The sequence below is a fragment of the Meles meles genome, unplaced genomic scaffold (assembly GCF_922984935.1).
Source record: "Meles meles unplaced genomic scaffold, mMelMel3.1 paternal haplotype, whole genome shotgun sequence".
Classification (NCBI taxonomy): Eukaryota; Metazoa; Chordata; class Mammalia; order Carnivora; family Mustelidae; genus Meles; species Meles meles.
The window spans coordinates 2,346,262-2,418,350 of record NW_025721582.1 but is presented as its reverse complement, the minus strand read 5'-3'; the positions used below and the strand labels follow the sequence as shown (position 1 = coordinate 2,418,350).

Here is a 72,089-nt window from a genome sequence, read left to right as displayed (position 1 = left end):
TTGGCTCAGGCTGGAGTCTGTGACCATGATGGCCCCTGAATTGAGGGGTGGCCTCAAGATGCCATGGAGTTTTTCCCACGCTGGGGGTGGTGAGCTGCTCCAAATAGCAAGGTTTCCTTCTGCAGGACAGGCGAGTCCTGTTGTGTGGCTCAAGGCTGCCCCATATGGAAAGATTCCAGAGCACGACTCTAAGGATGGTTGCCTGGAAACCCCTCCTCACATTCCCATGGGCTCCTAGGATAAAGGCATATTCAATCTACTGGCTCTGGGGCGAGCTCCGCAGGGGGTTGAGTTGAAATGGACTCTCATGCTGATGGGTCATAATGCAGGTTTGTGTCCATGGAGACCCTGGAAAGTGGCAGTGACTCAGGGGCCATGCCGGGTTCTCCTACTCTACATGTTTGACACCCATCCCAACATCAAAGTTCCCTGCCTTGGGGAAGGAGGAGTATTCTTTTGTGCATCATGTTCCCCCTTAGGCAGGTCTTGAGATAAGGTCTGGGGACAGATTCCTGAATATCCATGTTGGGTAGAGGTGACGTCCTCGCGCCATGGCAGGTTCCATCTACTGGATATGCGGCCAACTATGTGGGTGACTGACAGAAGTCAGGGCTTAGGCTTTGTCAGACTGAGGATTAGTGCACAGGGTAGCCTATGAAATTGGGGTGCCATCGAGGGCCATACAGGTTGATCCTCATGTGGGGTATCTGGACAACCCCATAGGGCACTTCTTCTTTCTGATGGGCATGTGGTATCCTGTTTTTTGGCTCTCGAATTCCTAATCTGGAGGTCTTCTGGGCCAGGAGTGTGAGGACGGGAGTCTGAAAACAGGCCGGGGGCATGTCATTTCCAATGTGCAGCGGCTGATTTGAGATCTCAAGCGCATGAGTAATTGTGAGTGGCGGTGGTTCATTCATGTTGGAGTTTGTGTCCATGATGGCCCACTAATGGAGGGGTGTCCTCATGAGGCCATGGAAGTTTTCCCATGCTAGGGCTTATGAGCTGCTCCAAACAGCAAGATTTCCTTCTGTGGGACAGGCTGAGTCCTGTTTGATGGCTCCAGTGTCCCCCATATGGAAAGATTGGAGGGCAGAGCTCTAGGCATGGATGCCTGGAAAGCCCTTCTCACATCAGGATTGCAGCCTAGGAACATGAACGGTTCAATCTGGTGGCTCTGGGGCTAAGTACCAAGGGGGCTGAATTGACATTGAGTCTCATTCTTATGGGTCACAATGTTGGTTTGTGTCCAGGGAGACCTTGGTATGTGGATGGTGACTCAGGGGCCATGTAGAATTCTCCTATACTGAGGGTTTGACACAGCTCCCAAGAGCAAGGATTCCTTCTGAGGACAGGAGGTATTCTGTTTTGTGGCTCAGGGAGCACATGTTAGACCATATGTTGGTATTTGAGAACAGGCCTCTGAGGACAAATGTCTGAAAACCTAAGCTATGGGTCTGATTAGGTCCTAGGGGCATGTCAGTGTAAATCTTTTGACTCCAGGCCCAATTACCCAGGTGTCTGCCTGGAGGTGGTTGCTCAAGTTTCACAGTGCGAATTTTTGTCCAGAGAGACCTAGGAAATTGGGGAGGACTCAGGGTCCTTGCAGGTTTCTCCTAATCTGGAGGGTTTGGGCAACTGTGACAGGCAGCGTTTCCTTTGGGAGGGCAGGCACAGTCCTGTGGTGTGGTTGCAGGTGTCCATGGTGGAGGGCATGAGGGGCCAGAGCTTTGGAGACAGAAGTCTGCAAACACAAACTAAGGTTACGGTTAAGAGCGAGGTGATGGCAGGCTCCATCTGCAGACCCTGAGGGGAGCTCCACGGGATCTGAAATAAGGTGAGTGGGAGGCAGTTGCTCAGGCTTTTGTCTCTGGATTGTGTATCAAGGATGGCTGCGGAATGTAGGGGCATCCTCATGGGGCCTTGGAAGAGTCTCCCTTTCTGGGAATTGTGCCCAGCACCCAAGTGTTTGGTGTCATTCTGTGGGTTGGGAAGAGTCCTGTTTTCCATCTCAGGTTCCCCCCAAAACAGGGATTCCAGAGATGGGCTTTGGGTCCAGGTGATTGGTAAGCCCCCTGGATGGATAGGATTTAGGCCTATGTATATGGTAGGCCAATATTGGGCTCCTGGTCCAGCTCCCGAGGGGTTTGTTTGAAAGCGGGCACAGGCTGAGTGTCACTATGCCTGTTGGTGCCAAGGACGGCTCTCTAGTGGGCATGGTCTAAAGGTCCATGAAACTGCCTCCCACTCTGAGGGTTGGACACCAATCCCAACAGCCAGGTTTCCTGCCATGGGGAATGAGGAGTACCTGTTTGTGCTTCAGGTTCACCCATAGGCAGGGATTTGAGCTAAGGTCTGGGGACAGATGCCTGAAAAACAAGGTTGGGTAGAGATGATGACCTTGGGCCACGGCAGGTCCCATCTTCTGGATATGTGGCCAGCTATCTGGGTGTCTAACAGGATGTTGGGGCTCAGGCTGTGTCAGACAGAACATTAGTGCACAGGACTGCCTATGAAATTTTGGTGCCCTTGAGGGCCGTGCAGGTTGATCCTCATTTGAGTTTTCTGTGCAGTCTCATATGCCAATTTTGCCTTCTGAAAGGCAGGCAGAGTGCTGTGTTGGGGCTCCAGAATTCCCAGTCTGGAGGGCATGTGCAGCAGGACTCTAGGGCATGCCAGGCCCATCCTGGGGAGGTTGAGGTGAAATCACTGGCATATAATATAGGGCCAAGTGTCAGAAGTCTGCTCAGGTTGGAGTTTTTGTTCATGCGGGCGGGTGGCCTCATGAGGCCATGAAATCTTCCCAGTCTCGGGGTTGGACAGCTCCAACCAGCAAGGTTTCCTTCCTCGACAGGGGGAGTGCTGTTTGATGGCTCAATGCTCCCCCGTATGGAAAGATTCAAGAGCAGGCTCTACATATGGATGCCTGAAAAACCCACCTAGGGTTCCCATTAGAGATGAGAGACATGGCAGGCCCTATTTGCTGGCTCTGGGGTGAGCTACCCAGGGGGCTGAGTTGAGGGTCACAATGCGGTTTGTGTCCAGGGTGACCTTCGAATGTGGCATTGGCCTCAGGGGCCATTCAGGATTTTAGTACCATGAGGTTTTGACACAGCTCCAAATAGCAAGATTTCCTTCTGGAGAGAGGAGGTATTGTGTTCTGTATCTCTGGTTGCCCCAACTGTTGGTGTTCGATAGAACGTCTCTGGGGACACATGCCTGACAACCTAAGAGGGTACACATTAGAGCCTAGCGTCTGTCAGGCTCAATCTTCTCTCTTTGGGGCCATCTATCTGGGTGTCTGACGAGAGGTAGTTGCTTAGGATGTGTCAGATGTGCATTTTTGTCCAGAGCGTCCTATGAAATTGGGGTGGTCTCAGGGTCCTTGCAGGTTTCTCCTATTCTTGAGGTTTCTTGAAGCTCTAAGGGACTCAGCTTCCTTCTGGAGGGCAGGCACAGTCCTCTGATGTGGCTATGGAATACCCAGGCTGGAGGGTTTGTGGGGCAGGACTCTGGGGACAGAAGTCCGAAAACAGCGACTAGGGTTAGGCAAGCCCTATCTACAGACACTGAGGCAAGCCCCACAGAATCTGAAATTAGGGCAAGTGTGAAGTGTAAGCTCAGGCTTTTGCCTCTGGTTTTTGTGTCTAGCATGGCCGAGCAATGTAGGGGTTTCATCATGTGGCCATGGAGATTCTCCCTCTTTGAGGGTTTTGCACTGCTCCAAATAGCATGGTGTCATTGTGGGGGGAGAAGGAATCCTGTTTCCTGATTCAGCCGTCCATATTAGGAGGGCTTGGAGAGCAGGGCTCTGTGTATCAGTGTCTAGAAACCCAAACTTGGGTTAGGATTTGGGTCTAGGATCACGAAGGCCTCAAATGTTAGCTCTAGTTCAAGCTATGAATGGGGCTTAGTTGAAAATGTAGCTCAATGCAGGTGTGTGCCCAGGGTGCCCCTCAACCACGGGTGGGCCCTGATGGTCCATGCAGGTTTCTCGTACTCTGAAGTTTACACACATCCCAATAGTCAGTTTTCCTGCTGGGGGCAGGAGGATTTCATTTCCTGGATCATGTTCCTCCCTATGCAGGGATTTTAGATTAGGCCTCTGTGGACATGCCTATGAACCCAGGTTCAGTAGAGATGATGGCCTAGAGGCATGGCAGTTCCGATCTGGTGGGTAGATGGCCAGCTACCTGGGTGGCTGACAGGAGGTCGGGGCTCAGGCTGTGGCAGACAGAACATTAGTGCACAGGGCGGCTGATGAAATTTCAGTGCCATTGAGGGCTGTGCAGGTTGATCCTCATTTGGGTGTTTGGTGCCGTCCCATATGCCACTTTTTGCCTTTTGAAAGCAGGCAGCATGCTGTGTTGGGGCTCCAGAATTTCCAGTGTGGAGGGCTTGTGCACCAGGCCACTGGAGATGGAAGACTGAAAACACAAGCTAGGGTTAGGGTTGGGGCCTAGGGTACAGCAGGACCAATTTGCAGAAACTGAGGCCAGATCACAGGCATCTGAAATAAGGGCGAGTGTCAGATGGCCGCTCAGGCTGGAGTTTGTGTCCATGAGGGCCGCCTGATGTAAGGGTGGCCTCATGAAGACATGGAAGTTTTCCGAAGCTGGGGGTTGGGCACAGCTCCAAACAGCAAGGTTGCCTTCTTTGGGACAGGGAGAGTGCTGTTTGATGGCTCAGGGGCCCCTGTACGGAAAGATTTGAGAGCAGAGTCTATGTATGGATGCCTGAAAATGCCACCTAGGGTTCCCATTGGTGCCGAGGTCCATGGCAGGTCCAATCTTCTGGCTCTGGGGCAAGCTAACCAGGGGACTGAGTTGAAAACGAGTCTGATGATGAGGGTCACAATGAGGGTTTGTGTCCAGGGTGACCTTCAAATGTGGCAGTGGCCTCAGGGTCCATGCAGGATTCTACTACCCTGAGGTTTTGATAGAGCTCCAAATAGCAATGTTTCCTTCTGGGAATTGGAGGTGTTGTGCTCTGTGACTCAGGGATCCTGCAAATATTGGTATTTGAGACCAGACCTCTGGGGACAGATATCTGAAAAGCTAAGCAAGGGTTCAGATTAGAGCTTAGGAGTATATCAGCTTCAGTGTTCTGTTTCTGGGGCCATCTGTGTGGGTGTCTGACAGGAGGTTATTGCTCAGGGTGTGTCAAACTGTGCATTTTTGTCCAGGACATCCTACAAATTCGGGGTGGCCTTAGGAGCTTGCAGGTTTCTCCTAAACTTGAGGTTTCTTGAGGCTCTGTAGGGCCCAGCTTCCCTCTGGAGTCCAGACACAGTTCTGTGGTGTGGCTATGTCATACCCAGCCTGGAGGGTTTATGGGGCAGAAGTCTGGGGACAGAAGTATGAAAGCACCAACTGAGGTTAGGATTAGTGCTAAGGGTATGGCAGACCTGATCTGTTGACCCTGTGGTGAGCTCCTGGGGATGTTACATTAGTGTAAGCGTGAAGCGGAAGCTCAGGCTTTTGCCTCTGGTTTCGGTGTCTAGGAAGGCCACGGAACATAGGGATGGCTTCATGGGGCCATGGAAGATCCTCCCTCTTTTGGGGTTTTGCACAACTCCAAATTGCATGGAGTCATTGTGGGGGAAAGAAGGAATCCTGATATCTGTTTCAGCGGTCCCCATAAGGAGGGATTCGAGAGCTGGGCTTTGTGTATGTATGTCTGGAATCCCAAAATTGGGTTATGACTTGGGCCTAGGGTCATGAAGGCCTAGGGGCATGGCAGGTCCAATCTGGTGATTAGGCGGCCAGCTACCTGAGTGGCTGAGAGGAGGTCATAACTCAGGGTATGGCAGACAGAACACTAGTGCACAGGGTGGCCTATCTTCATTTGTGGTTTTTGTGAAACCCCATAGGGCACTTTATCCTTCTGGTGGGCAAGCAGAGTGCTGCATTGTGGCTCCAGAATTCCCAATCTGGAGGGCTTGTGTGCCAGGAGTATGAGGACTGAAGTCTGAAAACACAAGCTAAGGTTACTTTCAGGGTAGATGACTCAGCAGCCCCAATCTGCAGAGGCTGAAGCGAGATCTCCAGCATCTGAAGTAAGGTTGAGAGCCAGACATTTGCTCAGGCTGGAGTTTGTGTCCATCATGGCCACTGATAGTGGCCTCATGATGCCATGGAGTTTTCCCAATTTGGGGGTTGTTTGTTGCTGCAAACAGCAAGGTTTCCTCCTGCAGGACAGATGGAGTCCTGTTTGATGGCTCAAGTGTCCCCTTATGGAAAAATTTGAGAGCAGGACTCTATTTTTGGATGCCTGGAAACCCCACCTCGAATTTCCATTGGCACCTAGGAACAAGACAATTTGGATCTCCTGGCTCTGGGGCTAGACACCATCCAGCTCCCAATAGTTTGGTGTCATTCTGGGGGATGTTAGTCTCCCTTTTTTCTGTCTCAGTGGTCCCCTAAGAAGAGGGATTCCAAAACAGGGCTCTGGGTATGGGCACCTGGAAAACTCTACCTTGGGTAAGGATTTGGGCCTAGGAGAAGGGCAAGCCCGATATGTGGGCACATGTTCTGGCTACTGAGGGCCTTATTTGAAATGGGGGCTCAGGCTGAGGGTCACAATGTGTGTTTGTGCCAAGGCGGCCCTCAAGAGTGGCGTGGCCTCATTGGTCATGCAGATTTCCTCTGCTCTGAGGGTTTTACACCCTTCCAAATAGCAAGGTTTCCTGCCACGGGGAAGAAGGATTTCCGTTTTCTGCATTAAGTTCCTCCATATGCAGGCATCTGAGATAAGGTCTAGGGACAGATGCCTTAAAACCAAGGCTGGGTAGAGATAATGGCCTAAGGCCATGGTAAGTTCATTCTGCTGCATCTGTGGCCAGCTGTCTGGGTTGCTGATGGGAGGCCTTGGATCATTTTGTGTCATACAGAGCAGTAGTACATAGGGAGGCCTATGGTATTGGGGTGTCATTGAGGGCTGTGCAGGTTCATCCTCATTTGGGGTATTTGGGCAACCCTATAGGGCAGTTTTTCATCTGCTGGGCAGGCAGAGTGCTGCGTTGTGGCTCCAAAATTAGTATGCCGATTGTTATTTCTATTGGGAGGACTACTCGATTGTCTACTTCTAATTGTCATAGTTCTCCATGTTTTAGCTCTTGAGTTGGGGTTATATAGGAGTCAAAGTTTAGGTCTTCATAATCTGTGTACTCATAACTTCAGTATCATTGGTGACCCATAGTTTTTGCGGTCAAGGAAGGATTATTGATCTCATCTATTATATAGAGGATTCGTTGTGAAGGTAAAGCAAATAAAATTAAAATGATAGCAGGTAGGATAGTTCATACTGTTTCAACTTCTTGAGCATGTATAGTCCTGGTATGTGTTAGTTTAGTAGTTAGTATTAATGGAATGATGTAGAGAACAAGAGAGCTGATTAAGAATATGATTATTAATGTATGGTCATGGAAGTGTAATAGTTCTTCTATAATAGGGGAGGTTGCATCTTGAAGGCCTATTTGGAAAGGGTACGTCATAGATATATAAAGGACTTCCACCTATAATTTGACTTTGACAAAGTCGTGTAATTTTTACTAATATCTCTTTATCGAAAAAGACATAGTGGTTATGATATTGACTTAAAACCAATTCTAGGGGGTTCGATTCCTTCCTTTCTTATTTTGGTAGTACATAGGTTGGCTCTTTCAATGTGTAATATGGAGGAGGGCATCCATGTAATAATTCAATGTTTGTTGAAGTAAGTTCTTCTATTATCACCTCTTGTTTGGATGCGAAGACTTAGCAGATTATGAAGATTACTAATATTACTGCCCTTAATGAGATAAATGAACCCATGGAAGACATCATGTTTCATGTTGTATAATCGGAGTATCATCGAAGTATTCCTGATAGGCCTAGGAAATGTTGAAGAACGAATGTTATATTTACTTCTACGAATATAATTATAAAGTAGGTTTTTTGCTCAAATATCATTTAGTGTGTAACCTTTGAACAGTGGGAATCAATGGACAAACCTGCCTATGATTGCAAACACTGCCCCCATTGAAAGGACATAATGGAAGTGTGCTACAATGTAGTATGTGTCATGAAGAACAATATCTAATGATGAGTTTGATAACATAATACCTGTTAAACCGCCCACTGTGAAGAGAAAAATAAACCCCGGTGCTCATAATATAGCTGGCGATCATTTAATATCCCCCCCCCCCCGGGTAGAGTAGATAGTCAGTTAAATACTTTTACTCCCACTGGAATTGCAATGATTATAGTAGCTGAGGTGAAGTATGCTCGTGTGCCAACGTCCATTCCTACGATAAACATGCGGTGGGCTCATACAATAAATCCTAAGTAATTGATAGATATCATTGCTCAGGCTATTCCTATGTAGCTGAATGGTTCTTTTCTTTTTTTCCTGAGTAATAGGTTACAACATGTTAGATAATTCCAAATCCTGGTAGAATTAGAATATATATTTCGGGATGTTCGAAAAATCAGAATAGGTGTTGATGCAGAATAGGGTTTCCTCCTCCAGCTGGGTCAAAGAAGGTAGTATTTAGATTTCAGTCTGTGAGTAGTATGGTAATACTGGCTGCTAGACCTGGTAATGTTAAGAGTAGAAGTACAGCTGTGACCAGGACAGATCATACAAATAGAGGAGTTTGATATTGTGATATTGCAGAGGGGTTTATGTTGATAATGATAGTAATAAAGTTAATGGTTCCTAGGATGGATGAGACACCTGCCAGGTGTAGGGAGAAGATAATTATGTCTAAGGATGCTCCTGCATGTGTTAAATTTCCTGCTAGAGGAGGGTACCCAGATCATCCTGTTCCTGCACCTGCTTCTACCATGGAAGAAGCTGGACGGAGAAGAAAGGAGGGGGACAGAAGTCAAAGCTTATATTATTTATTCTTGGAAATGCTGTGTAGGGTGTGCCAATTATTAAGGGTACTTATCAGTTTCTGAATCCTCCAATAATAATTGGCATTACTATAAAGAAAATGATTACAAATGCATAGGCGCTTACAAGTACATTGTAGATTTGGTCATCTCCTAGTAGAGCACTTGGTTGGCCCAATTAAGCATGGATTAATAGGCTAAGAGCAGTGCCTACCATTCTGGATCATGCACCAAATAAAAGGTAAAGGATCTTTATGATTTGTGGAGAATAAATGTGGCTTTATGAACATAAGTAAAATGGCCAATAAAGGCATTAGACTGTAAATTGAAGAGTAGGGGTTTGAGTCCTCTTTTTGCCAATCTCTGTGGTGAAGTATCACTTTGAATTGCAAATTCAAAGAAGCAGCTGAAACCCTGCCAGGGCTTCTCCCACCTTTTTTTTTTCCCTTCGCAGCAGAAGTTGATTGAAGCCAGTTGACTAGGGTATTTAGCTGCTAAGTAAAGTTTCCTGGGATGATAGCCCAGCAGTCTAGAAAGGGCTTAGCTTAATTAAAGTGATTTGCATTCAGTAGATGTGAGATATACTCTTGAAGTCCTTAAGGTGAGATTCAGGAGTTAAGTGAACGGCACTTACTTAGGGCTTTGAAGGCCCTTGGTGTTTTTAACTTAAACTTCGAGAACAGTGTTACTATTATTGGGGTTAATGGAAATAATATGGTCGAAGTTACAATTAGTGGGGATAAAAGAATTGTGTTTTTTGTGTTTTCAAATTGCCATTTTTTATGGTGTTTATTGAGGGGAATATAGTTAGTGCTGTTGCAAGTGTTAACTGCATATAAAAGTATAAGGTTTAGTAGGGCTGTAATTGCTATAAATGTTGATATAACAATTATATTGGTTTTTTGTGTGTGTGAGTTTGTGGATGATTATTCATTTAGGGATGAATCCTGAGAGGGGAGGTAGGCCCTGTAGTGATAGTATCATTGTTAGGATTAGTGAGGTAATTAGTGGGAGTTTGTTTCACATATGAGATAGTGATAGTGTGGTTGTAGATGAACTGACTGTGAACAGTATGAATGTTCCAAGTGTTATTGTAATGTAGATTATGAGGTATAATATTATTAGGGTAGGGTTATTTGTTGTTACTGCAATCTTTCATCCTATGTGGGCGATTGATGAGTATGCTAGGATTTTTCATAGTTGTGTTTGGTTAAGACCTCCTCAGTCTCTTGCTAGAATGGGTGGAACAGCTATGGCTACTAGTTTGGATTTATACATGGAGAGATTTGGTATAGAACAGATAAGGGGGCGATTTTTGTTAGGTTAGTAGAATCATTCCTGATGATAGTGGGATTCCTTGGGTTACTTCAGGTACTCAGAAGTGGAAAGGTGATAGTCCTAATTTTATTGCCAGAGCTACTGTTATTATGTTTGATGCAATTGGGTTAGGGGTATTTAGTATTATTCATTGCCCTGTCAATATTAGGTTAATAATAATTCCTAATATTAAGAGTATAGATGCAGTGGCTTGGGTAAGAAAATATTTTGTTGATGCTTCTATGGCTCATGGATTGATTTTTTATTAAAATGGGGATAATAGCTAGTATAATTATTTCAAATCCAATTTAGATTGTCAGTCTGTGAGCGATTATTAGTACTATTATGTTTCCTGAAGTGACAGTTGATATAATGATAGTAAGGATGGGGGTTTAATTAGTACAGGAAGGGGATAAACCAACATTTTCGGGGTATGGGTCTGATATCTTATTTAGCTGACCTTACTGTAGAATTTGATGTGAGTTTGGTAGCACAAAGGCTTTTGAGTTCTTAGGATTAGGTTCAATTCCTATAATTCTAGAAATAAGAGGGATCAAACCTCTATAACCAAAGTAACTCTTTTGTCAGACATATTTCTTATGTCTAGGGAGGAATAGTTGGTGTTATTATGGGTAAGGCTACATGTCATATGCATAGGGCTAGTGTCAAGGGGAGAAAGTTTTTTCATAATAAATGTATGAGTTGATCATAATGTAATCGTGAATAGGATGCTCGAATTCATAGGAAGTTGTTAGGAGAAGTGTTTTTATGGTAAAGTTGATGTAGTATAGTTCCAGTAAGTATGGGGTGTGGAATGCACCAAAAAACAGGATAGTTGTAAGGATATTCATTATAATAATGTTGGCATATTCAGCTAGGAAAAATAGGGCGAATGGTCTGGCTGTGTATTTGACGTAGAATCTGGAGACTAATTCTGATTCTCCTGTTACGTCAAATGGGACGAGGTTGGTTTCTGCTAGGGTTGAGATAAATCGTTTTATAGCTAGGGGTCATGAGGGGAGGATTAGTCATAGGTGTTCTTATGTAGTATTAAGTGTGGATAGGGTAAAAGAACCATTTATTAATAGTACTTATAGGAGGATGATGGCCAGTGTGACTTCCTAGGAAATTGTTTGGGCTACAGCTCGAAGGGCCCCAATTAGGGCATATTTTGAGTTTGAGTCTCATCCGGACCATAAAATAGGCTAGGCTTGAGATTGCTAGTATGAATAGGATTCCTAGGTTTATACTGATGAGAGGGTAAGGTATTGGTAATGGGACTCACATGGTTAGGGTTAGTGTTAGGGCTAGGATTGGGCTATTACAAATAGAGTGATAGATTATGTTAGGGGTGGCAAAGGTTCTTTAGTGAATAGTTTTTCAGCATCTGCAATTGGTTGCAAGAGGCCATAGGGCCCTATGATGTTTGGGCCTTTGTGGTGTTGTATATACTCTAGGATTTTTCATTCCACTAATGTTAGAAAGGCTACAGAAGGTAGGATAGTCACAATTAGTGAAATGATATTAATTATAAACATAATTTTAGGAAGAAGATTTGAACCTCTGAGAATAAAAGTTTAAGTTTTATGCAATTACTGGGCTCTGCCACCCTAACAAGCCCTATCTCTAGGGCTATGAAATGAAGGTGGACTATTTAGATTAAGATTATATCCTCTATTAGACCTAAGGCAATCTGAAAGAATAGACCTTACTTCTCTTGTCCTTTCATACTGGGAGAAGTTGTTGTAATAGATAGAAACCGAGCTGGATTGCTCCGGTCGGAATTCAGGTCATGTAGGACTTTAATTGTTGAACAAATGAATCTTTAATAGCTGCTGCACCATTGGGATGTCCTGATCCAACATCGAGGTCATAAACCCTATTGTTGATATGGACTCTCAAATAGGATTGTGCTGTTATCCCTAGGGTAACTTGTTCCATTGATCAAATTTCTTGGATCAATAAATGATATTGTATTTTGACTGATTTGTCTATATTTGTATCAGTCGGAGGTTATTTTATTCTCTGAGGTCACCCCAACCTAAATTGTTAATCCATTGATAAGATTGTGTTATGCCTAATTGGTGATTAAATAGACTTATTATGGACTAGTTAATTGAAGCTACACAGGTTCTTCTCCTCTTATTAGTTTATTCCCACCTCTTCATGGGAAGGTCAATTTCACTGATTGGAAGTAAGAGACAGTTAAACCCTTGTGTGGCCATTCATACAAGTCCTTGTTTAGAGAACAAATGATTATGCTACCTTTGCACGGTCAGGATACCATGGCCGTTTAACTAGTTTCACTGGGCAGGCAGTGCCTCCAGTACTGGGCATGCTAGAGGTGATGTTTTTAGTAAACAGGTGGGGGTTGTGTTTGATGAGTTCCTTTTACTTCTTTTAATCTTTCCTTGTTGCATACCTGCATTGGGCTAACAATTGATTTGATTAAGTGTTTTATTAGTAGTTTATTTTTATCATTTTAAATATCAGTGAGTATTCCTTGACTGTTATAAGCTTATGCAAGGAGAAATGTATCTTGTTACTCATACTAGCATTATTGCTTCTATTATTAAATAGATTAGCCCAGTGGTATGTTAGGAGTTGGTTTAAGATTTTTGGAATTAAGAGGGCTGGGTTGTTGACCTTCAACGCTTTCTTAATTGGTGGCTGCTCTTAGGTCTACTATGGTTTTATTTAAATTTACTCTCCAGGGCGCCTGGGTGGCTCAGTGGGTTAGGCCGCTGCCTTCGGCTCAGGTCATGATCTCAGGGTCCTGGGATCGAGTCCCACATCGGGCTCTCTGCTTGGCAGGGAGACTGCTTCCCTCTCTCTCTCTCTGCCTGCCTCTCTGTCTACTTGCGGTCTCTCTCTGTCAAAGAAATAAATAAATAATCTTTAAAAATAAATAAATAAATAAATTTACTCTCCAAGTAAGGTTGTATGCTTATTCTAAAAAGCTGTATCCTTTTAGATTATATTTCAAATTTACATTATAATTTTGGAAATTGTTGGGTAAATTTAAAGTTGAACTGAGATTGTATTCTGGGCAACCAGATATCACCAGCCTTGTTAGGCTTTTCAATCTTCTCACTGTTCTGCAACATAGGTGAGTTTATCCCTGTGGTTTATTCATAGGTAGCTCGTCTGGTTTGGGGGTAGGTAGCTTAATATCTCTCTCCTAAATTATTCTATATAGTTCATGATGCAAAAGGTATAAGGGTTGATCTTTGCTGTTTATTACTTTAAACTTTCTTTCATCATTCCCTTACGGTACTTTCTCTATAGCTCCAAGTAAAATTTCTATCTCCTATACTATAATGATGTAATTGAATGTTTTGATTAGAGGCTTATTGTATTAGTTGAGTTAGTGGTTGGTTGGGCTAGTTTTGGTTCAATGTGGTCATTGGTGTATGAAATCTTCTGGGTGTAAGCCAGATGCTTTAATTAAGTTACACTTTGATTTATCCAAGCACAATTTTCAGTATGCTTACCTTGTTACGACTTACCTCCTCTTGAGTTGGTTTTGTCTGTATTATGTAGTGTTTGGATGTATTGCTTGAGAAGGGTGATGGGCGGTGTGTTCATGCTTCATGGCCCTATTCAGTTAAGCTCTCTATTCTTAATTTACTACTAAATCCACCTTTAGTTTTTGTTTTCATAAAAACTTCCGTGAGCAAATTATTCTTTTTTATTTATTTATTTGATAGACAGAGATTGCAACTAGTCAGAGAGGCAGGCAGGGAGAGAGAAGAGGAAGCAGGCTCCCTGCTGAGCAGAGAGCCCGATGTGGGGCTTGATCCCAGAACCCTGGGATCATGACCTGAGCTGAATGCAGAGGCTTTAACCCACTGAGCTACCCAGGCCCCCCCATGAGCAAATTCTTGATTAGAAAATGTAGCCCATTTCTTCCCACTTCATGGGTTACACCTTGACCCAACTTTTCTATGTATAAATATCATGTTTACTTTTCTTCCTTTTGAGGGATTGCTGAAGATGGTGGTATATAGATTGACTTAGCTAGAAGTGGTGAGGTTTACCAGGGTTTATCGATTATAGAACAGGCTCCTCTAGAGGAATGTAAAGCACCGCCATGTCCTTCGAGGTTTAAGCTCTTGCTAGTAGTTCTCTGGCAGATAATTTTGTTGTACAAATTATTTATGTTTAGGGCTGAGCATAGTGGGGTATCTAATCCCAGTTTGGGTCTCAGCTATCATGTGGTCGGAAATAATAAAGTCGCTTTTGTGGTGACTTTTATGTTAACAGTAGCGTTTTACTGCTTGGTTAAATTTTAACTGTAGTGTGATGTAGTACTTAACATGTTTTACGCTGTGGCTTATTAATTTGGGTTAATTGTGTGACTGCGGTGGCTGGCACGAAATTTACCAACAATTAATGTTAATGTTAACATGACTTAGTCAAATATTCTTTCATGACTAAATTTTTGTCACTGCTGTTACCCGTGGGGGTGTGTTTGAGAAAGGTGTTATGAGCTACTTATTTAGTGTGCTAGATACCCACTCCTTTTAATCAGTTTAGGGATTTAAAGGGCATTTTCACTGGGATGTGGAGACTTGCATGTGTAATTCTTAATAATCAATAGGAAGGCTAGGACACAACCTTTAGGTTTATGGTGTCTTATGACTCTTCTAGGCATTTTCAGTGTCTTGCTTTATTTAATATGCTACATTAGCAGGTTTAGGATTAGATTATTTAGTGTTAAGTTCTTTAGGCATGGTAATTTAATTATTAGTATTAAATGTAAGTTGATGGGGGCATTATAGGTGGGATATTACATCTATAGATAGCTTTCTTGAATAGAGTATTCTGGGTAAATTAGTGACAGAGATTAATGTATGGAGTATCAGTGTAAGTGGATTCTTATATATGTTGCATGTGCTTAGCTCTGTTTTGGGGGGTTTGGCAGGACAATTTTAAGTGTTTGCATACTTTTGAAGTTACAGGGAGTAAAGGGAGTTTGATTTAGCTAGTTTCTATCTGTTGTATACACGTACGCGTGTACGTGTGTATGTGTATACGTGTGTATGTCCTGTAACCATTGACTGAATTGCAACTTATGGCTGTGCAATGCGGATAAATGATGATGATTAAGTCCAGATACAAGTTAATTGAATGCAACGAGGCCTTTACAGCCATAGCTGAGTGATACCAGAACCCCCCCCAAAATTAAAAAATACAAAATGCATGACACTATAGTTATGTGTGATCATGTGCTGATTAGTCATTAGTCTATCGAGATGTCCTATTTGAAGGGTTAGTAGGATTGGATTGAGGACTATCATTGCCCTGAAGTAAGAACCAGATGCCAGTATAATTTCAGTGTAGAAAGCCCCACATTCGGTGGGCCTGGAGCGAGAAGAGGTACACACCGCACAAGGATTGATGGTTTCTCAAAGCCTGGTGATCACGCTCATGGTCTTGGTGAGGTGCACGTATGTAAAAATCAATCATAGTATGTACATGCTTATATGCATGGGGCAAACCGTTAATGCACGATATACATAGGGGTGGGGAAAATACATACTGATGAAGCACAGCAGATATTTTAAAATATATGTATTGAAATAATAGGATGAGGAAATCAGGGAATAGTTAGTTAGAATGTCAGCTTTGGGTGCTGATGGTGGGACTATTATTTCTTCCTTGAGTTTTAGGGAGATCGAGTTCTCTCCATTTTTGGTTTACAAGACCAAATTAATTAATATACTACAAAGACTCTTCATTTTAATAAGTTCTTCTCGATAATGCTGATAGTTATTATTAAATTAGGAGGATTGTCGAGTAAAGGATTGAGGCTAATTGACCAATGGTGATGAAGGGGTGTTCTACTGGTTGACCACCAATTCACGTTAAGGTAAGGAGATTAGCTACTAGTAATCAAAATAGGCATTGGCTTATTAGGCGGAATATAATACCTCATTGTTTTGAAATATATAGTACTGGAATAATGGCTAGGACTAAAATGGAGAAGACTAGGGCTAGTACTCCTCCTACTTTATTTGGAATGGATCGTAGCATTGTGTATGCGAATGGGAAACATCATTCGGTTTTGATATGGGGTGGTGTGTTAAGCGGGTTGGCAGGGATGTAGTTGTCAGGGTCCCCTAGTAGGTAGGGTGAGAATAGTACTAGTATTATGAGTACTAGGATTAGGAATAGGGCACCTAGGATGTCTATAAATGTGTAGTGTGGGTGGAATGGAATTTTGTCCGAATCAGATGTGATTCCAGAAGGATTGTTGGATCCTGTTCCATGAAGAAATAGTAGATGAATTGCTGCTAGTGCTGAGATGATGAATGGTAGGATAAATTGGAAGGCAAAAAAATCGTGTTAAGGTGGCTTTGTCTACTGAGAAACCTCCTCAGATTCAATCTACGAGGCTGGTTCCAATGGATGGGATGGCTGATAGTAAGTTGGTAATTACGGTTGTGCCTCAAAAGGACATTTGTCCTCATGGTTAAAACGTAACCTATGAATGCTCTTGCTATAACTGCAAATAGTAGGATAATGCCGATGTTTCATGTTTCGGGGCATATATAAGAACCGTAGTATAGGCCTCATCTAACATGTAGGAATAGGCAGATGAAGAATATGGAGGCTCCATTGACATGTATATATTGGATGATTCAGCCATAATTGGTGTCTCGAAAGATGTGTGTAACTGATGTGAAGCCCGTAGTTGTGTCTGACGTGTAGTGTATAGCTAAGAATAAACCTGTAAGGATTTGAAGGATTAGGCAAATTCTGAGAAGGGAGCCAAAATGTCATGATGCTGAGATGTTTGATGCTGCAGGTAGGTCGATAAATGAGTTGTTGATAATTTTGGTTAGTGGTTGGGTCTTATGAATGTTGGACATTAGTATTCTTATAGTTGAAATACAACACTGATTTTTTCGTATTACCAGTCATGGTTAGATTCCCCGTAGGAATAATGATCACATGCAGTGTATTCATTTTAAGTATTATTTTTGTAGTTAGTTTGAGTACAGAAGTCTGAAAACAAAAGTTCATGTAATTTTTAGGGCCTAGGGCATGGCGATCCCAAAATGCAGAGGCTGAGGTGAGAATCCCATCATCTGAAGTAAGGGCAAGGGTCAGATGTTCACTCAAGCTCAAGTGTGTGTCCTTTATGGTGCCAAAGCAGTGGTGGTGTCATGATGCCATGGAGGTTTTCCCAACCTGGGGGTTGTGCGCAACTCCTAACATCAAGGTTTCCTTCTGCAGGGCAGGAGGCATCCGCTCGATGGCTCATAGGTTCCCAATATAGAAGATTCAAGAGCAGGGGTCTATGTATCAATGCCTAGAAACCCTACCTAGGGTTACCATTGGATCCTATGGACATGGAAGGTTCGATCTGCTGGCTCTGGTGCAAGTTACACAGGGGTCTGAGTGGAAATGGAGTCTCATACTGATGGGTCACAATCTGGTTTTTGGTCCGGGGAGACCGTGGAATGTGGTGGTGGCTCAGGGGCCATGCAGGATTCTATTGCCTTGAGGATTAGACACAGCTCCAAATAGCAAGGTTTCCTTCTGGGACAGGAGGTTTTATGATTTGGGCCTCAGGGACCCACGCATATTTTGGTATTTGAGACCCGGCTCTGAGGAAAGATGCCTGAAAATCATAGCTAGTGTTCAGTTTAGGGCCTAGGGGCATTTCAGATTCAATCTTCTGTCTCTAGGACCATCTACCTGGGTGTCTGACTGCAGGTCCATGCACAAGGTGTGTCAGACTGCTTATTTTTATCCAGGGAGGCCTACGAAACTGGGTGACTTGGGGGCCTTGCAGGTTTCTCCTAATCTGGAGGGTTTTGGCAACTTTAAAGGGCACAGTTTCCTTAGGGAGTGCAGGCACAGTCCTACAGTGTGGCTCCATATGCTCCAGCCTTGAGGGTGTGCGGGTCAGGGCTCTGGGGACAGAAGTCTGAAAAGACAAAATGGGTTAGGGTTAGGGCTGAGGGTATGGCATTCCTAATCTGCAGACACCGAGGGAGCTCCTCGGGATCTGAAATTAGGGCTATTGGGAAGCGGTAGCTCAGGCTTTTGCCTCTGGATTTTGTGTCTAGAATGGCCATGGAATGTAACGGTGGACTCATCAGACATGGAAGGTTCTCCCTCTCTGGTGATTTTGCATGGCTTCCAATAGTTTGGTGTCATTGTGGGGGAAGGGAGGAGTCCTGTTTCTGTCCCAGGGATCCCCCAAAAAGAGGGATTCCAGATCATATCTCTGTGAACAGGTGCCTGGAAAACCCTTCCTTGGGTTCATATTTGGGCTTATGGGTATGGCAAGCCCAATTTGCGGGCTCTTGGTCTAGGAACTGCGGGGCCTTATTTGAAAATGGGGCTCAGGCTGAGGGTCACAATGCGTGTTTGTGCCCAAGGCAGCCCTCAATTGGGGGTGTGACCCTGTAGGTTTCACCAATTCAGAGGGTTTGACACCCATCCAACAGTAAGGTTTCCAGCCATGGGGAAGGAGGAATTCTGTTTTGTACATCATGTTCCCCCATATACAGGGATTTGATATAAGGCCTGGGGACAGATGCCTGTAAATCTCAGCTAGGTTTCAGATTATGGCATGGGGCATGTCATTTTTCAATCTTCTGTCTCTGGGGCCATCTTCCTGGGTGTCCGATTGCAGGTAATTTCTCAGGGTGTGTCAGACTGTGCATTTTTGTCCAGAGTGGCCTATTAAATTGGGGTAGCCTCGGGGGCCTTGCAGGTTTATCCTAATCTGGAGTGTTTTGGCAACTTTAATGGGCACAGTTTCCATCAGAAGGGCAAGCACGGTCTTGCGGTGTGGCTCTGGAGGCTGGAGCCTGAAGGATATGTGGGACAGGGATCTGGGGACAGAAATCTAAAAACACAAACTCGGGATAGACTTAGGACCGAGTGTTTGGCATACCTGATCTGCAGACCCCCAAGAGGAGCTACTCAGGATCTGAAATTAGGGTGACTGTGAGAAGGTAGCTCAGGCTTTTGTCTATATATTATGAATTTAAGTTGGCCGCAGAATGTATGGGGGCCTCATGGGGCCATGGAAGATTCTCCCTCGCTGGGGATTTTGCCCAGGTCCCAATAGTTTGGTATGATAGTGAGAGAAGGGAAGAATCATGTTTTCTGTCTCAGGGGTCCCCCAAAAAGAGGAATTCCAGAGCAGAGCTCTGGATATGGGCACCTGCAAAACACCACCTTGGGTTAGGATTTGTGCTAAGGGCATGGTAAGCCTGATATGCATGCTCCTGGTCCAGCTACCATGGGACCTTATTTGAAAAGGGCTAGGCTGAGTGTCAAAATTCGTGTTTGTGCCCAGGGTGGCCCTCAAGAGTGGGCTTGGCCTTATAGGCCCTGCAGGTTTCTCCAAATCTGAGGTTTTGACACCCTTCCAAACAAAGTTTTCTTGACATGCAGAAGGAAGAGTTCTGTTTTGTGCATCGGGTTCCCACATATGCAGGGATTTGAGATAACGTCTGGGGACAGATGCCAGAAAACCGAGGTTGGGTAGAGATGCAGGCCCATGACCATGGCTGGATATGTGGCTAGCTCCCTGGGTGGCTGACAGGGTGTCTAGGCTCAGGCTATGTCAGACAGCATTAGTGCACAGGACGGCCTAAGAAACTGGAGTGCTGTGAAGGGCTGTGCAGATTTATCCTCATTTGGGTCTTTTGGGTAGCCACATAGGGCACTTTGTCCTTCTGGTGGGCAGGCAGAATGCTGGGTGGGGGCTCCAGAATTCCAAATCTGGATGGCTTGTGTGCCAGGAGTGTAAGGAAGGAAGTCTGAAAACAGAAGCTCTAGTTAAGTTTAGGGCCTAGAGCAAGACAAGCCCAATCTGCAGAGGCCGAATCGAGATCTCCAGCACCTGAAGTAAGGGCAAGTGTCAGACATTCGCTCAGGATGGACTTTGAAACCATGATGGCTGCCTAATGGAGGTATGGCCTCATGAGGTCATGGAGGTTTTCCCACTCTGGGCATTGTGTGCTGCACCAAACAGCTAGGTTACCTTACATGGGACATAGAGAGTCCTGTTTGATGGCTCAAGGGACCCCCATTATGGAAACATTCGAGAGCAGGGCTTTACATATGGATGCCTGGAAACCCCACCTGACATTCCCATCGTCGCCTAGGAACAAGGCAGTTTCGATCTGCTGACCCTGTGGAGTGCTACTCAGTGTGCTGAGTTGAAATGGAGTCTCATGCTGATGGGTCACAATGTGGGTTTGTGTCCAGGGACACCTTAGATTTTTGTGGTGACTCAAGGGCTATGCAGGATTCTCCTACCGTGAAGGCTTTACACAGCTCCAAATAGCAAGGTACCCTTCGGGGGACAGAAGATGTTCTCTTGTGTCCCTCAGGGACCCCTTGTGTGTTGGATTTGAGACAAGGCTTCTAGGGACAGATGCCTGAAAATCTATGATCAGGTTCAGATTAGGAACTAGGGGCATGTAAGATTACATCATCTGTCTCTGGGGCCATCTAACTGGGTGTCTGAGAGTAAGTAGGGGCACAGGGTGTGTCAGACTGCTCATTTTTGCCCTGGGCAGCCTACAAAATTGGGGTGGCCTCAGGGGCCTTGCAGTTTTCTCCTAATGTGGAGGGTTTGGCAACTGTAAAGAGCAGAGTTTCATATTGGAGGGATGGACAGTCCTGCCGTTTAGCTCCAGAGGCCCCAGTCTGGAGGGTTTGTGGTCCAGGACTCTGGGGACAGAAGCCTGAAAGCACAAACTGAGGTGAGGATTAGGGTCGAGGATATGGGAAACCTGATGTGCAGCCCCTGATGGGAACTCCTCATTAAATCAGGGCAATTGTGAGGCGGTACTGCAGGCTTTTGTCTCTGTATTTTTGGTCTAGAATGGCCACGGATTGTAGGTTTGGACTCATGGGCTGTGGAAGATTCTCCCTCTCTGAGATTTTTCCCAGCTCCCAATAGTTTGGTGTCATTCTGGGGGAAGGGAGGAATCATGTTTCTGTCTCAGGGGTCCCCCAAAAAGAGGGATTTCAGAGCAGGGCTCTGGGTACAGGCATCTGCAAAACCCCACCTTGGGTTAGGATTAGGGCCTAAGGGCATGCATAGGCCGATATTCAGGCCATGGTGCAGCTACTGAGGTCCTTATTTGAAAATTGGGCTCAGGCTGAGGGGACCAATGCGTGTTTGTGATGTCGGCGGCCCTCACACGTGGGAGGACTTCATGGGCAAAGCAAGTTTCTCCTACACTGAGTGTTTGACTCCCAATCCAACAGCAAGGTTTCCTGCCATGGGGAAGGAGTTCTTTTCTGTGCATCAGGTTACCCCATGTGCAGGGATTTCAGATAATTTCTGGGGACAGATGTCTGAGAACCCACATTGGGTAGAGATGATGGCCTATGTCCATGGCACGTCCAATTGCTGGATTTGCAGCTAGCTATCTGGGTGTCTGATGGGAGGTCTGGACTCAGGCTGTGTCAGACAGAGCCTTAGAGCACAGGACAGCCTATGAAATTGGGGTGCCGTCGAGGGCCGTGCAGGTTGACCCTCATTTGGGGTTTTTGGGAAGCCCCATAGAGCATGTTTTCCTTCTGGTGGGGAGGCAGAGTTCTGGATTGTAGCTCCACAGTTCCCAATCTGTAGCGTTTCTGGGCCAGGAATGTGAGGACGGAAGTCTGAAAACACAAGCTAGAGTTAGGTTTAGGTCCTAGGGCATGGGAGGCCAATATACCAAGGCTGAATTGAGATCTCCAGTAACTGACGTATGGGCACGTGTCAGATGTTCCCCCAGGCTGGAGTTTGTGTCCATGTTGGCTGCCAAATTGAGGTTTGGCCTCATGAGGCCATGGAGGTTTTCCCACCCTGGGTGTTGTGAGCTGCTCAAAACAACAATGTTTCCATCTTTGGGACAGGGCTAAGCTTGTTTGATGTCTCATGGCTCCCCCGTAGGGAAAGATTCAAGAGGAGAGCTCTACATATGGATGCTTGGAACCCCTACCTCATGTTCCCTTTGGCCCCTAGGAACAAGGCAGTTTCGATCTAATTGCTCTGGGGCAATCTACTCAAGGGATCATGTTGAAATGGAGTCTCATTTTAATGCATCACAATGTCAGTTTGTGTCCAGGGAGACCTTGGAATGTGGTGGTGGCTCAGGGGCCATGCAGGATTCTACTCCCCTGAAGGTTTTACATAGCTACAAATAGCAAGGTTCCCTTTTGAGCACAGTGTGTGTTCTGTTGTGTGCCTCAGGGATGCACCATAAGCTGGTATTGGAAACCAGGCCTCTGGGGAACAATGCCTGAAAACCTAAGCTAGGGTTCAGATCAGAGCCTAGAAGTATGTCAACTTCAATCTTCTCTCTCTGGCACCATGTGCCTCGGTGTCTGGCGGGAGCATCTGAGACCTACAGTGTCCCCAGGCCAAAATCCTAACCCAAGGTTGGGTTTCCATTCCTTAATTCCTGCTTTTGAAACCCTCCTTATGGGGACCTCTGAATTAGAAAACAGGATACCTACTTTCCCCCACAATGACACCAGGCTATTTGGAGCTGTGCAAAACCCCCAAAGAAGGAGAATCTTCTATTGCTCCATGAGGCCACCCCTACATTCCGCTTACAACCAAGATACAAAAACCAGTGGCAAAAGGCTGAGTCTCACCTCACACTCACCCTATTTTCAGATCCAAGGAGCTTGCCTAAGGTCTGAAGATCAGGCCTGCCATACCCTCTACCTTAATCCTAACCCTACTTTGTGATTTCAGAATTATGTCCCCAGAGTTCTGCCCCAGACATCCTCTAGCATGGGGATTCCATACCCACCCCACAGGACTGTGCCTGCCCTCCAGAAGGAAGCTCAAGAATAGAAGAAACATCAAGAATATGAGAAAACTATAAGCCCCTGGTTCACCCCAAATTGATAGGACGACCAACAATGCACAGTCTGACACACCCTGAGCAACTACCTCATGTCATACACGCAGGTAGATAACCCCAGAGAGAGATGATTGAACCTGAAATGCCCCGGGCTCTAATCTGTACCATAGCTTCGATTCCCAGACATCAGGACCCAGAGGCTTGGTCTCGAATATCAATATTTGGGGAATCTCTAATCCACAGAACACATCACATCCTGTCCCTAGTAGGAAATGTTACTATTTGGAGCTGTGTCAAATCCTCAGGGTAGGAGAATGAGCCACTGCCACATTCCAAGATCTCTCAGGAAACAAACCAGCATTGTGACCCATCAGCATGAGACACCAATTCGAATTGACCCCCTGGATAGTTGGCCCCAGAGCCAATAGATCAAAACAGCCATGTTCCTAGGCTGCAATGGTAAGGCGAGGTGGGGTTTCCAGGCATCCATACATAGAGACCTGCTCTCGAATCTCTCCATATGGGAGAACCCTGCTTCATAAAACAACACAGCACCAGGACCCACGATGCCAACCACGTGTGTATGCCTCCCTGGATACTAATGCACAGTCTGATGTACCTGAGTCATGTTCCCCAATCAGCCACCGAGACAGTTGGCCTCAGAGCCAGAAGATCAGACCTGTCATGCCCCTAGGACTTATGCTAAAATTAGGTTGGTTTAGCAGGCATCCATACCTAGAGCCCTGCTCTCAAATCCCTCCACATGGGGGACCCCACAGCCACAAAACAGAACTCCTCCTGCCCCCTGGAAGGAAACCTTGGTTTTTGGAGCTATATAAAAGACTCAGAGATGGCAGAAACCTGTTGTCTCTGAGGCCACGCCCACTTTTGCAGGCCATCCAGGACACAAACATCCATTGTGACCCTTAGCCTGAGCCGCATTTTCAACAAACCCACATGGGTAGATTCACCAGATTCAGGATCTAAGTTCTCTAGCACCAAATACAAAATCTAGGCTGGGTTTTCAGGCATCCATACCTGGAAACTGCTCTCGAATCCCTCCATATAGGGGAACCCAGTTTCCTAAAACAACACAGCAGCTAACCCCAGAATAGACCAGGCTATTTGGATGTGCACAAAACCCCCTGATCGGGAAAAATCTTGCCACCATGAGGCTAAACCTATATTTGGCACATCTCATCTACACAAACTCCAGACTGAGTGACATTCTGACCCTTGCCTTAACTTCAGATTCCCTGGAGATTGCCTCAGTGTATGTACGTTGGGTCTTCGATGCCCTATGCCCTGACCTAGCCATAGCTTGGTCTTCAGGCCTTGGTCTAGAGAGTCCTGGTCCACTAACCCTCCAGATAGGGTACATCTGAGAAACAGCACAGTACTCTTCCTGCCCTCCAGAAGGAAAATGTGCCCTATGGAGCTGCACGCAACCCACTGTTTCAGAGAAAGCAGATGAGGCCATGGAGGTTTACTCAGGCTGGTGTTTGTGAGCTACTCCAAACAGCAAGGTTTCCTTCTGCAGGATAGGGGGAGTCAGTTTGATGGCTCTTGGTTCCCCCATATGGAAAGATTTGGTAGCAGAGCTCTCCGCATGGATACCTGGGAAGCCCCGTACAGCTTACCATTGTAGCCCAGGAACAAGGCAGTTTCAATCTGGTGGCTCTGGGGTGAACTGCTCAGGGGGCTGAGTTGACAGGGAATCTCATGTTGATGGGTCACAATGCTGGTTTCTGTCCAGGGAGACCTTAGAATGTGGCGGGGGCTCAGGCATCATGCAAGATTCTCCTCCCCTGAGGGTTGGACGCAGCCCCCAAGAGCCAGGCTTCCTTCTGGGGACAGGAGGTATTCTGTTTTGTGGCTCAGGGACCACATGTTGGTCCATATGTAGGTGTTCCAGAACGGGCCTCTGGGGACAGATGCCTGCAAACCTAAGCTAGGGTTCTGATAAGGTCCTAAGGGCTTGTCATGTTCTATCTTCTGACTCAGGACCATTGACCTGGGTGTCTGCCTGGAGGTCGGTGTCTGGCATGTGTCAAGTGGCGCATTTTTGTCCAGAGCACCCTACAAAATCAGGGTGGGCTCAAGGGCATTGCAGGTGTCTCCTAATCTGGAGGGTTTGTGCAACTGTAATGGGCAGAGTTTCCTTCAGGAGGGCAGGCATAGTCTGCGGTGTGGCCTCAGAGACCCCAACCTGGAAGGCCTGTGGGCCAGGGCTTTGGGGACAAAAGTATGCAAACACAAACTCGGGTTAGTTTGAGGGGCATGGTGATGGGAGGCCCGATCTGCGGACTCTGAGGGCAGCTCCTTGTGATTTGAAATTAGGGCGACTGGGAGGTGGGAGTGCAGGTTTTTCTGTCTGGATTTTGTGTCTCAGAAGGCCAAGGATTGTAGGGGTGGCCTCATGGGTCCATGGGAGATTCTTCCACTGTGGGGATTCTGATGGGCTCTCAAGGGTTCTGTGTCTTTATGGGGGAAAGGAAGAATGCTGCTTTCCATCTCAGGGGTCCTGCCAAAGCAGGGATTCCAGAGATGGGTTCTGGGACCAGTCGCCTGGGGAACCCGACCAAGGGTTATGTTTTGGTCCTAGGGGCATGGCAGGCCCAATCTCTGGGCTCCTGGTCCACCTACTGAGGGGTCTTATTTGAAAGCCACATCAGGCTGAGTGTCACAATGCCTGTGTGTTCCCAGGGCAGCCTTCATGGATGGGCGTGGTCTCATGGGGCATGCAGCTCTCTCCCACTCTGAGGGTTTGAACCCCATCCCCACAGCAAAGTTTTCCTGAAGTGGGGAAGGAGGAGTACTCTTTGTGCTTCAGGTTCCCCCATAGGCTGGGATTTGAGCTAAGGTCTGTGGACAGATGCCTGAATACCCAGGTTGGGTAGAGATGATGGCCTCAGAGCATGGCATGTTCCACCTGCAGGATATGGGGCCCACTGTCTGGGTGGCTGATGGCAGGTTGGGGCTCAGGCTATGTCAGACAGAACATTAGAGCACAGGGCAGACTATGATATTGGGATACCGTTGAGGGCCGTGCAGGTTGATCCTCTTGTGGGGTTTTTGGGCAGACCCACAGGGCACTTCTTCTTTCTGGTGGGCAGGCAGAAGGCTGTGTTGTGGCTCCATAATTCCCAATCTGGACAGCTTGCAGGCCAGGAGTGTGAGCACAGAATTCTGAAAATACATCCTACAGTTCTGTTCAGGGCCGAGAGCATGGCCATTCCAATGTGTGGCGTCTGATTCGAGATCTCTAGCACCTTAGTAAGGGCAAGTGTCAAATTGTCGCTCACGCTGGGGTTTGTGTGCATGATGGCCAATGAATGGAGGGGTGACCTCATGAGGCCATGGAGGTTTTCTGAGGCTGGGGCTTGTGAGCGGTTCTAAACAGCAAGGTTTCCTTCTGTGGGACAGGGGGAGTCCGTTTGGATGGATCCAGGGCCCCCCATATGGAAAGATTTAGTAGCAGAGCTCTCCACATGAATGCTTGGAAAGCCCAGCTCAGCTTACCATTGCAGCCCAGGAACAAGGCCTTTCGATCTGGTGGCTCTGCGACGAAGTGCCCGGGGGGCTGTGTTGACAATGAGTCTCATGCTAATGGGTCACAGTGCTGGTTTGTGTCCAGGGAGACATTAGAATGTGGTGGGGGATCACTTGCAATGCAGGACTCTCCTCCCCTGAAGGTTGGACGCAGCTCCCAAGAGCCAGGTTGCCTTTTGGGGAGAGGAGGTGTTCTGTTTTGTGGCTCGGGGACCACCTGTTGGGCCCTATGTCGGTATTGGAGAAGAGGCCTCTAGGAAAAGATGCCTGCAAACCTAAGCTACGGTTCTGATGAGGTCTTAGGGGCCTGTTGGGTTCAATTTCTGACTCAGGGCCATTGACCTGTGTGTCTGCCTGGAGCAAGTGTCTGGCATATGTCAGACAGCGCATTTTTGTGCAGAGCAGCCTATGAAATCGGGATGGGCTCAGTGTACTTTTAGGTCTCCTTATGTGGAGGATTTGTGCATCTGTGACATGCAGAGTTTCCATCGGGATGGAAGGCAGAGTCCATCGGTGTGGCTCCAGAGGCACCATCCTGGAGGGCATGTAGCCAGGGATTTGGGGACAAAATTCTGCAAACACAAACTTGGGTTAGGGTTAGGGGCGAGGTGAAGGCAGGCCTGATCTGCAGACCCGGAGGGCAGCTCCACGGGATTTCAAATAGGGCGATGGGGAGGCAGTAGTGCAGGCTTTTCTTTCTGGATTGTGTGTCTCAGATGGCCACGGAATGGAGTGGTGGCCTCATGAAGCCATGGTAAATTCTTCCTCTGTGGGGATTCTGCCCAGCTCCCAAGAGTTTGGTTTCTTTCTGGGGGGTAGGGAAGAGTGCTGTTTTCTGTCTCAGGGATCCCACCCAAACAGGGATTCCAGAGATGGGTTCTGGTTCCGGGTGCCTGTAGAAACAGAACCAGGTTCAGTTTTGGGGCCTAGGGCCGTGGAAGGGCCTATATGCAGGCTCCTGGTCCAGCTAGCATAGGGGCTTGTTTGAAAGCAGGCTCAGGCCGAGGACCACAATGCCTGTTTGTGCCCAGGGTGGCCCTGATGGGTGGGCGTTTTCTCACGGGCAATGCAGCTGGCTCCCACTCTTAGGGTTTGACCCCCATCCCCACAGTAAGGTTTCCAGCCATGGGGAAGTAGGAGTACTCTTTTGTGCTTCAGGTCCCCCCATAGGCTGGGATTTGAGCTAAGGTCTGGGGACAGATGCACGAATACCCAGGCTTGGTAGAGATGATGGCCTCGGACGTTGGCAGGTCCCACCTGCAGGATATGAGGCCCGGTGTCTGGGTGGCTGACGGGAGGTCGGGGATCAGGCTCTGTCAGACAGAGCATTAGTGCACAGGGCCACCCATGATATTGGGGTGCCGTCGAGGGCTATGCAGCTTGATCCTCACGTGGGTTTCTGTGCAGACCCTTAGGGATATTCTTCTTTTTGCTGAGCAGACAGAAGGCTGTGTAATGGCTCCAGAATTCCCAATATGGAGGGCTTGCGGGCAAGGAGTGTGAGGAAGGAAGTCTGAAAACACATGATACCATTCAGTTCAATGCCGAGAACATGGCAGTTCCAATGTGCAGTGTCTGTTTTGAGATCTCCAGCTCCTGAGTAAGGGCAAGTGTCAGATGTTCCCTCACGCTGGAGATTGTGTCCATGATGGCAGTTGAATAGAGGAATAGCCTGAACGGCCATGGAGGATTTCCCACTCTGGGGTTTGTGAGGTGTTCTAAATAGCAAGGTATCCTTCTGCGGTCCTGGGAGAGTGCGCATAGAGAGTGCTCCAGGTTCCCACATATGGGACGATTGGACAGCAGAGCTCTTCACATGGATGCCTTGGAAGCCCACCCTGGGTTAATATTGCAACCGAGCAACATGGAAGATTCGATTTGCTGGCTCTGGGTTGAAGTTCCAAGGGGCCTGAGTGGACAGGGTGTCTCAGGCTGATGGGTCACAATGCTGGTCTCTGTCCAGGAAGACCTTATAATGTGGCAGTTGATCAGGGGCCATGCAGGATTCTCTGAACCTGAGTGTTGGACACAGCTCCCATAGCAATGTTTCCTTCTGGGGACAGGAGGGGTTCTTTTGTGTGGTTCCGGGACCACATGTTGGACAATATGTTGGTGTTCCAGCACAGGCCTCTGGGCACAGATGTCTGAAAACCTAAGCTAGGACCGAAGAGGTACTAGAGGCATGTCAGGTTCAATCTTCTGACTCAGGGTCATTGACCTGGGTGTCTGCCTGGAGGTAGGAGCTCAGGTGTGTCAGACTGTGCATTTTTCTCCAGAGCGGCCTACGGAATTGGGGTGGGCTCAGGGACATTATAGGTTTATCCCCATGTGGAGTTTGTGGGCAACTGTGACCTGCAGAGTTTTCTTTGGGAGGACAGGCCCAGTCCTGCTGTGTGGCTCCGGAGACCCCATCTTGGAAGGCATGTGGGACAGGGCTTTGGAGATGGACGTCTGCAAACACAAACTCTTATTACGTTTAGAGGTGAGGTGATGGCAGGTGCGATCTGCAGACGTTGAGGTAATGCCTCAGGATTTGAAATACGGGCGACTGGGAGGCAGTAGTGCAGGCTTTTATGTCTGGATTGAGTGTCTAGGATAAACACAGAATGGAGGGGTGGCCTCAGGGGCCGTAAGAGATTCTGCCTCTCTGGTGACTCTACCCGGCTCCCAAGAGTTTGGTGTCTTTCTGGAGGAAGGGAAGAGTGCTGTTTTCTGTCTCAGGGATCCCGCCACAACAGGGATTGCAGACACAGGTTCTGGGCCCAGGCACCTGGAGAACCGTATTGAGGGTTAGGATTTGGGCCTAGGGCATGGCAGGGCCGTTATGCGGACTCCTGGTCCATGTCCTGAGGGGTCTTGTTTGAAAGTCAGTTCAGGCTGTGGGTCACAATGCCTGTTTGTGCCCACAGCTGCCCTCATGAATGGGTGTGGTCTCATGGGTCTTGCAGGTGTCTCCCACTCTGAGGGTTGGAAATCCATACCTCCAGCCAGGTTTCCTGCCATGGGGTAGGAGGAGTACTCTTTTGTGCTTCAGGATCAACCAACCATAGGCTAGGATTGGAGCTATGGTCTGGGGACAGATGCCTGAATACTCAGGTTGATTTGAGATGATGACCTCAGGCCACGGCAAGTCCCACATGCAGGATAAGGAGCCTGCTATCTGAGTGGCTGACAGGTGGTGGGGGCTCAGGCTATGTCAGACAGATCATTAGTGCACAGGGCAGCCTATGCTATTGGGGTGTGTTCTAGGGCCGTGCAGGTAGATCCTCATGTGGGGATTCCGGGCAGGCCCATGGGGCCCTTGGTAGGCCCATGTGGGGCCGTGTGAGCTTCTGCCTCTCTGGGGTTTCTGCCCGGCTCCCAAGAGTTTGGTATCTTTCTGGGGGAAGGGAAGAGTGCTGTTTTCCATCTCAAGGATCACGCTACAACAGGGATTGCAGAGATGGGTTCTCAGTCTGGGCACCTGGAGAACTGCATGGCATGCCAGGCCGGGTATGCAGGCTCCTGGTCCAGCTCCCGAGGAGTCTTGTTTGAAAGCTGGTTCAGGCCGAGGGTCACAATGCCTGTTTGTGCCCAGGGCTGCCCTCATGAGTGGGTGTAGTCTCATGGGCCATGCAGCTGGCTCCTACTCTGAGTGTTGGACACCCATCCCAAAAGCCAGGTTTCCTGCTGTGGGAAAGGAGGAGTACTCTTTTGTGATTCAGGATCAACCATAGCCTGGGATTGGAGCTACAGTCTGGGGACAGATGCCTGAATACCCAGGTTGGTTAGAGATGACGACCTCAGGCTGTGGCAGGTTCCACCTGCAGGATATGGGGCCCACTATCTGGGTGGCTGACAGGAGGTCGGGGCTCAGGCTGTGTCAGACAGATCATTAGTGAACAGTTCAGCCTATGCTATTGGGGTGTGTTTGAGGGCCATGCATGTTGATCATCATGTGGGGATTCCAGGCAGGCCCATGAGACCCTTCTTCTTTCTGGTGGTCAGTCAGAAGGCAGTATTGTGGCTCAATAATTCCCAGTCTGGAGGGCTTGTGGGCCAGAAGTGTGAGGATGGAAGTCTGAAAGCACGAGCTACGGTTCAGTTCTGTGGCAAGCGCATAGCAGTTCCAATGTGCAGCATCTGTTTTGAGATCTCCAGCTCCTGAGTAAGGGCGAGTGTCAGATGTTCCCTCACGCTGGAGTTTGTGTCCATGATGGCAGGTGAATAGAGGGGTTGCCTGAGGAGGCCCAGGAGGATTTCCCACTCTGGGGCTTGTGAGCTGTTCTAAACAGCAAGGTGTCTTTCTGGGGTCCAGGTTGAGTCCAGTTAGATGGCTCCCAGGTCCCCCATATGGAAATATTGGATAGCAGAGCTCTTCACATAGATGCCTTGGAAGCCCACCCTGGGTTACAACTGCAACCGAGCAACATGGCATGTTTGATCTGCTGGCTCGGGGCAAAGTGCCAAGGGGCCTGAGTGGACAAGGTGTCTCAGGATGATGGGTCACAATGCTGGTCTGTGTCCAGGGAGACCTTATAATGTGGCAGTGGCTCAGGGGCCATGCAGGATTCTCCGAACTTGAGGGTTGGACACAGCTCCCAAAGCAACGTTTCCTTCTGGGGACAGGAAGGGTTCTGTTGTATGGTTCAGGGACAATATGTTGCACCATATGTTGGTGTTCCAGAACAGGACTCTGGGGACAGATGCCTGGAAACCTAAGCTAGGACATCTAATGAGGTCCTAGGGCATGTCAGCTTCAATCTTCTGACTCAGGGCCATTGACCTGGGTGTCTGCCTGGAGGTAGGTGCTCAGGGTTTGGTAGACTGCGCATTTTTCTGCAGAACGACCTACGTAATTGGGGTTGGCTCAGGGGCCTTGCATGTGTCTTCTAATCTGGAGGTTTTAGGCAATTGTGACAAGCACAGTTTTCTTAGGGAGGGCAAGCCCAGTGCTGCGGTGTGGCTCTGGAGGCCCCATCCTGGAGGGCATGTGGGCCAGGGCTTTGGAGACAGAAGTCTGCAAACACAAACTTGGATTAGGGTTAGGGGCGAGGTGATGGCAGGTGCAATCTGCAGACGCTGAGGGCAGAGCCTTGGGATTAGGAATTAGGTGACTGGGAGGTGATAGCACAAGCTTTTATATCTGGATTTTGTGTCTAGGATGGCCACGGAATGGAGGGTGACCTCATGGGGCCATGGGAGATTCTGCCTCTCTGCAGATTCTGCCCAGCTCCCAAGAGTTTGGTGTCTTTCTGGGGGAAGGGAAGAGTGCTCTTATCCGTCTCAGGGATCGCATGAAAACAGGGATTGCAGAGACAGGTTCTGGGTCTGGGCACCTGGATAACCACATCAAGGGTTAGGATTTGGGCCGAGGGGCATGGCAGGCCCGATAGGCGGGCTCCTGGTCCAGCTCCTGAGGGATCTTGTTTGAAAGCCAGTTCAGGCTGTGGGTCACAATGCCTATTTGTGCCCAGGGCTGCCCTCATGTGTGGGCGTGGTCTCATGGGCCATGTAGCTGGCTCCCACTCTGAGGGCTGGACACCCATCCCAACAGCCAGGTTTCCTGCCATGGGGAAGGAGGAGTACTCTTTTGTGCTTCAGGTGCAACCATAGACTGGGATTGGAGCTATGGTCTGGGGACAAAATCCTAAATTCCCAGGTTGGTTAGAGATGATGACTTCGGGCCATAGCAGGTCCCACCTGCAGAATATGGGGCCTGCTATCTGGGTGGCTGACAGGAGGTCGGGGCTCAGGCTGTGTCAGACTGATCATTAGAGCACTGATCAGCCTATGATATTGGGGTGCGGTTGAAGGCCATGTAGGTTGATCCTCAATTGGGGATTCTGGGCAGACTCATGAAAAAGAATTCCCAATTCTAAGCTGTTTAAAATTTCCTCAGGTTCAGGAAGCTACTTTGCAAACAACAGAATGAAAAAATAACGTACTATAATATCTGCCTTAACACAATTACCCATTACAATCTTGGTTCTTTCCATAGTTTGGCGACCGTAGCCATTGCTGCAATAAACATTGGGGTACAGATGGCCCTTCTTTTCACTACATCTGTATCTTTGGGGTAAATACCCAGCAGTGCAATTGCAGGGTCATAGGGAAGCTCTATTCTTAATTTCTTCAGGAATCTCCACACTGTTCTCCAAAGTGGCTGCACTAACTTGCATTCCCATCAACAGTGTAAGAGGGTTCCCCTTTCTCCACATCCTCTCCAACACACGTTGTTTCCTGTCTTGCTAATTTTGGTCATTCTAACTGGTGTCAGGTGGTATCTCAATGTGGTTTTAATTTGAATTTCCCTGATGGCTAGTGATGATGAACTTTTTTTCATGTGTCTGATAGCCATTTGTATGTCTTCGTTGGAGAAGTGTCTGTTCATAACTTCTGCCCATTTTTTGATATGATTATCTGTTTTATGTGTGTTGAGTTTGAGAAGTTCTTTATAGATAACAGGGAACTTCTTGATCCTAATAAAGATTATCTATATATGGAACAGCTGGCAGCATGGTTACTAGTGAAAAACTGAACCCATTCACTGCAGGAGTGGGCACGAGATAAGTATATTCAATTTCACCGCTTCTGTTCTGTGACTTCAGTCGCACTGGGCATTCTAGCCAGTGCAGCAACCGAGGAAGGAAAGAACGGAATCTGGGTTCGAAAGTAAGAAAGAAAACTATCTGCAGATGCACGTGAGATCGGTAGACGTGTTTAGAGCAGCTCTGTTTGTGAACGACCAAAGCTAGAAACCACACTGATGTTCTCCAGTGACAAAGAAATGGTGGCCTGATCCACGGGATGAAGGACGATAGAGCAGCAATAAGTCGTGGCAAACTGATGAATCTCGAATTCCACTGAGTGAGAGAAGCCAGTCTCAGAAGGTTACAGTGTGATTCCATTTATATGACACTTGGAAAAGGCGCAATTGTAGATCACAAAGACAAGGGCTTAGGGGCAGAAGGAGGGTATGACTGTAAGAGAACAGCCTGAGGGAGGAGGGTAGGTGGAGCTGTCCTTTTTCTTGATTTTGGTGGTGGCTATACAAACCTACACGTGTATTAAAGTTCATCTAACTGTATGTCCCCCCAAAGTCGATTTGACTTAATAATAATCTATAAATAATATCATCTTCTAAAAAACGCAGGGTATTTCCAGTGATTATCTGTCCACTCAGTTGCAGTCTTGTCTATCTTAATCCTTGAAAGAGTCAGTATCTGGATATTCACATCATGGCTGTATGTTTGGAAGAACACCCAAATGAAGGCTTGCATAAATAATGAATGCATTTAATAATGGTAAAACTGGTAATAATGGTAAAAAACTTGCTAGAAATACAAAATATGGTTGTTATTCTGTTTCCTTGCTATTTTCACTGTCTTTTTTTTTTTTTTGGAAACAAATTCATTTTGTAATTCTGCTTCCTTCAACACTGAGTACTCATACCTTCACTTCCCTATGTTCCGTGGAGAGCTCAGTGCTAAAGTGTCTTTCTTTTTTAAGATGGCAGTGCCTTCTGGGGTGTTTGTAGAGAACCTGCGGATTACTGACTTCATCAAGCTAGAGCTGCACAGTGAGTGGCCCCCTGGGCAAAGCCGCCAGGACTCATTATATAGCAATAACCCTTCTGGGAACCTAATTCCCAAAGTACTGCTATTCTTTCCTTGTCACTTGTATTCCTTTAGTACATATTAAAGTTCTAATACCTTTTTAACAAAGATTTATTTATTTGAGAGAGAGAGAGAGAGAGCAGGGTTGGGAGGGGGTAAGAGGGAGACAGAGTCTTAAGCAGACTCCACACTGAGCGTGGAGCCCAGTGTAACGTTTGATCTCATGACCCTGAGATCACAACCTGAGCTCACACCAGGAGTCAAATGCTTAACCAACAGTACCACCCAGGAGGGCCTAAAGTTCCATTATTTTAAATCCTTATTTTTAATAGAGAGGAAAACAGTGATTCACAAAACACACAGAAGTCTGTACAATTTTGTGCTGCCCTCAATGTGGGCGCAATAAGAACCTCTTAAACCAAACTGGTCTGATAACTACTCCCTAAATTGCATAATCATTTCCTGTAATTGACTTGCCACACTGTTCACGCATGTATGCAAGTCTCGGTTCCTTACTTCAAAATTTCATGGAGGGCCTTTTAAGTAAAGTACATGAGGATTCCACCCACCTTGAAATAAATTCGTTGATATATAAGAAGGCATGTCACAGACCAGTTTGCCTCCTGTGGGGAAAGACCTCGACTTCTTAAGGTTTAATAAAATAAGGAGCATTCTCTGAGGAGGAATAGGGTAAAATGGCTTTGTTTTTCTTCCCCCAGGACATACAGTTCTGTAGCCCTCCTAGCCAGCTCAGAATGACTTTGGTCAGTAGCTGTGTCACCATCCGCTTTCATAAAGAGCGCGTCGTACCACTTCCCTCCTTCTCTTGAGACTGAATTTCTTCCCTGGGGAATTAACCAAGCTGCTCTCTTCTCTGTGTTTGCAGCTCCTGCAGAAGTGACCTTTTCTTTCGATGTGGGGAATGGGCGATGTGAGGTCACAATGTGTTCTCCCATTCCCTTTAACGACAACCAGTGGCAGCACGTGATGGCTGAGAGGAACATGAAGGAGGCGAGTCTTCAAGTGGACCAGCTCCCCAGAAAGATGTAAGCCATGCAAGAAGGCGGCGATGTCTGCTTGCAGCTCAACAGCCAGCTCTTCGTGGGTGAGTGTGGCTGCCCTCTGGCTGGGCTGTGCTTGTGGACAGAGAGAAGACTTGAGCCATCCAGCCATGATGGCAGCAGGTGCACCCTGCTCCTGTTGGCATCACGGACTGAGAACTTGAGCAAGAGTCAGGCTCTCTTTCCAAAGATGGTTGTTAATACAGTTTTCAGTGTGTTGCTTGGGATCATGGTTTCCATATATTTCCCAGGTCACAGATGAGATAATACAGGTCCAGAGAGAGCAAGTGATATAGTCTAGAAATTGAAATAAAAGAGAAACCCAGTCCCTAGTGGGTGGATTCCCAGGATGGACCTCAATAGTATTGATGGCCTGTGTTTGCTTTAGTGACTTCTTATCAATGTTATTCATAAAATGGTTAGCAAGTTTCATCCAGAACTCCCAGCTTCACTTCTCAGTGCAGTCGGGGAATCTGCTGTGTGACTTTGCCCGAGTTCTCCTGTGTTCCCTCTAACACAGACTGCAGGAGGACTCATGTAGCTGTGTCACCCTCCTTTGCTGCCCAATCCTTGCAGACACCGGATTCAGAACTGGGCTGGCTCGATTCTCACTGCTGGTGCTTCATGGATGAAAGCTCTGGTTAGTGGAAGTCTTCCTTTTCATTTACTTGCTTATTTTTTAAGACTTTTTTTTTTCTTTTTCTCAATGGGAGAGCTAAGTTTTGCTACATTACTTTTCAGATAAATCTATTCTAATTTGGAAAGCAAGCAAATCGATGAAGTAGCTCTTCCTTGGTGATTTCTCATGTGTTTTCAAGTAAATAAGGAGCTTGTCCAATTAGGAGCTAATCTAAATCACAGATTATCCCCCAGTATGCTTTGCCAGAGGACACCTACAGCTTCTGGGGGCTGTGCAATGCAGGGAGGTGTGTGTGTGTACAAAACCCATGACACAGAAAACTTCAAGGCTTCACATCATCAAACTGTGACTCAAATTAAACAATTCTGTTTTCTGATTCGTAATCCTGAGGATCAAGGAATGGAATTTCTAGGAAAAAAGTTGGCATGAACACCTACCTGTACTTGACATACTTATGGAAACAATGTTTCCAGAGTGTGGGAAGCTGGTGGAAAATGCTGATCTATGTGCCCCAGGCCCACCGAGTCAGAATCCCTGTGAATGAACCCCAGGAGTAGCAAGCGCTCCAGGTGAGTCCTGCACCCCAAGATTTGAGATTGGGCTCATGTGAGGCATGATAGAAAGAGAGCTACTCAGTGTTCAGTGACTGTTACCCTCGTGACCTCAAAGCCAGCAGGCTGGAGCAAGGCAGGCCTGATCCTGGGTTTTAATGTCACCCCTACTTTCTCTTTCTTTGCCTGCTCCTCAATTCCTTTTTCATGACATTGTTAATGGGAGCATTGCTAAAAAAGTATAGTATTACATATATAATTTGTTATTATATATAATATATGCATTATATTATACATAGCAAATATATAACAATATGTAACAAAGTATGTATGACAAATGCATATACAAATTATAATGTATATTACATATTAATGTATATATATGTATATATATATGTATGTACATATATGTATATATGTGCATATATATTTTGTGTATATATGTATATATAATGTATATACATTTGCATGTTTCAAATTTGTAATATTTATTATATTGCAAAGATTTTCAACTATTTAACTTTGTTATGCCCATCACAGTTTACACACTTAAACTTTAAAAAGGAGAGATGGTGGGGCACCTGGTGGCTCCATGGGTTAAAACCTCTGCCTTCGGCTCAGGTCATGATCCCAGGATCCTGGGATCGAGCCCCACATGGGTCTCTCTGCTCTGCAGGGAGCCTGCTTCATCCTCTCTCTCTGCCTGCCTCTCTGCCTAGTTGTGATTTCTCTCTGTCAAATAAATAAAATATTTTTTAAAAAAAGGAGAGATGGACTTTTTTGTTTTTAATGAAGGAACCAACTTAAAAATGTACAACTAAATAGAACTTGAAGAAATACTTTTTAGAATAAATATTTACCAAGTTCAATTTCAAAATTATTTCCATCTGTGGTTTAATCTATATTGTTTAATGAGTCTTAGTATGAGATCACAGCCTAGGTTTTCAAAATCGCATGTGTTTGTAAAGCTTCCGGCAGGTCCCCTCTATGACGTGATCGGTCCAGCCACAGTTAGATATGGGGTGGAAATGCCACCGAGAGCCCGAGGGCATGGCTGTAATTGTTTTCCTTGCAGGTGGGAGGGCCAACAGACAGAGAGGCTTCCTGGGGTGCACTCAGTCACTGCGGTTGAATGGGCTGGCCCTGGACCTGGAAGAAAGGGCCACGCTGACACCAGGTGTGGACCCAGGCTGCCCAGGACACTGCAGTAGCTATGGACACCTGTGTCTCAATGGAGGGAGATGTAGGGAGAGACCAGGGGCATTGCCTACGACTGTGCCTTTTCTGCATATGACAGGCCATCAGGCCATTCTGTGAGAGTGGTGAGTGTGCCCTGGGCAGGACAGGGAAAGAGAGGCACCTCATTTGGGTCTTTGCATCGTGTTTCTGGCATTTGACCCTTTCTCTATGAAAGGATAAGGCAGTTCTTTCTGATCGGCTAATGGAGAGTTGTTACACTTCCATTTTTGTCCATTTACAACTCTATTCTTGAGAATCTCGTGATAACTTCTGTTGGATTCAGCATTATTCACGTGACACTGAGATGGACAATAACTCTAAGTGTATGTTTACACTTGGTATTTAATGCTGTGTAGCTCTGAGATGAAGCATTTTGTGGGCCATAATAAAATATTGTTACTCAGTTCAACATCATGCGAATATACACGGGGATAAGTTGTCTTTTTATCTGTACTTGATTATCTTTTTAATCGGAAATATTCCTAAATAAAAAAAAAAAAACACAGCAAAGCATGACATTCTTGTTTTCTGTCTTGAGAGACTAAGCCTTAGAGATAGTGTATAAATACACATAGAGAAGAGCTTCTCCTTGGCTTTGTGCTAACATAACAAAAATGAGTGTCATTTCAGAGATTTCTGCACATTTTGGAATTCGCTCATCTGTTATCTACAACTTTCAGGAACATTCTAACTACACCACCAGCAAGAACTCAAGATCCTTTCCAGCTTTACTTTATGAGGTTTTGACGCTGGCTGGAGAAATGGCCACACTGAGCTTCTGGACCACAGCGACACCCAGCTTACTCCTCTATGTGAGCTCCTTCTATGAGGAGTACCTGTCCGTGATCCTTGCCCCCAATAACGTGTGTCAAGACAGCAAGAATGAGGAGGCTGAATTAGAAAATAAGGACCACAATGAGGGGGACTCTTTAGGTGTTTAACTACAAAAAGGAAACACAATTGCATGCCGTGCCATGCTTGTTACACTAGTTCATGATATCCCTCAAGTGTTTCTTACTAAAGTTCACATTTCCATGATTACATTTAATATATATTTCCCCCATGGAAGTTTGACCATTTTAGGTATTTGATGTGCCGCTAGGCTTCTTGCTATTCTGGGAAGTCTTTCCTTCTGTGTGTGAATAAATTATTTCTGCAATTCACTTTGAAACAAGATAGCTCATTTTGTACATGAAAAATATTTTTTCCTCCTTCTTAGCAAAGTAAAGAAGTATATTAAACTATCAAAAATTCACTATTCCTATTCATCACATGAATATGATTTTTCTTTACTCTTCAGTGGCTGAGAAGCCATTCATGGCAATATCCACATATGAAGAAAAGTGGGATGAGAGGTACCCAACTCATGACCACCAAATCTTTCCAAGACTTGCAAATGGAGCATTAGACCAATCTGTAAGCTCTCTTCACAGAGCAGAAGGGCAGAGACCTACTTTCTGGAAGATATGCTCCAGGCAGTACAGCGTTATAGGGTAGTGGGCATCCTTGTGAAGGACATCAGGAGATTTAAATGTTGTGGCAAATCATTGGTCTTTCTTCTGTTTCTTGATTATGGCAGAAACATTAGGAAAAACTTCTAGTTGTGCAAAACGATTTTTATGCAAATGTCAGCAATACATTAAAATGCATTAAAATAAGTCACATTAAAAGAAGTGATGCTTATAGAAACTGAATGTTAATGCAATATTGCTTGAGGTTTTGCCATTTAATACCATGAATACCACATGAATAATTAACTTTGAGCCTAGCTCTGAGTTCCCATATGCTTAACTTAGAATTTTTTCCTTCTGCTAAGGAAAATGGAAGAACTTGGGAAAAGACCATTTGGGCTTGACTTTTAAAGTAGTGTATTCGGATTCTGAATTCAGCCCTGGAATAGCACATAAATGATTGCTCTTCCAGGAATAGTGACTCTTGCTGCCCTTATGCAAATGCTCAATAAAGTGAAATTATAGGAAATAAATAAGAACAAAGTGTGCTTTAGAACCTGTATTGATGGTTTTTATAAAATTCCATTTTAGTTAAAAATGTCATTTTTTTGGTCTTGTTTAGAAAGTTTGCAGGTCCGTTATAAGCTGTACAGGCACCAAGAACTTGATGTTTTTAACTTTGGTTTTAAAAACTTCACTGATGGGCAGCTTCACCAGGTGATAATTCACAGAGAATCTGCAGTGGTATCTGTAGAGGTAAGGGGTAGATTCACAGCAGCAACAGTAACCAAACTTGTGGCATTCAGTGTATGACCTCCAGCAAGGCTTTGAGAATAAATCCTGGTAAAAGAGATACACGTTCATCAGTCTTCCCAGAAAGTCCTGGGGACAGAAAGCATAGTCAAAGTGTTTTCTTTAGCAATGTCATTTGTTTGTTTAGCAAGAGGCTGACAGGGTTCTTGTTAATATCTGACTGCTGAAAATGCCAAGCTGTCCTTGTCAGTAAGGGAATGTTGCCCAGTTTCTCCCAGCGATTACTGGAGACGTTCTGACTAGAATGAGAGCCTACTTCAACCTGACTACAAAAGAGCAAAGGCGACAGAAATGTAAACACAAGGGGGAAAGCAAGATTTTGCTTAAAGTGGGAATACATTTTTTAAAAGCCTCCCTGTCTCAATTATTCATTGTCACTGGGTTTTGAAGAATAACATTTATATATTGAATCTGTGCCAGTAATACCTTCTGTGGCGTGTGTTACTAATTTGTGTTTGAAATAAGTAAAAGCTTTAAGGTTTGAAACAGCTTATTGCATTTTTTTGTGGATCGTACCAATTACAGATCCCTAAACCATGAAGGGGAAAGAATAGGATACGGGGTGGTGTGAAATCCGAGGTATTAAAACAATTGCTATGAAACGTTTCACCTTTGTGACAGCAGGAATGTATGGCTCATTTTTACCATTTTCCTTGGTCTCCCTCAGACTCCCATTCTCTTATTACCAAAATTACTCGCCATATTGATGTTTGCTTCTCGTGGAATATTTAATAGGTTAACCAGAATGCAAGGAGACAAGTCGTCCTGTCCTCAGGGACAGAATTCAATGCTGTCAAATCCCTTATGTGGGGGACAATTTTAGGTAAGTGTCAGAAAGAGCACCGTCTCCCCACCCCCAATCCCTGACATGGATCAGAAGTGTCAGGTTGCAAACATGGGAAGGGTTCATGAGGCTGAAAGAAGCTCCTTGTAATATTCATGGTTTCCCAGCAAGTGACAATCAAGATAGAAGCAGCACTTTTGTCTGAGTGTGCCTGTAATCACCAGTGAGGGCTGTCTGCTAGGTGAGCCACAGTGACCCCTGAGAAGTGTCTCCACACGTGCCCTCCCCCTTGGCAATCAAGCAGAATGAAACTTGGTATTTTTATACAATTGAGGAAAGGCAAAATCAAAGCAGGTGTCACATTCACAAATTGTATATTAGTCAGGAGTCAAATGCAGAAATCACCCATTGGTAAATATAGATTTACATTTACAAGAAGAAAGGTCTTACATTTTCTTTGAGCAAGTGAATACATGTTGGCGGTAGGCTGGGCCCTGCTCTGAGATGTGTTCAGTACTCCCAGCTACCCTTGGAAGGTCAGGATCTGAAGACCCTCTCACCTTTTAGGGCTGTGAGTTATTCTCCATAGAAGCAGCAGAGTAAAACCATACCAGACTACTTAAGCATCAAATTATTTATGGCTTTGTTTTCCCCCTTGTCACCAAGAATTAAATTGCAATAAAAATAGTTTGGAAGGTATTTTTTTCTTTTGATTATTTATATTGTAAATTGTATGTGCTGTTGATATTTAAAGCTATTTGGGAGAAATCCTCTTGTGGTCTTGGGTAGAATCCCTGCTCTGGTATGTGATACTCATCTGACTCTGTTTAGTCCGAGATAATTCATGGATTCTTTACTACATTTAAGGCATTTGTACCTTGATTCTTTGATCATTTCTTCCATCCCCAACATGTAAAAACACCCTACAGATGTTGGAGATTTAGAGACAGCCCATGAGCACATGTTCAAAGTAGGGTGAGAATCATAGTAACTGTCAAAACGGTGACATTTTTCTAAAAGATGGTGGTCAACAAAATTATGAGTTCCTATTTTTCAGAGGAAATGGGGCAAATCACAACATGCCCTTGTAAATGGTAAATACAGATGTGCACCGTTTAGATGATAGAGGGGACAGGAAGCTCCGTGTTGATCCTGGGAGTTACAGGTGCAGGTTAAGCCAGTCAAGTAGTGTCTCGGGGTTCTTTGCTGTGAAAACGTAGTCTTGGCATCATGTAATGGATGCCAACTTTGGGCCAAAGTGGTCCTGCTTTCTAACTGTGCCTTAAGATGGATAAAGAATCGGGCCCCATGATATGTTGTCAGAAAGACTTTGATGTGGCTTGCCGTTCCTGCCCCCTCCACACGTGCAGTGTGGGCCTCCAGCAGTTGCCACAGGAATGCAGATGAGCACAGTTGTTCCCCTCGAGCGCTGGGAGAAGTCTGTAGATCATACAGCCCATGGGAGAGGGAGGGGAACAGCTCAGTCTCTAATGTGTGAATTCAGTTATGTTTTCTAGGCGTTTCTGGATATTTATGTTTTTGTGATATGAGTATATTTTCATTATTTTTTTAAAATTTTTTTATTTAAATTCTAGTTGGCTGACATACAGTGTAACATTAATTTCGGGTGTAGAATTTAGTGATTCATCAGTTAGATACAACACCCAGTAAGATGTTTGTTTTTTTTTTTTTTAATTCTATTTAGAATAGTGGCAAAAAAAAAAAAAAAAAAGGAGGGGGAAGTTTGCCTGGGTGGCTCAGTCATTAAGCATCTGCCTTCGGCTCAGGTCATGATCCCAAGGTCCTGGGATTGAGCCCCACATCGGGCTCTCTGCTCAGTGGGAAGCCGGTTTCTCCTTCTCCTACTCCCCCTTCTTGTGTTTTGTCTCCCACTCTTTCTCTGTCAAATAAATTTAAAAACTAAAACCAAAGCCAAACCAAACCAAATGAAACAAAAACAGTGACATAGTATAGAAAAACCACAAGAACTGGGAAAACAATGGAAAGAGATAAGGTTCTCCTCTGGTTTTGACCCATGAAAATAACAGTATACAATTAGCAGGTAGAGGTTATGAAGTTCCTAAAAACTCAGAGCCTAGTTGAGTTTCACAGAACAGTGGGATGGAACCCCATCCTCGACTGTCAACTGAATAGTATAATTTTTTATACAATCCAAGTGGAAAAGAATTTTTAATACCCAAGTGGAAAAAAATTTGCTCCCTTTTTATGTGCTGCTGAGCTCCACTCTCTGGCCTGACAGCTACCATTCATGGCTTGAACAAAGTGAAGAATAGATCAACTTAGGGATATGCAAGCCTCAGAACTCAGCTTACTTACATGCAGGTGCGGTCTGTGAGTGCAGCGATGGCCCCGTCTGCCCCCAGCAAAGTCATCCCTCCTTTGTTGCTGGACCAGGTGTATTTGGCCACTCTTCCCAGCCAGGAGGACAGATAGGGTCAAGAAACAAAAGGAACACACTACACACAAGTGCCTGCCCTCAGTGACTCTGGCTCTGACAGGAGAGATGAGACAGGTTCAGAAGTGACTGTGGCACAAGGTAGAAAGTTGCCAGCAGGAAGTGTGAAATTGACAAACATTTTTAAAGACAATTTAGCTTTGGATATATTATCTGTAAAATAGATAGGTCATGGATTATGAAAATTGGTTTAATAAGTAAACTTCCTTATATAAAGAAAATAATTTTAATAAAAAAGGAGAATAATACATTTTATCATATACATTTTTATTTTCCTGCAAGTTCATCTGTACAGAGCAGTAGCACAGAATCGAAGATGTTAATATTTCTATTCAAGAATGGTATAGTCAAAAAGCATCTCTCTCAGGCTGTAGAAATTAAAGTTGAAATTCAGCAATGAAGTTTCTTGCCTGAAGCAACTGAGTCTAATAAAATTATAAATATTCATTTCTTCTCTACCTAGAGGTACGCATATTGATCAAAGGCTAATTTTGGGTTACCTTATTTCAGGATAGCTTCTACTTACGAGTTAGTAACTATGAGAAGATGACTATTTTGTGGTCAGATTTGGGAAATATAAGCTGAGCTTCCTTTCATAAACTTGCAGTAGACCAATAGAATGGCTAATGAAGAGCCATTAATTTTCCAAAGACAGTTGTCCTGAACTGTGGCAGGTTGTCCTCCACTTATTTTTGGTTAATTCCTTCGACTCAACAACCTGTCCATTCATTAAAGAAACTCTGGGGGTCCCTGATGTGCACTTGTACTTCCCTGGGCATTTTGAATCCTAGAAACAAGACATTTGTACCTGCCCTCATAGCATTCTCAGTACAATAGGGAATATGAAGAATAAAAGAGTGTTCATGATGGATATCCTTTATCATCATTATTATTTACCCTAATACACATTGGGAGGAGCGGTGCAGGGTCATCTTCTAAATTAACAGGATTCTTTTGCTTTTTCTGGTGTTCACTCATCTTATTAATGACGACTAATCAAGTCAAGTGCTCCCGGTTACTATGAAATAATTTTAGTAAAATCCTAGTTTACGTGCAGATTGTTATGTTTCTAATGTTCTGTCCAGTCTTGACTCAGATATGGCCTGTAACCCTGAAGTATGAGAGCTTTAAAATACAACAACCCAGTAAGGTGCCCTGGCATTTTCACTAGGTTTTATTTCTCTAAAGCCTTTTGTGTAAATGGTATTCTGTTGATTTTGTCTTTTGTGCATTAAAGAGCAACAACAGCAAAGATCCCCAAAATACCAAAATGAAAATCTGTTTTGAAGGGTGCAGAATAAAGATGTGCCTTTCTCTTTCCACCTGGGAAAGAGTACAATACGTTGAATGTAGTTGAAGTCAATACAGTCATGTGGATAACCCTTAGTCAGGAAAAGAAACTCACTGAAGGATCTTGTGTTGAAATGGAACTCCATATATGAGAATTGGGTTATAAATAATTGGGATATACTTACTGATGCCTTCATGGACAGAATACAGTTTGGTTATTAAAAACTCCATTGACTTCTGGGATATAGGTTTTGTCTTTCTTGTGCTCTGCCTAAGAATTTATCTCATTTGGGAGGAAAGTCGTAGAGTGGAAGACACAAAGATTTTATATAATTTTAGCAATATGAATACAAATGCAAAGAACCTCAACAAAATATTAACAAATCTAATCCAGTAAAATCTAATCCAGTAACATAAACAAATTGTTATACACAATCTGATAAGATTTATCATAGGAATTTAAGGTTGGGTCAACAGATAAAAACAATCAACATAATGCAGCAAATTAATAGAATCAAGGACAAAAACCACATGTTTGCCCCAATAGACACAGAATAAGTATTTGAAAAATATCCGCTGTGCTTTCATAAAAATATAAAACCAAAAAACAAAGTAGGAATAGAAAAAACCTCCTTGTGTGAAAAAAGACGGCAACTAAAACTCCATGTCTGACATCACACTTAATGGAAAATGATGGAAGTCTTTCCCTAAGATCAGGAATAAGATAAGGATGTCTACTCTTACCACCTTCCTTCAAGATTGTATAGTACAGGTTTGAGTGAGGGCTACAAGGCAAGAAAAAAAAAGAGTAAAAAGTATCCAGAATAAAGAGGAAGAACTAAAACTATGTCTAATTGTAGAGAATCGGATATTGTAAAGAATCCATGAAAAAAGCTAATGGAGCTAGTATACAGTTGGAGCAAGGATATAAGATCAACATACAGAAATTTATTGTATTTTTATACTAGCAATGAATAATACAAAAATGAAATGAAGACTGAAATGTAAATCCCACTTAAAGTAGAATCAGAAAGAATAAAATGACTTGGAATAACTTGAACAGAAGAGGTGTAAGACACATACACTGGGAACTATGAAGCACTGCTGGAAAGAATTAAGGAAGATTCACACACATGGAAAGACATCCATGTTCCTGGACTGGAAGTGTTAACATTGCTAAGATGGTGGTGCTCCCCAAATTGATCTACAGGTTCAATACAATTCCGATCCAAGTCCAAGTGGCAAGCCGATCCCAAATGCATTTTTTGGACAAGTAACATTTTATTTTTTTATTTTTTATTTCTTTTCAGTGTACCAGAATTCATTGTTATGTACCATACCCAGTGCTCCATGCAATACGTACCCTCCATAATATCCACCAACAGGCACACCCAAACTCCCACCCCCTCCCTTTCAAATACTTCAGATTGTTTTTCAGTGTCCACAGTTTCTCATGGTTCATCTCCCCCTGCAGTTTCCCCCAACTCCCTTCTCCTCTCCATCTCCCCATGTCCTCCATGTTCTTTGTTATGCTCCACAAATAAGTGAAACCATATGATACTTGACTCTCTCTGCTTGACTTATTTCGCTCAGCATAATCTCCTCCAGTCCCATCCATGTTGATACAAACGTTGGGTATTCATCCTTTCTGATGGAGGCATAATACTCCACAATGTATATGGACTGCATCTTCCTTATCCATTTGTCTGTTGAAGGGCATCTTGGATCTTTCCACATTTCGGCAACTGTGGCCATTGCTACTATGAACATTGGGGAACGATTGGCCCTTCTTTTCACTAAGTCTGTATCTTTCGGGTAAATACCCAGTCGTGCAATTGTGGGGTCATAGGGAAGCTCTATTTTTAACTTCTTAAGGAATGTCCACAGTATTCTCCAAAGGGGCTGCACCAGCTTGCATTCCCGCCAAAAGTATAAGAGGGTTTCCCTTTCTCCACATCCTCTCCAACACACGTTGTTTACTCCCTTGTTAATTTTGGCCATTCTAACAGGTGTAAGGTGGTATCTCAATGTGGTTTTTATTTGACTCTCCCTGATGGCTAGTGATGATGAACATTTTTTCATGTGTCTGATAGCCATTTGTATCTCTTCATTGGAGAAGTTTCTGTTCATGTCTTCTGCTCATTTTTTGACATGATTACCTGCTTTGTATGTGTTGAGTTTTAGGAGATCTTTATAGATCTTGGATATCAGCCTTTTGTCTGTACCATCCTTTGCAAATATCTTCTCTCATTCCGTGTGTTGCCTCTTTGTTTTGTTGACTCTTTCCTTTGCTGTGAAGAAGCTTTTTATCTTGATGAAGCCTCAAAAGTTCATTTTTGCTTTTGTTTCCTTTGCCTTTGGAGACATATCCTGAAAGAAGTTGCTGTGGCTGATATCGAAGAGTTGACTTCCTATGTTCTCCTCTAGGATTCTGATGGATTCCTGTCTCACATTGAGGTCTTTCATCCATTTTGAGTTTATGTATGGTGTAAGTGAATGGTTTAGTTTCATTATTCTATATATAGCTGTCCAATTTTCCCAGAAACATTTATTGAAGAGGCTGTCTTTTTTCCACTGTGTATTTTTTCTTGCTTTGTCAAAGATTATTTGAGTGTCCATATCTGGGCTCTCTACTTTGTTCCACTGGTCTATGTGTCTGTTTATATGCCAGTACCATGCTGTCTTCGTGATCACAGCTTTGTAGTAAAGCTTGAAATCAAGCAACGTGATGCCCCCAATTTTGTTTATCTTTTTCAACATTTTCTTAGCAATTCAGGGTCTCTTCTGATTCCATAAAAATTTTAGGATTTTTTGCTCCAGCTTCATAAGAAATTTTTGTACAGAGTGTATACAGAGCTCTCACAACCAAACAAAAAGACAAATGGCCCAATTTAAAAATGGTCAAAAGGTCTGGTAAAAGGCCGAAATCAAGGGCATTTCTTTGCAGAAGATTTACCAAAGACCAATATGAAAAGAAGCTCAAGATCATTAGCCGACAAAGAAATGCAAATCTAAACCACAAGATATCACTAAAAAACTGTAGCAAGTGGTTAATGTTGAGAAATTTGCGCACTTGTGCATTGGTGATGGGAATGTAAAATGTGTGGCCACTGTGGAAAAACAGTTTGGCAGTTTATCTGGAATTTAAACACTGAGTTACCATATGGCCACTCTTATGTATATACCCAAGAGAATTGAAAACATGTCCAGACATAAAAGGTGTATGCAAATACCCATGTCTGTGTTCTCCACCAATAACCCAGCATGGGAATGACCCCAGTGACCAATGACTAAGTGATACAGTGTTACATTTTGTGCCAGTGTTTCACTGTATGCCACAAACAAAAGTGGCATCCAGTGAAATATTGGCCCTAAAATGTAATGAATTAGCAACACAGGCTACAAATTGATGAAAACATGATGCTAAATAAATGAGGATAAATACCAAAAGTCACTTACTGTATGATTTATTTTGTATGAAAAGTCCAGAATAGGCAAACCATAGAAACAGAAAGTTTAGGTTTGCCTAGGCTGGAGGGGGATAGGAATGGGACGTGGAGTCTAATGTGTACTGGGTTTCTTTAGGAGAGATCGAAAGATTCTGCAAGTGAATACTGGTAACGGTTTTACAACGGTGTAAATATACTAAATCTCCCTGAATTGTATACTTTAAAAGGATCAGTCTTATGAATTGTATCTCAATACTTTAAAAGGATCAGTCTTATGAATTGTATCTCAATAATAATATAAAAAAACTATTAGAGATTTATTTATTTTGCTGATGCCTCTTCTGCACATGCACCTGGGAGAGGTGAGTGATGAGTCGTAACGGGGTGTCTATTTTGAAGTGTGAATGAGCGTGCTCCCGGACAGGGTGTGATGGGAGGTGGGGGGAGGGAAGTGGAAGGGCTCAGGGTTCAGGGCTGCTGAAATGGGCAGAGCCACATCGGGGGTAGGGGCTGCACAATTGTGAAGATGACTAAGGAACTAAGAGCAGCAATTGTGTGGAGTTCTGATGTGATCACCTTGTTGGTGAAAGAGTGGTGGAGACTGCCTACATGCCATTACATGAAGAACCTGTATTATGTACTAAGGACTAGTGCTCCTGGAAGTGCCTACTGGCATTGCTCAATCTTGATGCACCGGGTCCCAGATTACCCCTGATTTCTTCTCTGGTGTTAGCTGCAAGCTCTGGAGAGCCTGGTGCTCGGTGGGCCTGTGTTTCAGGGAGGAAGGAATAATTCATTCATTTCTTTCTCATTCTGAAAATCATGCCCTCTTTTCTCTGAATTGTTGGAAAGATGGACTGGAAAAGTCTGTTTTCTACTCGTTTTCTAATTATGTCATTTATCTAGATTTTTTTTTTAAAGGTTTGACTTCCAAATGGAAGATCAGCATTGCTCAGCATGGTTATAACTATCCTCAGTGCCCCTCGTGGAGCAGGGGATGGGCCGGATGGTTGGTCCATGTTCCTTCTGCCATGGTAAGGGAGAGAAACTTCTTCCTACATTCTGTTTGGGGCTAGATCATGAGCCTACATGTTCGCTGCTGGGTATGGGGCAGAAAAGATGCAGCGTCTAGACTGCCAGGACCCCCACACCGTCTAAGATCCTCAGCCATGGAGTTCTCATAGCAGAATGATAAACAGCTAAAAACATGATGTCACCCCTAAGAAGACAGGGAGGAGGACTGAATACAACAACTACAATTCCCACATCAAAATAGAGTCATTAAAGGAGACGAACATAATTGTGATGAAACTTGGCACTCCAGGACACTTGGAAAAGTCACACACCAACTCTGGGGGTTAAAGTAAATATAGGTTTTCACGACTTCACAATGTTATCTGAAGGAGAGAATCATCACTGGTTCTCATTAGATAGTGGTCTGGAATATTACAGAGATGGGCTAACTCACACTGCAGAGAAAAAAAAAGATTAAGAGAGAGAAATTAGAAGGGGAAATAAGAGAAAACCTAACGGGAATAATTAGCGGTCCAGAAACAGAACTGGAAGCAAAGAGAGCAATTATGCATGAAAAAAAAATTCTCTGAGCTAAACGAAAATATGAGTTGCAGATTGAAAGAATGCATCAATTCTGATGAGAAAAGACATACAACTGAGAAAATTTCCGAATTGCAAAACCCACAGAGAAATATCCTCCAAACATTCTAGACAGAAGTTACTACAATGAAAAAATAACGATTTTGGCATCAGCATCTAACTTCTTATTTGTTACAGTGGGATAAAAAAATGAAGTGGATTATCATTAGTATGGCTGAGGAATGAGCCACAATGCAAGCATCTAATTTATAATGAATTTGGCAAGGTTAAAAAAATTTATTTTGGATAACGAGGAAGTATGGAGATTAAATATTGACAATGCCTCCTATCTGAGGAAAATACTAGAGACTTTTTCCAGTCAAAAAATGAATCACAGGGGGGGAGGAGTCAAGATGGCGGAGAAGTAGCAGGCTGAGACTACGTTAGGTAGCAGGAGATCAGCTCGATAGCTTATCTAAACATTACAAACACCTACAAATCCAAGGGGAGATCGAAGAGAAGAAGAACAGCAACTCTAGAAACAGAAAATCAACCACTTTCTGAAAGGTAGCACTGGCGGAGAAGTGAATCTAAACCGACGGGAAGATAGACCGCAGGGGGAGGGGCCGGCTCCTGGCAAGCTGCGGAGCAACAGAGCACAAAATCAGGACTTTTAAAAGTCTGTCCCACTGAGGGACATTGCTCCAGAGGCTAACCCAGGGTGAAGCCCACGTGGGGTCAGTGTGGCCCCAGGTCCCACAGGGTCACAGAAGGATCAGGGGTGTCGGAGTGTCGCAGAGCTCGCAGGTATTAGAACGGGAAGCCAGCTGCAGAGACAGAGCCGAGGACTGAACCCTCATCTCGGGGTTACCTTGAACTGGTCGCGGGCTGGGTGAGCTCTGAGTGCGGCTAGAGGCTGGGGATACGGGAGTGATTGGGTGCTGTCCTCTGGGGGCACACTGAGGAGTGGGGCCCCAGGCTCTAGGCTCTTCTGAGCCGGAGACTAGGAGGCCGCCATTTTCATTCCCGTCCTCCGGAAATCTAAGGGAAGTGTTCAGGGAACAGAAGCTCCCAAAAGCGAACCCGAGCTGATTACTTAGTCCGGCCAACGTTAGGGGTGGTGCAATCCCGCCTCGTGCAAAGACACTTGAGAGTCACTACAACAGGCCCTTCCCCCAGAAGATCAACAAAATATCCAGCCAGGACGAAGTTCATCTATCAAGGAAAGTAGGTTCAATTCCTAAGAAAGCAGCGCAATTCCAGAGGAGGGGAAAGCAAAGCACGAAACTCGTGGCTTCTCCCCATGATTCTTTAGTCTTGTGGCTACTTCAATTTTTTTTTTCTTTTTTCAATAATTTTTCTTTTTTCTTTTTCTGCTAAACATTTTAAAACTTTTACCCTTTTCTTTCTTAACGTTTGTTGACTAGTTTATCGAAATATATATATTTTTCTTTCTTTTTTATATTATTTCTTTATTTGTTTTATTTTTAAAATTTTTTTCTATTTTTTTTCTAGAACCTCTTTTTATCCCCTTTCTCCCCCCCACAATTTGGGGTCTCTTTTCATTTGGTTACAGCGCATTTTTCTGGGGTCTTTGCCACCCTTTTAGTATTTTATTTCATCCTTCATATCCTCTTATCTGGACAAAATGACAAGGCGGAAAAAATCACCAAAAACAAAAGAACAAGAGGCAGTACCGAAGGCTAGGGACCTAATCAACACAGACATTATGTCAGATCAAGAGTTCAGAATGACGATTCTGAACATTCTAGCTGGGCTCAAAGAAGGCATAGAAGATATTAGAGAAACCCTCTCTGGAGATATTAAAGCCCTTTCTGGAGAAATTAAAGAACTAAAATCTAACCAAGTTGAAATAAAAAAAAGCCATTAATGAGGTGCAATCAAAAATGGAGGCTCTCACTTCTAGGATAAATGAGGCAGAAGAAAGAATTAGTGATATAGAAAGCCAAATGACAGAGAATAAAGAAGCCGAACAAAAGAGGGACAAACAGCTACTGGACCATGAGGGGAGAATTCGAGAGATAAGTGACACCATAAGACGAAACAACATTAGAATAATTGGGATTCCAGAAGAAGAAGAAACAGAGAGGGGAGCAGAAGGTCTATTGGAGAGAATCATTGGAGAAAATTTCCCTAATATGGCAAAGGGAACAAGCATCAAAATCCAGGAGATGCAGAGAAACCCCCTCAAAGTCAACAAGAATAGGTCCACACCCCGTCACCTAATAGTAAAATTTACAAGTCTTAGTGACAAAGAGAAAATCCTGAAAGCAGCCCGAGAAAAGAAGTATGTAACATACAATGGTAAAAATATTAGATTGGTAGCAGACTTATCCACAGAGACCTGGAAGGCCAGGAAGAGCTGGCATGATATATTCAGAGCACTAAAGGAGAAAAACATGCAGCCAAGAATACTCTATCCAGCTAGGCTATCAATGAAAATAGAAGGAGAGATAAAAAGCTACCAGGACAAACAAAAACTGAAAGAATTTGCAAACACCAAACCACCTCTACAGGAAATCTTGAAAGGGGTCCTCTAAGCAAAGAGAGAGCCTAAAAGTAGTAGAACAGAAAGGTACAGAGACAATATACAGTAACAGTCACCTTACAGGCTAATAATAGCACTAAATTCATATCTCAGTAGTTACCCTGAATGTTAATGGGCTAAATGCCCCAATCAAAAGACACAGGGTATCAGAATGGATAAAAAAAAAAAAAAAAACAAAACCCATCAGTATGTTGCCTACAAGAAACTCATTTTAGACGCGAAGACACCTCCAGATTTAAAGTGAGGCGGTGGAAAACAATTTACCATGCTAATGGGCATCAGAAGAAAGCTGGGGTGGCAATCCTTATGTCAGATCAATTAGATTTTAAGCCAAAGACTATAATAAGAGATGAGGAAGACACTATATCCTACTCAAAGGGTCTGTCCAACAAGAAGATCTAACAATTTTAAATATCTATGCCCCTAATGTGGGAACAGCCAACTATAACAACCAATTAATAACAAAATCATAGAAACACATCAATAATAATACAATAATAGTAGGGGACTTGAACACTCCCATCACTGAAATGGACAGATCATCCAAGCCAAAGATCAACAAGGAAATAAAGGCCTTAAATGACACACTGGACCAGATGGACATCACAGATATATTCAGAACATTTCATCCCAAAGCAACAGAATACACATTCTTCTCTAGTGCACATGGAACCTTCTCCAGAAGAGATCACATCCTGGGTCACAAATCAGGTCTCAACCGGTATCAAAAGATTGGGATCATTCCCTGCATATTTTCAGACCACAATGCTCTGAAGCTAGAACTCAATCACAAGAGGAAAGCCGGAAAGAACCCAAATAAATGGAGACTAAACAGCATCCTTCTAAAGAATGAATGGGTCAACCAGGAAATTAAAGAAGAATTGAAAAAAATTCATGGAAACAAATGATAATGAAAACACAACAGTTCAAAATCTGTGGGACACAGCAAAGGCAGTCCTGAGAGGAAAATATATAGCGGTACAAGCCTTTCTCAAGAAACAAGAAAGGTCTCAAGTACACAACCTAACACTACACGTAAAGGAGCTGGAGAAAGAACAAGAAAGGAACCCTAAACCCAGCAGGAGAAGAGAAATCATAAAGATTAGAGCAGAAATCAATGAAATAGAAACCAAAAAAACAATAGAAAAAAATCAATGAAACTAGGAGCTGGTTCTTTGAAAGAATCAATAAGATTGATAAACCCCTGGCCAGACTCATCAAAAAGATAAGAGAAAGGACCCAAATAAATAAAATCATGAATGAAAGAGGAGAGATCACAACTAACACCAAAGAAATACAGACAATTATAAGAACATTCTATGAGCAACTCTATGCCAACAAATTGGACAATCTGGAAAAAATGGATGCATTCCTAGAGACAACCACAAGTGAACCAGGAAGAAAGAGAAAACCTGAACAGGCCCATAACCAGTAAGGAGATTGAAACATTCATAAAAAATCTCCAAAAAAACAAAAGCCCAGGGCCAGACGGCTTCCCAGAGGAATTCTACCAAACATTTAAAGAAGAACTAATTCATATTCTCCTGAAACTGTTCCAAAAAATAGAAATGGAAGGAAAACTTCCAAACTCATTTTATGAGGCCAGCATCACCTTGATCCCAAAACCAGACAAGGATCCCACCAAAAAAGAGAACTACAGACCAATATCCTTGATGAACACAGACGCAAAAATTCTCGCCAAAATACTAGCCAATAGGATTCAACAGTACATTCAAAGGATTATTCACCACGATCAAGTGGGATTTATTCCAGGGCTGCAGGGTTGGTTCAACATCCGCAAATCAATCAATGTGATTCAACACATTAATAAAAGAAAGAACAAGAACCATATGATACTCACCATAGATGCTGAAAAAGCATTTGACAAAGTACAGCATCCCTTCCTGATCAAAACTCTTCAAAGTGTAGGGATAGAGGGCACATACCTCAATATTATCAAAGCCATCTATGAAAAACCCACCGCAAATATCATTCTCAATGGAGAAAAACTGAAACTTTTCCGCTAAGGTCAGGAACACGGCAGGGATGTCCATTATCACCACTGCTATTCAACATAGTACTAGAAGTCCTAGCCTCAGCAATAAGACAACAAAAAGAAATTAAAGGCATCCAAATTGGTAAAGAAGAAGTCAAACTATCAATCTTCGCAGATGATATGATACTATATGTGGAAAACCCAAAAGACTCTACTCCAGAACTGCTAGAACTTGTACAGGAATTCAGTAAAGTGTCAGGATATAAAATCAATGCACAGAAATCAGTTGCATTTCTGTACACCAACAACAAGACAGAAGAAAGAGAAATTAAGGAGTCAATCCCATTTACAATTGTACCCAAAACTATAAGATACCTAGGAATAAACCTAACCGAAGAGGCTAAGAATCTATACACAGAAAATTATAAAGTACTCATGAAAGAAATTGAGGAAGACACAAAGAAATGGAAAAATGTTCCATGCTCCTGGATTGGAAGAATAAATATTGTGAAAATATCCATGCTACCTAAAGCAATCTACACATTTAATGCAATCCCTATCAAAATCCCATCCATTTTTTTCAAAAAAATGGAACAAATAATCCGCAAATTTATATGGAACCAGAAAAGACCTCGAATAGCCAAAGGAATATTGAAAAAGAAAGCCAAAGTTGGTGGCATCACAATTCCGGACTTCAAGCTCTATTATAAAGCTGTCATCATCAAGACAGCATGATACTGGCACAAAAACAGACACATAGATCAGTGGAACAGAATAGAGAGCCCAGAAATCAACCCTCAACTCTATGGTCAAGTAATGTTCGACAAAGCAGGAAAGAATGTCCAATGGAAAAAAGACAGCCTCTTCAATAAATGGTGCTGGGAAAATTGGACAGCCACATGCAGAAAAATGAAATTGGACCACTTCCTTACACCACACATGAAAATAGACTCCAAATGGATGAAGGTCCTCAATGTGAGAAAGGAATCCATCAAAATCCTTGAGGAGAATGCAGGCAGCAACCTCTTCGTCCTCAGCCGTAGCAACATCTTCCTAGGAACAACGGCAAAGGCAAGGGAAGCAAGGGCAAAAATGAACTCTTGGGATTTCATCAATATCAAAAGCTTTTGCACAGCAAAGGAAACAGTTAGCAAAACCAAGACAACTGACAGAATGGGAGAAGATATTTGCAAACGACATATTAGATAAAGGGCTAGTATCCAAAATCTATGAGGAACTTAGCAAACTCAACACCCAAAGAACAAACAATCCAATCAAGAAATGGGCAGAGGACATGAACAGACATTTCTGCAAAGAAGATATCCACATGGCCAACAGACACATGAAAAAGTGCTCCACGTTACTCGGCATCAAGGAAATACAAATCAAAACCACAATGAGATATCACCTCACACCAGTCAGAATGGCTAAAATTAACAAGTCAGGAAATGACAGATGCTGGCGAGGATGTGGAGAAAGGGGAACCCTTCTACACTGTGGGTGGGAATGCAAGCTGGTGCAACCACTCTGGAAAACAGCATGGAGGTTCCTCAAAATGTTGAAAATAGAACTACCCTATGACCCAGCAATTGCACTACTGGGCATTTACCCTAAGGATACAAACATAGTGATCCGAAGGGGCACGTGTACCCGAATGTTTATAGCAGCAATGTCTACAATAGCCAAACTATGGAAAGAACCTAGATGTCCATCAACAGATGAATGGATAAAGAAGAGGTGGTATATATACACAATGGAATACTATGCAGCCATCAAAAGAAATGAAATCTTGCCATTTGCGATGACGTGGATGGAACTAGAGCGTATCATCCTTAGTGAAATAAGTCAATCAGAGAAAGACAGCTATCATATGATCTCCCTGATATGAGGACATGGAGAAGCAACATGGAGGGTTAGGGAGATAGGAGAAGAATAAATGAAACAAGATGGGATTGGGAGGGAGACAAACCATAAATGACTCTTAATCTCACAAAACAAACCGGGGGTTGCTGGGGGGAGTTGGGATTGGGAGAGGGGGAGTGGGCTATGGACATTGGGGAGGGGAGGCAACCATAAGAGACTATGGACTCTGAAAAACAACCTGATGGTTTTGAAGGGTCAGGGGTGGGAGGTTGTGGGAACAGGTGGTGGGTAATAGGGAGGCCACATTTTGCATGTAGCACTGGGTGTTGTGCAAAAACAATGAATACTGTTACGCTGAAAAAAATAAATAAAATGGATAAAATACTTATTAAAAAAAAAATGAATCACAACCATGACCTCAGAACGGAAAATATGAAGGCAGTGGGAAGCAGTGAGCAGTAACCTTGCATGTATCTTGGTACCCTGTATGCATACAAGTCATGGTTACAGCTGTTAGCTTAATAACAGGCTGTGGGTCACACAAGCCCACACACACATGCCCATACACACAATCCTTAAGTATGTATAAATGTCAAGTACAAGTTCTTGACTGCAATAGTGTTCTACTGGAGTTCCTTTCTTGAATAATAGCACTGCCTATAGACATTTTTAAATTTATCTTTAAAATAAATTTCACAAAGTTAGTCCAGTTAATTAATAAGATACATGTCTGCCCAGGATTGATTCTTAGACCCTAGCCTGGTAGCGCTCGTGTCAGACTTTGACAAGGAAAGCGAGTGTTGTCCAGTTCCTCTCTTTGCTCAGCAGCTGGGGCTTTTAATTGGCCTGTGGTGTTTTGTTTTTGTTTTTAGTATTGTAGCATTGTTGCAATCCTATGTTAGTATCACAGCATTTTCCTGTTTTAGTTCTTCTTGACATTGTTTTAAGTGTATTCAAGCAAGGATGCCTTTCTTTATGGAATATATATTGTCTGAATGCAAAAAAAAAGTGACCATTAAAAAACCCTATTTTTAATTTTTTAATTTTTTTTTGAAGGATGGAGTGCATGTATAAGGGCTGGGAGGTCAGTTGGAGAGGGAAGAGCAGACTCCCCACAGAGAAGGGTGGGGCCTCAATCCCAGGAGCCCTAGATCTTGACCTGAGCCAAAGGCCAACCCTTAACCAATAGAGCCATCCTGGTGCCCCAGAAGATCTCTTTAATCTAAAATGATCATTCAACTGAGTTGTCTCCAGCTGGCTTACTTCACTGTAAGAATCTACCTGGAATTCATCATACATAAGCCTCCTTGATGCCTCATATAATCAGCCTGGCCAAGAGAGATGTGTGTTTCGGAGAGGTGTTTATTAGGATTGAAGCAGTGTAAACATGCCCCTCATTTTAGTTGCTTTTAGAGTGCTTTTACATAGCACTTAGAGTACCCCTCAAAAACTCAATGGAAGCAGACACTATCCCCTAAGAGTTTATCCACAACATCAAGACAGATGGATCACAGCTGAGATTCTCAGGGTGAACTTAAAGAACAGCTATCCCAATAACCAAAAAGACTAGTAGAGTCACACATATATTCCATGGAAGGTATAGCATTCATTCTAAATATGGCGAAATAAGTCATTTGGAGAAAGACAACTATCATATGATCTCCCTGATATGAGGAAGTGGAGATGCAACGTGGGGGGTTTGGGGGTAGGAAAGAATAAATGAAACAAGATGGGAGACAAACCATAAGAGACTCTTAAAATGTCACAAAACAAATGAGGGTGGCCGGGGGGATGGGGGTAGGGAGAGGGTGGTGGGGTTATGGACATTGGGGATGGTATGTGCTATGGTGAGTGCTGTGAAGTGTGTAAACCTTGCTATTCACAGACCTGTAGCCCTAGGGCTAATAATACATTATATTTTTATAAAAAAATAAAAAATAAATAAATATAGTATAACGATCCCCATTTACTCATCCCTTAATGCGAGCAATTACAAACATGTCCAAAAGCCACTGGCAGGATAAAGAGATAATATCCTGTTGAAAAGGGGGTTACTGTGACCAGCCAGGATCCAGGTCGCCCCAAGTGAGAGACATTCAGATATTTCTGAAATCTAATGTGAACTACCTTCCAGCAGGAATAAAAACACTTGTGGTATTACATTGGGAGCATTAAATTCTCACCTCTGCAAATGACCCCGCATGGTGGTCGGCCTGTGGAAGGCATCGGGTGAATTCTTGGTTGCTGTGTATAGTAGTTATCCTTCAGATAACTAGTCAACCAACTAGTGGACACACTGAAGTAGAAAGGGAGTCATAAGTAGATGCCATGGGTCCCCACATTGAGGCGGCTTCCCTGTGCATCCATGAAACGTCTGAAGCCTGCACGTAACTGGGCCTGGTCAGATTTGGGGCACACTGAGCAAGTGCAGTGTAGGAGCTGATCGTCCTTGAGGTGAAGGAATTGGTGCTCTGCTCTCGTGGGTCCGTCGCTGCCCTTCTCCCACTAACCAACCTCGGTCAGGTCCCAGCCAGGTCACAGGCTAGGACGGGGAGCCAGCCCGGATTGACGGGAAGGGGACAGAGCCCATCGCTGTGACGGGGGAAAGGCAGCGGGAGACGGGGTTCCCATGTGGCAGCTGCCGCTGGGGCGGGGCCTCTGTGGGGCTGAGAACAGAGCCAGAGTCTAGTGTAAATGGGGAGATTAGAACCGCCTAGGGATTCCCAAAGCACTGTTGTCCCCTGGCGCGGGTGACATTTCACTGCGACCGCCTAGGTTACCAGCCACAGATAGTGTTACAAAATACTGCCTTGATCTTTGAAACGCACAATGGCAGAGGGTGGAATCCTTTGTTGGGCGGGACTGCACCCGGGGATGCTTCGGCTTGCCCGCAGGCAGAGCTGGCACCCACTTGTCACTAGCAGAGGCTGCAGAGACAACCCTGCCTGTCTTGCTCTATGAAAGGAAGGGCTGAGTGTTTGGAGGGAGGGTCGGTTGGTGGCGGCCCTGCAGACGAGGTCCAGGCCTGTGCCCCCCTGCCCCCTAACCGGTGTCCCGCTTTTCTGCCGGCAAAGTCCACACGCGCGGACCCAGACAGGCTGTAGGCCCGCGCGCACGGCTTCACCGGCTGCCTGTCAGCCATGCGCTTGGACCCTGCCACTCCGCTCAAGGCTGTGCTGTGCCCTGGCGGCCCCGTCGAGGTCACGGTGCACGGACCGGTGGCTGCCACTTCCCAGTGCCAGAGTCCGTGGGCCCGGAGCCCTGGCGAGGGAGGCCACCCCCCTTCTTGCAGGTGGCACAGGTGCCTGGCTCTCTGCTCACGGTCACGCTGGCCGCCTGCGGTCCTCCACCCCATCTGCACCCCGGGGCTGCCCAGGTTCTGCAGTGATCTGGGTTTCCTGCTCCTTCCCGCCCACACAGGGCTCTGCTCTCCTGTCAGATGTTTGTGAATATCACCAAAGTCCTCCTCCCTCTGCCTCTGTCATTCTCCCTTTCTCTGCTGTAGGTGGTTCTGGACCAACATGCGGGGGAGAGTCCTTAGCACTGACAGAAGTGACCCTGCTGTCATCAGAGGTAATAGGGCAGACAGGGGAGAGCCCTTAGTGCTGACAGAAGTGGTCCTTCTGTCATCGGAGGTAACAGGGCTGTGAACGACCTGGTCTTTGGCTCTGTTGTCACCGCTGGCATAAAACTGTGTCTGGGAGTCTTAGCTGAGGGGCGAGGTCAATGGCAGGGCACCCCTTTGTGGGCATTCTTCAGGAGCTTGCCTGAATGTTGGCCTCTGCCGGGGCTGAGTGGAGCTGAGTGGAGGGAACCCATGGTTGAAGTGAGACACTCTTTAAAGGATAGTTGCCAAACTACAGAGTAATAAGGTTTTTCATTTGAAAATACCCATTCATATCTCTCAAGAGATCATATATACACATGTATGTATATCACATATTCACCTTTACTTCTTTGATCCAAAATAGGCACGGATCTCTCAATACATTTGCCCAAAACTTTAAAAATAATATTAAAAATAAAGCATTATTTGGGTTTAGAACACCTAAGCTATGCAAATTTTCATTTTCATAAACATAAAGATAGAAAACCTAAAGATTTTTCTAAGCATAAATATACGGAACTGTTTCCTGGTGTCAGCCTTATCTTAGATTTATATATATTTATTTGTATTTCTAAATGTAACTATTCACATATATTTGTATTACATATACATGTTCAGAGTCACATGTGTTCTATACATGTGATGGTAAAACTGGATATAACACAGCTCTTTAAAGCAAAAATCCTATAGATAAACTATATATGTATTTAAATATATATTCACATATAATGTATATTTATATTTCCTATGTACTTACAAATATTTGAAGAGGTACAAGTAATTCCAACTTAAATATGTCCCACTGCACTCTCTGAAACAGAATTTATTTAGGCCTGCTTTAAAAAGTGAATATTCAAGTCTCCTCCTTATGATTCAGAGAATGCTTATATTTATTAGACTACTGGAATGTGTCTGTTGCAAACTCTACAGGCTAGGAGGAAGCGAACTTCTCTTTGTTCCAAGGCTAATCCAGATAAGGGAGGTCATCCTCAAGCTGGGGGATGCAAGTGGGTGTCTACTTTTCAGGTAGACCAGACTGGATCTGCCCATTTAGTTTCTATTCATCAGGATGCCAGTTTTATCCAGACTATTAGGAAGGTACTCAGACATTTTCATGTGCTGACCAAATCTGTGTGAGAATGTGAACTTGCCCATTCCTATCATAACCACTTCTGTTTTTCTACTGAATGAGGCATATGATCTTCTGATTTCACAACTCCAGTAACAAAGAAACATATGTGTTATTTATAATGCATACCTAATAGGAATACTTTTGTGTTAAAATATAAATCACGTCTTAATCCTGAACTGTTCTTATTTATTTTGAATGAGAAGACTTCAGTATAAAGCAAAAAGTTGATTTAGAATAAATAGACTTAAATGTGATTCATGTTTTTGAAATAGGAATCAAAGCCCAAACATGCAAAATGTCATGATTGGTGCTATGTTTAGAGAGAGCAACGATGATAGTCAGGTTGGTGCTTGAACAGAAGGTATGGTCTTTGGAGCTTTATTGCCTTTGGTTAAATATCACTGGAAAGTTGTACAAAGTAAGTAAGTTGCACCAATATTATTTCCCTGAGAAATACAGCTTGACTTCTGATAGAGGGAGGGAGAATCAGAGCACATGGGTGTTAGGGAGGTAACAACTCAGGTTACAGTCCCATGCCACTCACTTGGCTCTGCCTTCTATCTATGTGGTGGTTGTGTGCTGCATATATTGAGCCGCAGTGTAGAATCCTGGGTGGAATCCTCAGCCCTGTGTCTGAATTACCACAGACCGCACCACATGTAAAGTACTTTGTCCGGTTAAAGAACCACCCTGGCAGGTGGATTTCTCCACATGCTGCGCTCCATCACCTCTCCTCTTGCAAACAAAGGGAACAATACAGGAAGGGGGATTAACCTAAATAATGTTCACACCTCGTACAAGGGAGATCACGGAGCATTTCTTGCCAAGGGATCCACCGTGTAAATGGACAGGCAGAGAAGGACACAGATGTGTAGATGGATGGAGAGGCAGAAAGACATAAGTGCTTGTCACAAACACATTCACATTGGGATTGATGAAAGGAAGGTATGGAAGGCATCGGATGCATTAGTCACATCATCTCAGTCTCTTCAGAGAGCAGATGAAGACAGAGGTTGCTCTGGGACCCTACCAAGTCTTAGAGAACAAACAAACTAGTACTCAGTTTCATACATAATATCCTGGGTGTTTGAGGGTAATGGTGAGAGTGACAGGAAAGTCAAGTGGCCTGATCACTGTTATTGAGTTCCTGTCCCTGACACTAAAATTGGATATGATGTAGCTCTTCAAAGTGAAGTCCTATAATAAAACTTAAGAGTAATTAAAGTGACAACTGTTTGTTGTCAGGTGTGGTGCAAGGTATAGTGAACATGATGGTTGTTCTACCTGTTAGTATTAAGAACCTTTCCAAAGGTTCTGAGCATCTGCTCAGGAATCCCTGTGACTGGAGGCACCCACTGAGCTGCAAGTCTGTTCGTCTCCGTTATGCTCTTTATCTCTGTCCCAAAGCATACTGAAGAATCTTCATTTAGCAACACAAATTTGGATTCAGTTAACTAAACAGTAATGCATTTTCTAACATTTGCTAATTGCAATATCAATGCCTGTGTCAGTCATTTTAAAAGTGTTTGACTGATGAATGTTCTTTTGGTACCTCCTTGTTTTGGTATGGATTAACACTCATTCTTTAATGAGTATGGCAGCTTGAAAAAACCCCTCTAGGCCTCATCTGATCATCCCAATACTGGCAGCCCTCAAAAAAAGTCAGAGGAAATTCTAAAACAATATTGGTGTCCCAGCCTCCCACCGAAGATTCTGAGCTATTTTCTGACATGCAGCCAAAGTTGAGAAGCACAGACACAGCTAACACTTCAGTACTTAAAGCATTACCAGCAAAGGATGTCAAATAATCAATTTTCCCTGTCGCTGAACATTGTCTCTCTTTCTACACATTTTTCATACAGTGGTATATCGGTTATCTACTGCTGCCTGACAGATCACCACCAACTTAGAGCTTAACCCAACTCCCTTTTAGTATGTCCCGGTTTCTGTGGGTCAGGAGTCTGGGAAGAGCTTATCTGGGTCCTCTGCTCAGTGTCACAGGAGCTTGCAATGAAGGTGTCAACCTGTGTTGAGGTCTCATCTGGAGATCCCTCTGGGGAAGGGTCCACTTCCTCCTCCGCATGGGTGTTGAAGGCATCCAGAGGCTTGTAGTTGTGGGGCTGAGAGTGTCTCGATTGTTGCTGCCTGCCCTTAGCACCTAGAGGTTGCCTGTAGTTCTGTGCCATGTAGGGATTCCCATATGGACTCCCACCGTGACTGCCTGCCCTCTTACCGTCAGCAGGAAGAGGGATGGTCCCGTAGGACAGGTGCTACCTTCTCACATACCATAATCACATAACCAAGGTACAGCACAGACCCTACACACAAGCAACTGAAGGGGATCATGCACAAGACATGGCCCCCAGCAGCATAGATCATGTAAGACTCTTCTAGGCTCTTAGAAGGAACTGGTGTACTCACCACAGAACTGTAAATCAGCAGAAAGTCAGCAGAAGATCTTTTTAATGTACTTGTACATAAGCATTTAATTACTCCACGACAAGCCTATACACTCCATCCTTTTAAAATAATGAAAACATACTCGCTTGTTAGTATGAAGTAGGGCATGACCTAGAGGCCACGCTGTGGTTCTGAATTTTAACAGGAGGGTACCAGGTGAAAGCCAGGTCAATAGATCTTAAACCTAAAGGCATAAAACTGCTGTATCCAAAGGACGTGCAGACTTAGAAGTAAACTCGGTGTTCCAGTAGGCCAGTGCCCACTTTCCTGATGATGCGCGTGTGATGTACGTGAAGTTTGCTATCAGCTATGTAGGTTCTGTATGTTACAAGTCTGTGTTCTGATTGCACCTCCCCCTTCTCTCACCAGGTGTGATAGTGGTGGTGGTATTTGTCTTACTCTGTCTCACCACTGTAGCCGCACACATTTATCAACGGAGGTGGTTGTAGCAAAAAAAATCAGTCAACTGTTTTCCTGACTGAGACGGCTCTGAAGAGTGAGGTCAATGTGCAAAGCTCAGTCAGTGAGAGTCAGAGAGATTACTTCTTCTGAAGGGCAGTGATGCCTCACTTTGGACTCTGGTGATGGGACTTTCTCAATAAGCGGGGGTCTCCCAGTGGATGAAGCCCCTCCTCAACCCCCGGACAGGTGGCCATCCTGCAGCACCATCAGCTTGCTTGAGTGCGGTCCTGGGAGGCTCTGCTCTGTGCTGCTTCATGACCTGTGTGTGTAGAAGTGACTTGGCTGTGCCCATTAACCCCTGTGCGTCAGTGTCTGACTGTCTGGCCTGATTGTCGAAAATTCACATGTGGTTTGCATAATGACTTTGGGTTTGAAGTGAGAACAAGGATGTGAGCTGTGGTCCTACTCTCTTAAAAATGAGACCCGGAAGTTTATAAAAGTCAAAGTTGGACCCTAGTGTGTATTGCATGGAAATCTGTGTTTTGCCTCCTTTACTGATCACCTGCGGTCGCTTCTAAGCCAGGAAGTGCTTCTCAGACGGTCTTGGAGTGCCTTTCTATCTTCGTGTGAACCAGAGCCCATGGGCCAAAAGTGCACTAGCAACCTAGAAAGAAACATTTTTTTTTTTGGCTGATTGTTTTTATGATCTGTCTCTTTTTAGTAAGTTTGCATACATTTTTAGTGATGAAATGAATATTGAATGCCAGCTATGAAATTGTAGTATTCTGTTCATTTATGGAACAGAAAAAATCATAGCCAGCAAAGCATGTAAAGCATCCAAGTCTGTGCTACTTCGCTTTTTTTTTCCTTTGTAATTCTTCATTTTAATCTTTGTAAATTATGATAAAGATCAACTGACAATCTCCCCAAAGTGTATATTTTCTAACTGAAGTTGTGCCCAGGTATAAATTCTATCCTTAACACTGCAAATGTATCCTGCCTCCCTTTCATCAGAATTAACTTAATCCTAATTTTTTTTTCTTTCAAATGTGGGGTGCTATGGTCACGATTCTTTGCAGTCTTGTGGTTCTCTTGTTCTTAAGGTTGTCACAACAACTGGATTTCTTGTGACCGTCTTTTCATTTACTTGGGAAAAGTCCTGTTTTGAACAAAATCTCTCCATTTCTTTTTTTCTAAATTCCAAGTGATCTAGGCAAACTATTCCCTGAAATACCATTTCAGTCTAGTCACTGTTTGGAATGTCAGGGGAAGGGTGCTGATGCCAGGGGAAATGCAAGTTGTAGGATCTGAACCTAATCTGTCATTCTGGTCAAGAATTTAGGATCTCAGAGTGAGAGTCATCCATCAGAGCACCCAGAATCAACCAGTTCATTTCCTATTCAGGGATATTTGCATACTCAGGGTGTAAAGAATTTGTATTAACCACAGGAATTGTTCCAGTAATGAATTTTGTGGTAGGGATTGAAGGATAATTGCACGGAGCAGACCATTTGCACTCACTACCCATTTCTAAGTGAAATGTGCTATGGTCTTGATAAGTCATTTGCCATGTGCCTGCCAGGAATCACGTTGCTTCCTTTGACCACAACAGGACCACCCAGAACTCCATACACCGAGCCTTGCTATGACCTTTGAGTTTGTGACTATTTTTCTGTGATTTTTTTAAACAATAGAAAAAGATATCCTCTGTACTAAGTCTTTTCTCAAAAAAAAAAAACTTTTTTCTTATGGTTTCATATTAGTTTTCTATGAGGTTTAACAAGTCATCACAATATATTATCTCATAGTTTCTGTGGATCAGGAGCTGGGCATGGGTTTACCGTGTTTTCTGCAAGGCTGCTTTGAGGCCAAGGCTGTATCCTCATCTGGAGACTCAGCTGGGGAATGGTCATGGGCAGCATTCTGTTCCTTACTGCTGGGAGATTCCTGGAAGCTTGCTTCTGCTCCAGGCCAGCAAGAGAGAGAGAGGGAAAGAGAGATACAGAGACTCTAGAGCAAGTTTGCTAACAAGAGGGAGTTTTATACACTGTAACATGATGATGGGAGTGATGTCCCATCCCCATTGCCAAATTCAGTTGATTAGAAACAAGTCCTAGGTTCTGCCCACACTGAAGAGGAAGGGATTACAGAGGGACTCAAACAAGCAGCCTGAGATCATGGGAGTCACATAAAGGTTAATCTACCACAGTACTATATTGAAGTTTCTTTAAGTGAAGAATGAAGGTTTTTCAGGGTCTCAATAGAGAAATATATGAATAACCTACTTTGGTAAATGATATATACTCCCCCCCCCCAAAGGCTTATGCAGAGTGGAGAAGGATTCAGCACAAAAACGACAGGTTCTAGTTAATGCACAGGTGACTGTTAACACCCTGATATCTCTGCAACTTTAACAAATGATCATGGTAAGTTCCGGAAATGTTCCTCACTTTGGTAGCTGGCATTTTGCAGATTTATAGACAGTGAAATTCATTGTATTCTGCTCTCCTTTTGAAAGAGAAAACAAAATGTTTGTACCAAACTGCAGTGACATATCACCCAGTTTACTAATTTGTAAATTTTACCTGCTTATTTGTTAATGAAATAACCTTTTTGAATTGAATTAGGAAAATATTTTAAGGGAAATTTGAATTATGAAATTATATTGTTTTTCCCCTAAAATATTAAAAGTTGCGCAAATGCATATATTCTGTTGTGGTGTATGTATTATTTTATCTCTGCTGTATATAGAGAGTATTATGCTATGTTAATATGATTTGCAATGGTGTTTAAACTATCAAACACAAAGTAAAACATAAAGTGCCTAGTATTTCCTGATTACTACAACTTAATGTACCTATGAATGTAGGTATTTATACCTTTGCCAGAGAAAAATAATTTAACATTCAGTAAGTTATTTGTTGAATGTTTACTATGTCCTCAAACAGGTTACACAAGATTTCCCCCAGAGACGGGTTTCTAGAGCACTATAAATGTACAAATCCCAGTTTGCAAATAACATCTTTCTATGAAATAAATGTTCACAGATAATAATTCCCCAAGATTTATTTCCAAATGGTAAAGGAAAATAGTACATAATTAACACTTATTATTGGGACTAGAACTTCAGAACCTCTGCCTACTCCATGATGAAGTAAAGCCCCCTTCACTACCACCTAGCATTATGTAGCCATAGAGAAGAACATGTTGGGGCATTCTCTGGGTGTAGAATAATCACCACTTCTGGAATTTTTGTTTGTTTTCTTTAAAGAACATCTGGTGGATAATTGTTTTCTATGGATTTTTAAAGGATAAAATATAAAGTTCATGATTCTTGCCCTGAACGAGGACAAACGTGATGGATGTATTTTCATGTATAGGGTATAAACTGATGGTGAAGATGCAACTGGGATGTTGAAATAGTCTTCCCACACGGGAGGCCGTGTACCATCTTCCCACATGGGGGCCATAGACCTGTAGTGAATGAACAAGTTTATTGGGCTGCTTAATCTGTTGTTTGTGGTGCATGTAACTAAAATGTTTAAGGAGTCCCTGGGTGCTTTCCGTGGATCCTGGTGGTCTCCTTCTATGCCAGTCTGGCTCGTCAGGTGTGGCAACATGGAAGGAATAATTAGGAAAATAGTGATAAACATGAAGTGGTCTGCGTTCCAAATGAGGAAAAGGACTGGGTGTGTATGTGTGTCCACAGCTCCCCTGGAGACCATGGGCTCCTGTACAGATTCTGTACAGGTTGAAAATATTACAGCTGGGCGCCTGGGTGGCTCAGTGGGTTAAGCTGCTGCCTTTGGCTCAGGTCATGATCTCAGGGTCCTGAGATCGAGTCCCGCATCGGGCTCTCTGCTCGGCAGCGAGCCTGCTTCCCTCTCTCTCTCTCTGCCTGCCTCTCTGTCTGCTTGTGATCTCTCTGTCAAAAGATAAATAAAATCTTTAAAAAAAAAAAGAAAAAGAAAATACTACAGCTGAACAAAAATGTTACTAGTGCTGGATCTTCGGGCTACTTAAACTCACATATGAGTATTACGATGTTTATAAGGGGACGAACGTATTCATAAGCACTGACCTAACACTTGGGAGGGCTTAGTGTGGCCCCTTACCCACAGTGAGTCTGTTAGTTTACTGCTTCTGTTGAGTCAGCTGAGGCTTTGGAGTTCTCATACATATAAAGTAAACTGAAGTGGGAATGAAAGTGGTTATTTGGGTATCTTTTTAAGATATAAAGAGTTGACTCCGATAGTTCAGGACCCAAGGGAAAGATTCATTAACTGAAAGTAACTCATTCATTACCATCTCACATCCGAGCTATCAACATGGGAGCCACTTTATCCACGGCAATAGGGAAGTAACAGGAGTCCCAGATGTGGTTGTTCAGGTCACAGGACACTCAGAGTCACAGCAGCAGGAGACAGCCGGGCCAGGATCTGATTTCCAGCCTCATCTGGAGCTGCACACAGGGGTCAGATTTATGGAGAAGGACCGTGACCTTGGGTTTTCAGCTACAGGATTACAGAAGCACCTCCCTGCACTTGTTATATGCAAATTCAGGGATTCAACCCAGAATCCTATACTCAGGAGAAGATTTGTGAAAAGGGAGTGAGAAGGAAAGACAATTTGGATAACAAAATGTGAGTACATCTGCACGTGGAGATCTTCATTAATGACATTTTAAAGCAACACAGCTCAGTAGAAATTTCTACGATGATAGAAAATTAGCCTCCAGCCACATGTGGTTATCAATAGGCATGTAAAGTGTGGCTACTCTGACTAGGGACCCCATGTTAATGTTAACATTAACATTAATCACCTTAAATTTGGGGCACCTGGGTGGCTCAGTGAGTTAAGCCTCTGCCTTTGGCTCCAGTCATGATCTGCCTTTGGCTCCGGTCATGATCAAGTCCTGCATTGGACTCTCTGCTCAGCAGGGATCCTGCTTCCCCCCCACCCCCCGCCTGCCTCTCTGTCAACTTGTGATCTCTGTCTGTCAAATAAATAAATAATTTTTTTTAAATCACCTTAAATAAAAACCACATGTGACTAATGGGTACTATGTGGGCCAACACGGGTCAAAGGATGTATCCTGAGCACAAAAAAAGCAATTGTAGAGACTGCAAGGTCTGAGATGCAGGAAGGAATGAAGGGCACAGAGTTAAATATGTGGATAAACCCCAAGAAAAATTGTTCAAAATAATAATACTGATATCTTCATTGGATTTTGAAAAATAATTAACATGTGGGTAAGCTGGCGAATCTAGAAACTGTGATATTAATGACATAGTAACTGCATATGACTCCACTTCATTTGTTCTAGGTTCTTATGCTGGTAGCAAGAGTCTGGATAGGGGTGTAACTGAAAAAGAGAGATTCCACTCTAAGGAGACCAGTAGTGAACCAAAAGGGCACACATGGTGGGGGGGGTTGTCTCCGATGTTCTGGGCTGAACCATTATGGTTTGGTGCAGACAGCTAGTGAGTGACACCTTTGATGACCCAGCAATCCTTCCCTCTACAGGGTTCAAGGTCTCAGGGGACAGAGAGGCATTGGAAGGCTATCAACTCTGTCTGTTTCTTCCTCACAACCTGAGTAGTGTGCTGTGTGGAGTGTATTGGATGGGGTGGCCCTTTCCTTTCTGGGGGAAACATCCCAGCCAGGCCCCCAGACATTGGTAGTCAAAACTCCTCTTGTTGTGGTCAATTCCACATTAAAACCTGTTAAAACCCTAGTGCCTGCCTGGGCCTACTTATCCATATTGACTCCATGTTGCCTAGGTAGACATTTTGTTGTTTAATAAATTCCTCAAAAGTTATTGATATCAGTTCCAGGTAATTGTTGCTAAAACACACACTTAAAACAAGGCCATTTTGTTTATATCGGTTCCAGGTAACTATTGCTAAAACACGCATCTAAATCAAGGCCAGGCAGGTGGAAACATCCAATCAGCCAAAGCCACATATGTAAAAGTCTGCAGTCGTGCCCTATAAAACAAGCCTGTAAGACCAAGTTGGGGTCGCTGTCTTTGGAAGCGGCCTTGGCCGGTCAGTCTGACTTCTAATGCTTGGTATAGAATAAAGCTTTACATAACTTTCACTTGTTTCAGCCTCGTTCCCCTGGCTGGTCAGTCTAACTTCCAATGCTTGGCATAGAATAAGGCTTTGCATACTTTGACTTTGTCTCAGTCTCGTCCCTTTGATAACAGACCCAACATATGGGGGCTCATCTGTGATCAAACGACGAGAACTGAGCCAGCATCAGAATTTCTGGGAAAAGCCTCTGGAGGTAAGATCTCCAAATTTTATTGTGAGATTCGGTCTGTTTGGTTGCAGAGCTCCAGGATATGGCCCGCCAGGAAGAAGCTGGACGTAGCCATGCTCCCCAGGGCTGGAGTGGATGAGGGGATGCCCCATCCCTCTTCTGGTAGATCACCAAGGGTTCAAGCCCCCCTAGGCAGTCAGGGGACCAAAAAAATCCCCACTAGCAGCAGGTTTTGGGTAAGGGCCGCTGAGTCTGTATGTCTTTGTCTTGTCTTTTTGTTGTCTGTTGTGTTGCTCATTTCTAGGGGACTGAGAAAATCCCCACCAGCGAATGTTTGTAGGGGACCGAGAAAATCCCCACCAGCAGCAGGTTCTGGGTAAGGCCGCTGGGTCTGTGGTTGTCTGTGTCTTGTCTTTTTGTTGTCTGTTGTGTTGTTTGTTGTGTTTGAAAAAATGGGGCAAGTAAAGGGGAAGGGGACTCTGACTTTCATCTCTCCATTCCTCCTAATAGATGTGGTACTTCTCCCTCATTCATTTCTTGTGTTAATGGCTATAACTGGAGCCAATGGTGGTTAGTCTAACTTGAGACAGAGACTTTAAGGAATATCCCAAGCAAATGCCAAAACTCCCTTTGTTTCAGGGAAGTAGCCTTGCCCTCTCTGGTACAACATGGAAAGCCTGGCCCCTCCCCTTTACTGGTGGGGCCTTCTGGAGGCACTTTGTTCTTCTGTTTCCCCCTTCTGTTTCTTCACAACTTGGGTGCGGCTTGCATAACTGGCCTCTATAACATCCTTGGTGCTTCCTGCACCATGGCTCCTCTCTCCACTGTTAAGGAACAAAAAGAACAGTCCCTGGACCTAACAATCCCCCATTTCAGATCTTCCCACCTGTGTCTCAGGTAAATATTCAAAGTGGAGTGGGCCCACCCAGATGAAACGTAAATCAGAATTTAAACTAAGTTACGTTTGTTGGTTTAATTAAGATAGACATATCTTTAAAGTTATAGCAGAAAATGTGAAACTTCAATCAAAGTTTACTTAAGATCAAATAAGCTCATGTTATATGTTAAAATCTGTTAATAAAGAAATAACTGAAGAACTAATGATTAATTTTCTGTCTCAAAGTTTTAATGGGTAATTGTTAAAATAATTTTCAAAGACTTTGGTAACCTGAAACTTTAAAGGTTTGCTTGGATGACAAATGGAATTAAATTTTTTGGACATCAAGGTCTTAACCAAATAGGATAAAATACTAAAGCATTAATTACTGGAATCAGGTTTGTGCCTTTGACTTTTTACTTAAAAAATATTTAAATCTGTCGGTAAACATGTTTTGTGCTTAACTGATTCATAAATTGGCCATCGACAGAATTCTGTTGTAACTGTTCACAATTGGTAAATACTTAGTCATCACTATTGACTAAAGTGTTTCTAAGAATAAAAAATTCTACTAACTGTAACTAAGACTAATGAAAGTAAGAAAAACAACCCTATATGTAAAAAGTAGGAGATACATAAAAAATAAGGAATGGAAACACATTTTGTTAAAGATAAAAGGTAATTTTGTCCTAAATGAGATAACTGTTTGGAAAAAAAAATGGCTTGGGACAAAACCTAGATGCAAAAAAAAAAAAAAAAAAAAAAGAAAGAAAGAAAAAAAAAGGAAAAGGTTTGTGAAGAGAAATCTTCAAAAAAAGAAATATTAGACATAGTCAGGATAGACTAAGATTAAAAGGAATTTTATTTTATTATATTTTTTGTGTGTTTTTTTTAATTTTTTATTTGTTTATTTCCAGCGTAAAGTGTTCATTGCTTTTACACCACACCCAGTGCTCCATGCAGTACATGCCTTCCCTATTACCCACCACCTGGTTTCTCAACCTCCCACCCCCCGCCCCTTCAAAACCCTCTGGTTGTTTTTCAGAGTCCATAGTCTCTCATGGTTCATCTCCCCTTCCAGTTTCCCTCAACTCCCGTCTCCTCACCATCTCCCCATGTCCTCCGTGTTCTTTGTTATGCTCCCCAAATAAGTGAGACCATATGATACTTGACTCTCTGCTTGACTTACTTCACTCAACATAATCTCTTCCAGTCCCGTCCATGTTGTTACAAAAGTTGGGTATTCATCTTTTCTGATGGAGGCATAATAATCCATTCTGTATATGTACCACATCTTCCTTATCCATTCATCCGTTGAAGGGCATCTTGATTCTTTCCACAGTTTGGCGACCATGGGCATTGCTGGAATAAACAT

General features: G+C 44.0%; 1 pseudogene; it reads left to right on the top strand.

Annotated features, from left to right (window-relative positions):
• Positions 1 to 33,816: 33,816 nt before the first annotated feature.
• LOC123936521 lies at positions 33,817 to 63,720 on the top strand (annotated as a pseudogene).
• The last annotated feature ends 8,369 nt before the right edge of the window (positions 63,721 to 72,089 follow it).